Source organism: Oncorhynchus mykiss, chromosome 30 (assembly GCF_013265735.2).
Source record: "Oncorhynchus mykiss isolate Arlee chromosome 30, USDA_OmykA_1.1, whole genome shotgun sequence".
Classification (NCBI taxonomy): domain Eukaryota; kingdom Metazoa; phylum Chordata; class Actinopteri; order Salmoniformes; family Salmonidae; genus Oncorhynchus; species Oncorhynchus mykiss.
This window is the reverse complement of record NC_050570.1, coordinates 29681627-29753715: the sequence shown is the minus strand read 5'-3', so window position 1 is coordinate 29753715 and position 72089 is coordinate 29681627. Positions and strand designations below refer to the sequence as shown.

The 72089-nt window shown below is 42.2% G+C and overlaps 1 protein-coding gene across 2 annotated transcripts; it reads left to right on the top strand.

Moving 5' to 3' along the window:
• Positions 1–16310: 16310 nt before the first annotated feature.
• On the top strand, positions 16311–43204 carry LOC110521696 (regulator of G-protein signaling 8-like). 2 transcript variants are annotated; one of them, XM_021599476.2, is made up of 5 exons: positions 16311–16489; positions 37138–37242; positions 39092–39153; positions 41597–41763; positions 42575–43204. In XM_021599476.2, exons 2-5 carry the CDS (start codon positions 37142–37144, stop codon positions 42767–42769), a joined length of 525 nt encoding a protein of 174 aa, XP_021455151.1. In that variant the 5' UTR covers positions 16311–16489; positions 37138–37141; the 3' UTR covers positions 42770–43204. The 2 variants fall into 2 exon arrangements, with proteins under 2 accessions (XP_021455151.1, XP_021455150.1); XM_021599475.2 differs by lacking the exon at positions 16311–16489 and adding an exon at positions 20264–20545.
• Positions 43205–72089: the final 28885 nt, after the last annotated feature.

Below are 72089 nucleotides of genomic sequence, written 5' to 3'. Positions count from 1 at the left end.
TGACTAATTCATGAAGAGTAAGTATAACTGTGGGAGCCTTTTTATAGATTGCACGGATAATAGGGTAGCAGCGCAGAGATGCTTGATTCTTTACTATTGACAATTTTGTAAAAGGCTATGGGTTAATTCAGCCCGAGTTACACATGCATACATGTCATTTAATTCCCTTTTTGTGCACTTTTCTCTCTATGGGTATTCTGACCTTGAACTGAAGCATGGGGAAACACATGTGCTAGCCAGGTATTCATTTGGGGTGGAGATCCCAGAAATTGAGGGGTGGAAGAGGGGTGTCTACGGATGCGCTGTATTAACCTTGACAGTATTCTGACCTTGACTGATAATTCCACCACCTTTACTCGTGAGGAAACCATGAATATGGTCAAGCAAACCTTTCGGCTCCAAGTGGAAAAACATGTGCTTTCTTTTTTCCAGATAGAAGCAACACCATTCTCCATGCACAGTAATTTTATAAATTGCTATGAGTTATGTAAGCGAGTAATCTTCTTGGAGAAGGGGATTGAACAAATAACAAATGATGGAAATAATTTTTCGCTAGAGACGGATGTGAAAACATTAATGGAGGCAAACTGAAAAGCATACAGTATCAACATGACAGGTATTTCTGCCCTTTTCCAACAGTGAAGTAAAACACACCTTATGCGTCATTTAAATTGTATGGCCTTTAAACTTTTTTTCTCATTATTATTATTTTTTCATCCCAGGAGATGAGTTTGGATTGGTCTGCTACTTTTCTCAACAACATTGATGCCCTGAATTTAGCAGGCGCTATGGACAGAGCAGTAGGAAAAAGTAATCCAGTGGAGGCTGGTGAATTAAAACATTGCGGGGGATGGGAGACCCACGGTACAGGCACGGAACACGGAGACAACAAAGTGTTTCAAATATCTTCTAGGACTAATTATTTTAACCTAAAGCATTTAATAAAGGCATTTATAGTAGAATATTATGAGGAATGGGAATGAAGTGGCCACTTACACAGTGATGGAAAGGGATCACAGCAGTGATTGAATAAGGGTATGAGGCATGAGTTGAACTGTTCAGAGGCTTGACCAGCGGAGGACAGGATTTGACTGGGAAGACAAAAAACAATACCACAACATAATACACAGACAAAAGAGCTAAGATTGAGTTAGCCCAAGCAAGGAGTAAAATCATTGATGTGTAATAATGTGATTGTTTTTGTGTATGTGATTGACTCTACATACAGTAATGAGAGAACTGATAGGGGTACTCTATCAATCACTCTCTAGTGCTTAGAAAGGAAACATTCAATGTACCAGTGGATGAGCGGGCACAAGAAACGTGGCTTCAGTTCATGTCAGGAGAGAGTGGCAGTGGAGTGGAGTAGCCATCACCTCTTAATCAGGGAACAGAAGGGGACTTAGCTGTAAATACAAAAAGCAGACACATTCCATTACAGCTGCACAATCGTAGGTTTGGGACAACGAGTTTCTCTATGAAGTTAAACTCAGACATCTCAAAATAAATATAGTCAAACACAGACTGCTCATCTCGCCTACTTGACAAATCAAATTAGTCCAACAAACGTTCCTAAATAAAGCCCTGATCATCCACATACTTGATGATAACTGACAACTGCAAGCAGACTGGTGGCACCATAGGTCCCAGAGCGGTGGGGCAATTTTTACCCTCTGGGGCCTGGAGTTTTTCCTTATATGATAACCTAACTAGGAAAACTCTGGGCCCTATAAGGTATGACAGTGATTAATCAGTTGTTAAAAGGTTTTAAATGGGCTGTGATGGGACCAGTTTTTCCTAATTAGATCACATGGTTTAAAAAAACTTCTGGCCCTGGGGGGGATGAAACCTCTATCAAACTGCAGCTACCTTATATTTGTTCTTATAAATTATATTTAGACTAGATTAGGAGGGGGATTTCCTCTACCTAGACACATATACAACAACTGATAGACAGTAGAACTCCAAGGGCTGAGCTTGCTTTATGCATGTTTGCATCATGCAGGCCTATGCAACTGTAGACCTTACAAAATATTTACTCACTATTATGTTGACTGATTAATTCCAGTTAATAATGTTGGATCAAAAACGTATAGGCAGCCTAGCCAGCCCAATTTTTAATAAAAACTACATTTGATCACATTCACAGTTTCTCCTGACACACAAATGGACTATATATACATGACCAATTAGTTTACCCTGACCAGATGGACAAGGCGCATAGGATGTAACGTTATGCAGCTGCTCTTATTACTAGTGTTATATAAATATTCATACACATAGCTCATATATTATACAGCGCTAAGCTAAACCGCCTGACTCAAGTCATCTTACGTACCCTTGCTAAAACAGGAACTAGCTCACACAGCCAGCAATAAAACTACCCCCCTGACACTATCCCCTCAGCTTTGTTGTCTCCCGACCCCGGGAAACAAAGACATTCCATCGCATGAACACATACACCCAGCCATAAAAACTGCCCCTCTACCTCACGAACCCCTGACACAAACATCTCCTAGTATAAACACATCTCACCCCCCCTACTGGTCGGGTGCCAAGAGCAAAGGACTTTGCTGTGCACCAATGGGGCCCGCTCTGGCTAGGGCAAGGCCCGCCTCCAACCCTTTGTGACCAGTCAGAAGACCAAGACGACAAGACTCCACCTACTTTATTCTATGTGTAAAAATGAATGTAACCTTTGTATAAGGCCTCTTTTTCACCTGACTCCTTGCCGAGTTATATGAACTAGATCCGTGCACGTAAAACTGCGGGACAAGATATCTTTGACTCATTAAAACTGTCTTTTGTTACAACTGAAATCCACTCTGTCCAGCGTCCTTGATTTGGTCTCAACTCTCCAGTATTTAAACACTAACACTAGCCTACAGTTGTTCAGAGTGAAAAGTAGTCTTGTTTTGATCACATACAGCATTCCAGATTTCTAATGTTTATATGTAGACTAGGATGCAGCAACATTTCTGTCATGAGTTTTTGCTGGTGTCTGTCCGGAGTGATTATGTGTTATCATCTTTGCTAAATAAATACATGAGAAAAGTGGAAAGTCTACTTGAGCGCACACGAAAAAATGCACTGGGTCATCATCTCTCTTTAATGAAAACTTTAATGAATGGTGCGATGGAAGCTATCAAATCATGCGGAATTGTTTTCGACATCCTAGAAAAGACAGTCGAAAGTTCGATATGTTCAGCAAATGAAAGCGTCGTAACGTGCAATTACCTCTGTAAGCTCCTTGTGGTTGCCCTTGTTGGTGGAACTTTCCCTCTCGTCCTGTCCTCTATCGATGCAGCTTTTTTTTTTAATCTGATGTGGGCATTTATATGCTCGCTGCTTTTGTTTCGCCATTTAGCTGAATGGTCGATGTTCTTCAGGTCAGTGTACCCACCTTTCGACCAAGGATCAGACTTTCCAAAAAGAAGACAAGGCAAGCAATACAGGCGGCTTGATGAAAGGCTCCCTGTTAACCAGCTATACCTTTGACACCAGTTGATATTGAACGCCCTCACATTTTCATCCTCCTTCATGAAACTGGTCTCAGGTAGAGGTCGACCCTCACTTTTAATTCGCACTCTGTGTACCACAGAGAATGAAAGGGGTTCTTCAACAATAGGACACCCATAATGCTCTGTGGCACAATCCCAATGTATCACACTAAATGAATTATCTGATCCTAATTTTATGATTGGATGGACAACATGTCAGTTCATACTGCAAAACCTTTGATTGAGACATGTAGCTAGCTACATGTCTAAACAAAAAACTCCACTTCGCCAGATTATTACATCACCCATCAAATTAGCAGGTGTGTCTGGGGGTGATTACGGCCACTGATTGTATTTCATGAACATGTGTACATGTCTAGACAATAATGACCATCAATTTACAGTAGCTAGATGTGGGTGAGGGGTAGTTATAGAATGTACTTCACATGACCCATCAATTTAGAGAAGTCTGTCAGGTAAGCGTCATCGAAAAACGATAAAATATTGATACCATTTTTTTATCTGGACACCTTCTGTTTTTGATATTGCTTCTATGCAAATACGCAAGTACTATCACTGTACTGTTTACAGCTTCTGTATCCTGCGCATGTCAAATAAACTTGAGCGTGTGTTTACCACATGGCCTCAGATGTGAATCATCAAAGAGATGGGTGGGACTAAGGCTTATGAGGGTGTGAAAGATGCTGAATGGGTGTAGACAAAGAAGAGCTCTCCAGTAGGGCATTTTTCATCAAAAGTGAGGTTTACAAGTTTATCAACTTTCAAAGCAGAATTACTTTCCCATTGTTCCTCAACTGTGGTGTACAATGTACCAGTTTCTAGCTCGGAGTCTCTACTTTTATCCAAATAACACAATTTCAAATTTACTACAGAAGACCGAATCAAGCCGGTCGGTCACAAATGTCTTGACTCAATAAGTATTCAAACCTTTGTTATGGCAAGCCTAAATAAATTCAGGAATACAAATGTGCTTAACAAGTCACATGATAACTTATTTCTGTTTCACCTGTCTTTGTGCTTGTCTCCACCCACCTCCAGGTGTCGCCCATCTTCCCCATTATCCCCAGTGTATTTATTCCTGTGTTCTCTGTTTGTCTGTTGCAAGTTCATTTTGTTTGTAAAGCCTACCAGCGTTTTTCCCTTGGCTTGTTATTTTGCCTGAAGGCTGTTCTAGTAATACACTTTTGTTAGTTCGACACTGTCTGCATCTGGGTCTTCTCCTGAAAAGTGATAGTACAAACTGGCCATGACTGACCCAGAAGACTCGGACCAGCTCCACAACACCATCTCTTCCCAAGGAGACACCATTGGAAGACACGAGGAGTTGCTTCCTGGTCTATTAGAAGGGTTCCAGACCTTGTCCGTACCCTGTCCATGACCGAGCGTTGAACACATTGCTGGAGCAACTCCACAGGTTGACTGTTAGGCAGCCTACCACAATGGTAACTTCCCAGCCCCTCTGTATCCCGGCTGTTAGCAGCGCTACCCCCCCGGCCACCTTGATTTCCCGGGAACCCTGCTTATCTCCCCAGGAATGCTTCGATGGAGTGTCGGGCACCTGTCAGGTATTTCTCGCTCAGTGTTCCCTCATCATCAAGCTGCAGCCCTCCTCCTTCCCCTCGGACTGCTCTAAGATAGCATACCTCATTACGCTGATGTCCGGGAGGGCTCTCGCCTGGGCTACAGCAGTATCGGAACAGCAGTCACTTCAGTCTGGAGGAGATTGTGGTTTTTGATGCTCAATTGTCCGGGAGAGAGGCTACCCAGAAGTTACTCCAGCTTCGGCAAGACTCCCACAGTGTGGCAGACTATGCAGTGAATTTCCCCACATTGGCAGCTGAGAGTGCCTGGAACCCGGAATTACTGTTCGCATGTTCCTGCACAGAGTATCGGAGGAAGTAAAGGACAAGCTTGCAGCCCGGGAAATACCGACACATCTCAACTCACTCATCGCCTTGACCATTCAGATCGATGGGTGACTACGGGAACAAAGGAAGGAGAGTAGGTTCGATTTCACTCAACCGCCCAAGGCTTCCACCTCGCCTCCGAGACATCCCAGAAGTCCCCAATGGTTCCGTTGCCGAGTGAACCCGAGGCTACCCAAGTTCCCCCGAGAGTCTCAGAAGTCTGCCAATTCATCTCTTCCCAAGCCGATGTCACTAGGCAGAGCTAGGCTGTCCCCAGCCGAATGGCTATAAAGGCTTCACATGAAGTGTTGCCTTTATTATGGGACTACTGGTTATTTCCACTAAAAGACCAGGCTCACTGGTAGGACAAAGTACTCTGGTGGGCCATGCAGATAATTTTTACTCTCCCCTTACCCACACCCCTTTTCATGCCATCTTGCTGTGGGGGAACCAGTCGAAATCTCTCTGGGTACTCATCGACTCTGGTGCCGATTAGAGCTTTAGGGACGCTACCATGGCATCCGAGCTGGGCATCCCCACTCAGCCCCTCTCCATTCCCATGAACTTTAGAGCACTGGACGGGAGTTCTATAGGCCGGGTCACACACAATATCACCCTATCAACCTACGTGTGTAAGAGAACCAAAGTGGGACAATCCAATTCCTCCTCAGGTTCCCGTGGTATTGGGATTCTCTTGGCTCCCGCAACACAATCCCGTTATTGATTGATATGCTGGAGCCATCATGAGCTGGAGCCCGTTCTGCCACGCTCATTGCCTGAAGTCAGCGCAGCCTGCCCCGGGACATCTTCCTGGGGTCTCGGAAGTTGCCCCGGACTTCTCCGCCATTCCTGCGAGGTACCAGGACCTCCGTGAGGTGTTCAGTAAGACGTGGGCCACTTCGCTTCTGCAGTACCAACCCTATGACTGCGGGATCAACCTTTTCAAATCAAAATCGAATCAAATCACATTTTATTGGTCACATACACAGATATTAGCAGATATCAGATATTAGATATTAGCAGATATTATCGTGAGTGTAGCGAAATGCTTGTGCTTCTAGTTCTGACAGCTCAGCAATGTCTTACATGTAATCTAACAATTCCACAACAACTACCTAATACACACAAATCTAAAGGGATGGATAAGAATATGTACATTTAAAAATATGGATGAATGATGACCAAGCAGCATAAGCAAGATGCAATAGATGGTATAAGAATAAGTATATACATATGAGATTAGAAATGTAAGATTTGTAAACATTATCAAAGTGCCAATATTTAAAGTGACTAGTGATCCATTTATTAGTGGCCAATGATTTGGGTCTGTCTTTCTGTCGTTTCCGGGAGACCAAGGCTATGGAGACCTACATTGAGGACCTACATTGAGGACTCCCTAGCTGCAGGGTTCTTCTGTCCTTCTGCCTCCCCCGCCGGCACAGGGTTATTCTTTGTGGAGAAGGAGAAAACCCTGCACCCATGCATCGACTACCGGGGCCTCAACGACATCACGGTAAAGAACCGCTACCTGCTACCACTCATCTCCTCAACCTTCAGGACGCTCCAGGGGGCCACCATGTTCTCTAAGATGGACCTACAGAACGCCTACCACCTCAGTGCAGATACGGGAAGGGGACAAGTGGAAGACTGCCTTCAACACGGCAAGTGGTCACTACCAGTATCTGGTCATGCCATTTGGCCTTACCAACGCCCCTGCTGTGTTGCAGGCTCTGGTGAATGTTGTTCTCCGCAACATGTTGAACCGGTTCGTCTTTGTCTACCTTGATGACATCCTTGTTTTCTCCCGCTCTGCCCAAGAACATATGCTCCACGGCCGACAGGTCCTCCAGCACCTCCTGGAGAACCATCTTTTTGTGAAAGAGGAAAAGTGCGAATTCCATCACTCCACCATCCCCTTCCTGGGTTTCATCATCTCTGCAGGGAGTGTACAGATGGATCCCGGGAAGGTGAGAGTGGTGGTGGATTCACCCCAGCCTACGTCCAGAGTGCAACTACAAAGTTTTTGGGGGATTCGCTAACCTTTATCTCTGCTTTATCCGGGGTTAGGGCATCCTGGCTTCCCGTCTGCACACACCTCTCCCAAGGTTCCGTTTCACATGGTCCCTGCTAGGAACATCCTGGACCCAGACCTCATCATTGATTTCCAACACAGGCACCCCGGTCAACCAGGTATGCGCCCAGGTAGGAGGCCAGTTGGCACCCCTAGGGGGGTGGCTGCGGTCACACCCTGATCCGTTTCATCTGTCTTTATGCTTGTCTCCACCCCCCTCCAGGTGTTGCCCATCTTTCCCATTATCTCCAGTGTATTTATACCTGTGTTCTGTTTGACTGTTGCCAGTTCGTTTTGTTCGTCAAACCTACCAGCATTTTCCCCCTTGCTCCTGTCTTTTTCTAGTTTTCCCAGTTTTAACCATTCTGCCTGCCCTGACCCCGAGACTGCCTGCCATTCTGTACTTTATGGACTGATCTGGATTACTGACCTCTGCCTGCCTTTGACCTGTTGTTTTGCCTGCACAGTTCTAGTAATAAACTTGTGTTTCTTCGACACTTTCTGCATCTGGGTCCTCTCCTGAAATGTGATAGCATGGACTCACTGCGTGTGCAAAAACAGTTTTAAACAAGATGTTTTTAATGACTACCTCATCTCTTTACCCCACACATACAATTATCTAAGGTCCCTGAGTCGATCAGTGAATTTCAAACACAGATTCAACCACAAAGCCTGGGGAGGTTTTCCAGTGCCTCGCAAAGAAGGGCATCTTTTGGCAGATGGGTAAAAAAACATTGAATACACCTTTTAGCATGGTGAAGTTATTAATTAGACTTTGGATGGTGTATCAATACACCCAGTCATTACAAAGATACAGGTGTCCTTCCTAGGTTGCCAGAGAGGAAGGCAACCCGCTCAGGGATTTCACCAAGAGGCCAATGATGACTTTAAAATAGTTACAGTTTAATGGCTGTGATAGGAAAAAACTGAGGATGAATCGACAACATTGTAATTTCTCCACAAGACTAACCTAATTGACAGAGTGAAACGAAGGAAGCCTGTACATAATATCTAAAAATATCCAAAACATGCATCCTGTTTGCAACAAAGTACTAAAGTAATACTGCAGAAAATGTTGCAAATCATTCAACTTTTTGTCCTGAATACAACGTGCTATATTTGTGGCAAATTCAATACAACACGCTATATTTGTGGCAAATTCAATACAACACATTACTGAGTACCACTCTCCATATTTTGCAGACTGATGTAAATGGACAAGTGTTGGAGGAACTACTGGATGAGAAAGGGCTTGTGAGTCTAAATGACTGCTGGGGAACCAGGATTGACTTAGTAACTGGAAGCGAATCTGCTCTGTATTTTAAACTGATCTGAAGGTCAATGGCAGGCAGATGTAGTTGTGAGGTTTTTGATGAATCTACAGGGGTTGTGATCACTATCCCATCATGTGTACAGTAGGAATGAGGGTGGACGATTCAGTAGGAAATGGATTAAGGTGGATATTTGGGAAAGTGGGGTCAGTTTCAGGAGTTGAGTGAACCTGAGCTGTCTCAGGTTGATCTCAATTCAGATATAGAAAAGTGAATGATGGATCAATAGTAGGGGCCGCAAGGCTGGTGATTCCTATGGGTACAGTGGAGAGAAAGAGTAAAGCAGTTCCCTGGTGGACTGAAGAGTGTAAGCTGTGAAGAGTAGGAACAGGGCTTTCAGAATGTTGAAAAGGTCCCATGATTACCAGCGCCTGATTCAGCATAAACAAACACAATCAGTAGTAAGGAGGATCATTAGGACAGCTAAGAGGGAGTGTTGGCACTGGTTCTGTGGAAACATAGGCAGGACCACTCCTGTGGGAGAGGTATGGGGTATGGCTAAGAGAATGAGTGGGGTCAGACGAGATTGGGATCTTCCTGTGCTGAAAAGTGGGGAGATTGTTGCAGTAGGCAATTTGGAAAAGGCAGAGATGTTAGCCCAGACATTTGTGAAGGTGCACAGCGCAAATAATCTGACAGAAAAGCGGCAGCATGGGGGAGAGAGGGTCTGTGGAGAACATCCGGGGATACTGGATCAGAGAGAGATGGTGGGGGATGAATTGAATGCCCCTTTTACATTGGCTAAGATGAGAATTAGCTAAAGCTGGGGTAGCATTATAATGGAGACACAGTAGGGAAATTTGGGACAGTTTGTACATAACTGCATGTCAACTGCAACAGGTCAAAAAGATTAAGATTACAAGAGAATTGTTTACTTTAGAATGTGCTTAGTTCAGCTTTACGGGATACCGTATCATCTGATGTGTTTGAAGTATAATTCTGTATACTCATGGGTTTATTAAGACTTCCTGCCCAAGATGGAGTGAACTCGATTATGTTTATTTTCTTTCTTCCATGGTATGGAATGTCCGCTAGCAAGTTTTTTTTTTTCATGTTAATCAATGATTCTGTATCTCTCCCTTTGAAAGGCTCCCTGAGGCAGGTGCCTTGGGAGAGCAGTTAAAAGTGCCCGGATCCAGCTGTTTAGGGACCTCCCAAATTAAGCAAGACCTAGCCATTTTGTTTGTGTTTACCCTACGATTTTTTGCCACACACCCCAGCACCCACACACAACCCACCTCTTAATACTCTGTTGGATTTAGAGGTCTGGGGTAATTGTATTTGGTATCAGTGGGTTTTTAACAGGTTAGAAAAGATGCTGAAAACAAATGAAAGTTTATATTTGAGAGTTTTGTTTGCACACGTCAATTCTCTACATCTGCATTGCTTGCTGTTTGGGGTTTTTGGCTGGGTTTCTGTATAGCACTTTGTGACATCGACTGATGTAAAAAAAGGTCTTTATAAATACATTTTATTGATTAGAAGAAATGTACTTAAAAAAACAATATCTTTAAATAATGTCTGAGGTACAGGAAAAACAAACACTCACTTAATGGGGCTGACTGACCTCTGTTGTCACGTTCTGACCATAGTTTTTGTGTTTTCCTTGTTTTAGTATTGTTCAGGACGTGAGCTGGGTGGGCATTCTATGTTGTGTGTCTAGTTTGTCTATTTCTATGTTTGGCCTGATATGCTAATCAGAGGCAGGTGTTAGTCATTGTCTCTGATTGGGAACCATATTTAGGTAGCCTGTTTTGTGTTGGGATTTGTGGGTGGTTGTTTCCTGTCTTAGTGTTTTCTGCACCAGTTAGGACTGTTTTGGGTTTTGCCACGGTCATTGTTTTGTAGTGTGTTCATGTTTGAGTTTCTCTTATTAAAAAACCATGGACACTTACCACGCTGCGCATTGGTCCTCAGATCCTTCTCGCTTCTCCTCCTCAGACGAAGAGGAGGAAAACCCTTACAACATGTATGTTACGAATCCCTTTTGGCCCGACAGTCTAGGGGGGGGGGATGGTAATGAGACCCGTAACATAACTCATGCAAATTATAATTGTGACAAAGTAAAGAAGTGTGAACGAAATAACCAGGACAACTGAAATTATACCGTCAAACTCTAGGTTTATTTATAAACACACGGTAATGGGGGGGAGCAGGAAAAGGGGCTGAGCTGCACCCAAGGAAAGAAACAATAAGTATACAAAAACACCCCTAAGCTAGACTAGCCTACTTTAACAACAGCTAACTAACCAAAAATACAGTGGGTGGTCCGCCCAGTTCTAACTAGTGTATTTAACAAAGTTCACCTACGGGTAGTGTATGCCCATGGGCGACTTGTCTTGGTTGCCCCTTTTCCCACCAGCAAACACCATAAGCAAAAACAATACTCACAGGAGATGACAAAGTGATTTGGAGGTGCTCAAACAAAAGAGAGGTTAAGACATAAAGAGAGAGTGAAACACAGAGACCTACATACATGGCATTTACAGAGAGATTGAGCTCTAGAGCAAACAACTGATGGGGTTTTTAAACCAAGGGAAAGGAACTGTGATAGGGTAGGAAACAGGAGGAGGTGTGTCTTCTGATTGATGATTGATTGTTGACTGATTGGGGAGTGATGATTTTCACCTGTGAGGGGAGAAGGAGAGAAAAGAAACACACACACACAGGATACACACTCACACAGACACAGGATACCTGTATCCGTAACAATAAAGTTCATATTTACATCCAAAAACCTCCGTTTACATTGGTGCGTTATGGTCAGAAATGCATTGTTTCAAACAAACATCCGGTGAAAGAGCAGAGAGCCACATCAAATTACAGAAATACTCATCATAAACATTGATAAACGATACAAGTGTTAAACATACGAATAGAACTTCTCCTTAATGCAACCGCTATGTCAGATTTCAAAATGGCTTCACGGAGAAAGCACACTTTGCGATTATGTTAGGGCTGCACCTAGCCACAGAAACCCATACAGCCATTTTCCAGCCAAGGAGAGTGTCACAAAAGTCAGAAATAGCATTACAATTAATCACTTACCTTTTATGATCTTCATCTGGTGGCACTTCCAGGCCTCCGTGTTAGACAAATGTTTGTTTTGTTCGATATTGTCCCACTTTATGACCAAATACCTCCTTTTTGTTCTAGCGTTTTGTCCAGTAATCCGAATTCTTAAGGCGCGTGCACTAATAAGTCCAGACTAAAACTTTTTTTAAAGTACAATAAAGGTTAGTAGAAACATACCAAACGATGTTAAAAATCAATCCTCTGGTTGTTTTTGTCATAAACAATCAATAATATTTCTACCAGACAAAAGCTTCGTCAATAAGAAAGGCTTGTTCCCGATCAGGCACATGGCTGATGAATGGAAAATTCAAACTGGCCACTGATTGAAAGTGTTGCATCTCCCTCATTTTTCAGAGGAAAAGCCTGGAACAATGCCTAAAGACTGGCCACATGTAGAGGAAGCCACAGAGCTCATGTAACTGGGTCCTAAGTCTTTGTATGGTGGATAGGCTTTCAATGGAAAAACAGCCTTTCAAAATAATAGCACTTCCTGCTAGGATTTTCCTCGGGTTTTCACCAGCCATATCAGTTCTGTTATACTCACAGACATTGTTTTAACAGTTTTGGAAAATGTAGAGTGTTTTCTATCCAAATCTACGAATTATATGTATATCCTATCTTCTGGGCCTGAGTAGCAGGCAGTTTAATTTGGGCTCGCTTTTAATCTAAAATTCAGAATGCTGCCCCCTACCCTAGTGAAGTTAACTAGCTTCTTACATATGATGAGCACTTGTTGGCTACTTTCCTGAACTCTGCGGTCCAACTCATCTCAATTGGGTTGAGGTCGGGTGATTGTGGAGGCCAGGTCATCTTATGCAGAACTTCATCACTCTACTTTTTGGTCAAATAGCCCTTACACTGCCTGGAGGTGTGTTGGGTCATTGTCCTATTGAAAAACAAATGATCGTCATATTCAGCGCAAACAAGATGGAATGGCGTTTTGCTGCAGAATGCTGTTGCCATGCTGGTTAAGTGTGCCTTGAATTCTAAATAAATCACAGATATTGTCACCAACAAAGCACCCCAAAACCATCACACCTCCTCCATGCTTCACGATGGGAACTACACATGCGGAGATCATGCATTCACCTACTCTGGGACTCACAAAGACACGGCGGTTGGAACCAACAATTTCAAAATTTGGAATCATCAGAACAGAGGACATATTTCCACCGGTATAATGTCCATTGCTCATGTTTCTTGGCCCAAGCAAATCTCTTCTTCTTATTGGTGTCCTTTAGTAGTGGTTTCTTTGGAGAAATTTGACCATGAGGCCTAATTCACGCAGTTTAATTTGAACAGTTGATGTTGAGATGTCTGTTACTTGAAGTCTGTGAAGCGTTTATTTGGGCAGCAATCTGAGGTGCAGTTAATTGCTGATTTCTGAGGCTGGTAACTCTAACGAACTTATCCTCTGCAGCAGTGGTAACTCTAGGTCTTCCTTTCCTGTGGCGGTCCTCATGAGAGCCAGTTTCATCATAGCGTTTGATGGTTTTTGCAACTGCAATGGATGGTTTTTGCGATCGCACCAGCGCTTCATCGGACTCACCTGGACTCTATCGCGTCATTGAATGCCTCCCCTATATATGTCACTTCCTTAGTTTCGTTCCCGTGTCTGCATTGATGCTGTTTTGTTTATCTTTTCCAGACGTTGGTCTTGTTAAGTTTCATATTTTTAAATGGAAGAAGTCTGGAACCACCAAGACTCTTCCTAGAGCTGACAGCCCCGCCAAACTGAGCAATTGGGGTTGAAGGGCATTGGTCAGGAAGCTGACTAAGAACCCGATGATCACACTGACAGCTCCAGAGTTCCTTTGTGGACATGGGAAAACCTTCCAGAAGGACAACCACATCTGTAGCACTCCTCCAAATCAGACCTTTATGGTAGAGCGGCCAGACGGAAGCCACTAATCAGTAAAAGGCACATGCCAGCCTGCTTGGAGCTTTCCAAAAGACACCTAAAGACTCTCAGACCATGAGAAACAAGATTCTCTGGTCTGATTAAACCAAGATTGAACTCTTTGACCTGAATACCAAGTGTCACAACTGGAGTAAACCTGGCACCATCCCTACTGTGAAGCACAGTGGTTGCAGCATCATGCTGTGGGTATGTTTTTCAGCGGCAGGTACTGGGAGACTAGTCAGGTTTGAGGGAAAGATAAACGAAGCAAAGTACAGAGAGATTCTTGATGAAAACCTGCTCCAGAGCACTCAGGACCACAGACTGGTGTCATGACGTGACTGTTATTTTATCAAATCAATGAACTATTATTAAGTGATTAAATGAATCATGTAACAATCAACTAATTAGTAACTTGGGGCACCATGGAAAAAGTTTGTTTATTGAGTTACCATTTCCCGAATTAACTCAAGAATTTATCAGAATATATCGTTATCATACCAGTCATCCATTAATCATTATTACCTCATATCAGTCTCATTCTGATGTCATTGACCTCATTAATCTGCACGAACCCTAGTCTAAATGATGATTTGGCTTATTTATTTACTAACTAACTAAACAAAGACACAGAAATACATAAACACACACAGTATAGGTTGAATTGATTACTAACATAATACAATGAAAAGTCCCTAGTGGACTAACCTGATATGACGGCTTGTTACACAATGGAGAGGGGTGGGGACAGATAAAGAGTGGGAAAGACATTGTACATACAGTTGGAAAACTATGCTCATGGGAATGTGAATACTTTGCACATGAATGGCTGTTCAATCTAACAAAATTGCAATGTATATTTTTACACTTGTACAGTGGTTTCTCCTTTAAAAGTTGCGAGCTTACCATGCGGGATTTAGAGGTACCCACCGTCACGGCTTCATTGCTCCAGACCACCGCAATGGAGAGTTAGAGCACTCATTATGCATTTGGGTCCCTTGGTTTTTATATGACCAATCATATCGAGTGGTTTCAATGACGAATTTGATGCGAGCCATCCATCGCTGGTGACTTTCTTCAGCAAAGATGGCTGACAAAACATTATGGTGGAAGCAAATTTAAGTAATTATAACGGCATAACGAGTCAAACAAAAAAATGACAATTGAGAGGAATAAGTTAGTTAATGTAGAGACAAACGATTGTGCATATTTTTTGTCATATATACAGAAAAAAACATTACACTATGCTTCCTATGCATATCTAACTCTCTTCATCTGCATTAATCTGAGGACACAGGATAGGTGTAGTATTTCAATGAGATACTTAATTTCAACCAGTGGAGCGTTGATGCCCTCATCACTGATTTTGTATATGTTTTATCTTACCTTTATTTAACTAGGCAAGTCAGTTAAGAAAAAGTTATTATTTACAATGACGGCCTGGAAAATACCATGTAAGAAAGATTAATGTATGGTCATGTCTGATCTTTAATTGCTAATTATTGTAACAAACTTGTTAAGATTCTGCGGAAGTCATGGAACTAACATTTTAGATTAAGAGTTTTGTTTAGCAGTTCTAGTGTAGACTGATTCACGTTGTTTGTGATAGGATGAGATAAGGTGGGTAATTGCTATGTCCATATTTAGGAGACTTTACACATAATTCTAACGTCCAATTAGATTTCCATGTTTATTTAGCAGTTAACAGATTAGAATTTTAAGTTTGTTCTTGTTGATGTATGTAAGCAAGGAGTTTACACTGTTGTATGATGATGACATATTGCTGAGTTTAAAGTCTACCACAGGCATTCAGAGGGAGGGCTGAGTGACGGTCGGACACTGTTGTTCTCATAAAGCCAGTATAAGCAGGAGCAGAAGCTTTGTCTCTTATCAGCCCCTCAGCTCCAATGGAAACTATGTACACATCCTATTATATTGCATAGTATCTCTATCATCACACTTCCTCTGGCGATAAAACTAAATGACAACCTTAAATTTGCATGTCACAAAGACAGTTATGTGTGTGTCTGACTTCCTTCTCCCCTCCCTCCTAACTCTTTTGCGCTCTCGGTTTTTGAAAATACCAAATACCTGATAACATTAAAAAAATGTATGTACAGTATAGTTTAGTGTTTTGCCATGTCACATCTATCCCAAACAAGGAATGGCATTTAGGCGTTTAAATATAACATGACATAAAACAGACCAAAACATGTATTATCTGCCCCCCCATCCCCCGTCAGTACGAATTCAATATTTAGGAAGTAAATCACCCATACTCACTGTCAGTATAATGTAATAATTTAGGAAGTAGACAACCCATATTAGGAAATCCCTGTGTGTGTGACTTCTCGTCTTCGCTATCCCCACTGAACTAACAGTGTGTGGGTGGGCGTTCATTCAGAATGGTATTTTCCACCCACCCACCGGTCGCCGAGCCACAGTGCATCACTCTGACGCATGCAAGGTCTTCACTCGCCTCCCCACATAAATGCGTGGCATTACCTCCAGATGAAGCCACGGCCCGCCACTGACTACCATTGATCTAACCAGAGATGTTACACCCATCAGTGCTAAAATGTCTTTAAATGTCACAGGGCACGTAATTGGGAAGAAAGAGGAAACAGTTTGAAGCACTCAGAGCCTGTTATCAGTCGAATTACAGCAGGAGGAGAGTCATGATGGTAGGTAAGGAACAAGATCTGTCGAAGAGAATTAAACTACGTAAAATTAGCTACAGTGTAGCGATTTCATGTTTCCCGTGCTTTGTTTTACCTATGACAGAACAGATGAAACCTCTTTCACTCTCTCTCTGTCTCTTTCAATTCAATTCAAAAGGGCTTTACTGGCATGGGAAACTTATTTTTACATTGCAAGTGAAAAAAACTATCACAAATTAATAGTTAACATTAAACTCACAAAATAAAAATATGTTTGAAATATTATATTACTAATTATGTGTAGTGTTGTTACAATGTGCAAATGGTAAAAGTACAAATGGCAAGGGCAAATAAAAAAACAGATAAATATAGTTTAATTTACTTTGGTGTTTGTGCTCCACTGGTTGCCCTTTTCTTATCGCAACAGGTGACACATTTGCTCTGATGATTACACAATGCGGTATTTCACTTAACAGCTAACATATACAGCAACTTATCAATATTTGTTTATTGTTCAAATCATTTGGGGGTCCTTGTAATCCCAGGGAAATATGTCTCTTTCTCTCTCGCTCTCCCTCTCGCCCTCGTTCTCCTTCCTGTTTGTACAGGTGAGATCTGTTTTGTTGTTCCTCTCCTCCACCTGTTGTCAGTTATTATTATGTTGTCTCATAAAATACCTCGATGAGAGACATCTTCCATCTTAGTTGTTGTTCACAAAAAGAGGTATGAAGGAGTGTCAATATTGGACAACTGATTGCAATATTTAGAAGTATACAACATCGAGATGACTTTGTCTGAATATAAAAGTGTACAGTGGCTTGCAAAAGAATTCACCCCCTTTGGCATTTTTCCTATTTTGTTGCCTTACAACCTGGAATTAAAATATATTTCTTTGAGGGGTTTGTATCATTTGATTTACCCAACATGCCTACCAATTTGAATATGCAAAATATTTTTTATTGTGAAAAAAACAAGAAATAAGACAAAAAAACTGAAAACTTGAGCGTGCCTAACTATTCACCCCCCCAAAGTCAATACTTTCTAGAGCCACCTTTTGCAACAATTACAGCCTCAAGTATCTTGGGGTATGTCTCTATAAGCTTGGTACATCTAGCCACTGGGATTCTGTCCATTCTTCAAGGCAAAACTGCTCCAGCTCCTTCAAGTTGGATGGGTTCCGCTGGTGTAGAGCAATCTTTAAAATCATACCACAGATTCTCAATTGAATTGAGGTCTGGGCTTCAACTAGGCCATTCCAATACATTCCCCCTTAAACCACTAAAGTGTTGCTTTAGCAGTATGCTTAGGGTCATTGTCCTGCTAGACTGTGAACATCTGTCCCGGTCTCAAATCTCTGGAAGACTGAAACAGGATTCCATCAAGAATTCCCCTGTATTTAGCGCCATCCATCATTCCTTCAATTCTGACCAGTTTCCCAGTCCCTGCCGATGAAAACATCCCCACAGCATGATGTTGCCACCACCATGCTTCACTGTGGGGATATTGTTGTCGGGCTGATGAGAGGTGTTGGGTTTGCGCCAGATATAGCGTTTTCCTTGATAGCCAAAAAGCTAAATTTAGTCTCATCTTACCAGAGTACCTTCTTCCATATGTTTGGAGAGTCTCCCACATGCCTTTTGGCAAACACCAAACGTGTTTGAATATTTTTTCTTTAAGCCAGTACATGTCCAGGCCCGTCTGAAGTTTGCTAGAGAGCATTTGGATGATCCAGAAGAAGATTGGGAGAATGTCATATGGTCAGATGAAACCAAAATATAACTTTTTGGTAAAAACTTACCTCGTCGTGTTTGGAGGACAAAGAAGGCTGAGTTGTATCCAAAGAACACCATACCTACTGTGAAGCATGGGGTGGAAACATAATGCTTTGGGGCTGTTTTTCTGCAAAGGGACCAGGACGACTGATCCGTGTAAAGGAAAGAATGAATGGGGCCATGTATCGTGAGATTTTGAGTGAAAACCTCCTTCCATCAGCAAGGGCATTGAAGATGAAACGTGGCTGGGTCTTTCAGCATGACAATGATCCCAAACACACCGCCCGGGCAACGAAGGAGTGGCTTCGTAAGAAGCATTTCAAGATCCTGGAGTGGCCTAGCCAGTCTCCAGATCTCAACCCCATAGAAAATCTTTGGAGGGAGTTGAAAGTCCGTGTTGCCCAGCAACAGCCCCAAAACATCACTGCTGTAGAGGAGATCTGCATGGAGGAATGGGCCAAAATACCAGCAACAGTGTGTGAAAACCTTGTGAAGACTTACAGAAAACGTTTGACCTCTGTCATTGCAAACAAAGGGTATATAACAAATTATTGAGATAAACTTTTGTTATTGACCAAGTACTTATTTTCAACAAAAATAGAACTGTTCAGCCATAATGACTATCGTTATGTTTTGAGGAAAAAGGGGGAGGCTTGCAAGCCAAAGAACACCATCCCAACCGTGAAGCACGAGGGTGGCAGCATCATGTTGTGGGGGTGCTTTGCTGCAGGAGGGACTGGTGCACTTCACAAAATAGATTAAATTATGTGGATGTACTGAAACAACATCTCAAGACATCAGTCAGTTAAAGATTGGTCGCAAATGGGTCTTCCAAATGCACAATGACCCCAAGCATACTTCCAAAATTGTGGCAAAATGGCTAAAGGACAACAAAGTCAAGGTATTGGAGTGGCCATCACAAAGCCCTGACCTCAATCCCATACAAAATTTCTGGTCAGAACTGAAAAAGCATGTGCGAGCAAGGAGGCCTACAAACCTGACTCAGTTACACCAGCTCTGTCAGGAGGAATGTGCCAACATTAACCCAACTTATTGTGGGAAGCCTTTGGAAGGCTACCGAAACGTCTGACCCAAATTGAACCATTTGAAGGCAATGCTACCAAATACTAATTGAGTGTTTGTAAACTTCTGACCCATTGGGAATGTGATGACAGAAATAAAAGCTGAAATAAATGATTCTCTCTACTATTATTCTGATATTTAACATTCTTAAAATAAAGTGGTGATCCTAACTGACCTAAAACAGGGAATTTTTACTAGGATTAAATGTCAGGAATTATGAAAAACTGAGGTTAAATGTATTTGGCTAAGGTGTATGTGAACATCCGACTTCAACTGTATACAGTATGTCACTCCCCTTGGTTCCTTTCCCAGGCGTCATTGTTTCAGTTTCATGTCAGTGCGTTTTTCGAGTTTCTTGTTTTGGATTATGTTGCGTTTTTCATTACAAACGCTCACTTCCTGAACTTGCTTCCCGACTCTCAGCGCACAACCTTACAGCTTAATTCCATCTTCCAGCATCATTATTATCTTCTATCAGCTGAACAATGTTTCTGTCCCACCTTTTATCCCTACAGTGCCTAGAACAGTATATTATGTTTTATAAAGATCCAGTCTAGAACTGTTTTTATATAGCCTCTGTCCAGAAAACTATATTTCTATTTAGCCACTGTATATTTATAGCCATACATCATCTAAACAACCACTCTGCTAGAGCTTGGCTTGTCTTCAGAGAATTCCCTTACCGCAAAATGCATTTCACTTGATCAGATATGAATTGTTCCAAAAACATGTTTTCACACGTTTTCATGTGAAGTTAATGTGACAACATGTAAATCAATATATGATTACATGAAACTAAACATATGAAAACATGTGATTTCAAGTGAAGGGTTCCAAAATACGTTTTCACATGATTTCACGTGAATGTTCACGTGAAATCATGTGGATTTTCTGTATGGGTTCTCTGTGCATTAACAATGTTCTCTGCCTTTCCCTCCTTCTCTGTTTCTCCCTCTTCCTAACCCCTTCGCCCCGTTTCCTTTCCCCCCTACCACGTTTTCACACTGATGAGCATGCTGCGTGGCTCCTAGCCTCCTACTTACGGCAATTGTAATAGTAACAGCAGATATAATCGCCACACAAAAAGGAGTGCCATCACAGACAAACACACACTCACGCACACACCGACGTGGATAAATAGCGGCTTGTTCCTCTCAAACGTACGCTGGGGAGGAAAAGAGAGAAAGTGTCCACCTGCGCTGATCAAATACACAAGAGGGCTAAGGTAAAACATCATCCATATTCATCTTACTAGTAGATTGCTACATTACTTAAGTCCACTATGGATAAAGGATGGGAAGCAGACTGTTGTTATGTACATCTGCGGTCAATGTGTCTGATCACCAGAATAGAAAAGATGGAGACGGTTCGTTTACAGGACAGATAACTGTCATCATCTGGAAACACACTATTAGAGACATGAGAAGATAGTTTATTTACTACTCCAAATATAGTTTGGTTTTGGTTATTGCTTATTTACATCAGCAGTGCATTGTTTACACATTTAGAAATTGTAGTATGTGTGCGTGTATGTCAGTAAATGTCAGACAGTGGAGGAGCTACAGACCGAAGGGATTTGAAGCACCCACAAATCCCACCTACAGGTTTAACAACTCTCTCTCACTCTCTTCTATCTCAATCATTATCTCACCTCTTTATCATTTATCACACAAGGGTAATCCAACAAATATCATCCTTGGGTACAGAAATAATCAATATCGTTCCTCCCTCCCTCTCATCTCTCCACTCCTCCCTTGTCCCTTACATCTCAGTACTCCTCCCACCCTTTTCAGCATATATTACCCAAAAACCTGCCCCTAATCAAACATAGATTCTGCCTGGCCACTCTCAACTCAGAAACATTATATGAACATCTACATCCAAAAAGTGTGCATTTGAAAGAGAAAACAGCTATAGCTACCTAAATCTAGTTGCAGCTACAGTATTTTTAAGCCAAATGACCCTACAAAGGGTTAGTAACTGTGAAAGCTTTCAACAGAATGAGCTGTCAAGCTTATTCAGTCTGGATAGAGTGGTTTGCAAACCTAATCCCCCAAATACATTGATTACATAAAAACCTAAAGTCAGGATTAAGAGCATCATTTCTGACTCAGCAGAAAATAACATTTAAAAAAATAACAAAAGAAGGGCAATGTTCAAACTTGTAATCATCATCTACTTCATAATCATCTGCCCAGTGGTTATTATCCAATAAGAGCTCACATATTCACTGCATAATTAGACGTTGATCCACGTTCTTTAAATGTCAAATTTCATAGTTGCTCCAAACATACTATTTCTACGTGTTTTTGTTGCTCCTGTTGCTCTGTATCGTTCCATTTCACCAAACGTCAAATTTCGGAGTTAAGGATTAGGTTTTGGCTGTCATTCTGAATGGTTAAGGTTTGGGATATGGTTCATCCTGAAGAGTCCATCGATGCACATGTGCATCAATCTCAGTAACACAGTAAAAAAATCCTCATCAAAATCTGTCAGTTTAAGATAGAGATATCTGCATGGGCTGTGTCTCAATCCACCTCATCCGCCCATGTCGCCCTTCCGCATCTGCAGTGGAAGGTAGCCAAGCTACAGCGGTGTTTGTCAGACCATGAGACATCCCGAAAATTGGTCTTCTCAATTAAAAGTCTGTAGCGTCCGAACGGTTTAGCATACAAACTATTATGATCTATGGAAAGGGGAGACTTGCACGAACGCAATGGTGTCACGAGACTCGTCTGAAGGTAACCCATGCAAACGAATGGAAGTACGGAGGAAGATTTGTGTTAAATATGTGCCAAAAAATATTTCCTTCACTTTCTTACATCTCCTAGACACGTAAAAACCTTATTCCTTATGATTTTATTTTTGATAGTCTTTTTTTGCCATTTAGAACTGTGTTATTCAATGCGTTTGTAGGGGCTATGGTAGTAAAGGCCAAATTAAATATTTTATCAAATAATTTTTCAACCTAATTTTTATACCAAAAGGGGTCCTCAAATTCTTAATCAAATAGCCCAATGATCCATGATATGACCATCTTTAAAAAAATTCCATATGTTAGCTTAGTACCACCCCCCCCACCAAACGTCTTAGACTTTCAGAGGTTAAAACCAAAAATGTAAATAAAAAATAAATTAAACAGTGTCCGAGGCTGGAATCGAACACACAACCTTCTGATCCAGAGTCCACTACCTCCAACCACCTCAGCCCACAATGCTGTAGTACAACCCAAGCTTTGAAGCCATTTTCCATCATCCTTAGGACATGGATAGATGTTTAATTTCAACATCAATCTTGAACGACCTGGCTGTATTATCACCTATCCATGATTCCAGAGCAAATGAACAAATAAATGTAGTTTTGTTGTGCTAAGGTTGAATAACGAAGCACATGTCTGTGCTCGTTGTAAACCGTACAATGATTCTGAAACAGAGATGAAAACGAAAGCTTAAAATGTAATTATGAATTGCATGCTGTGATGCTCCGCACAATGTTATTTTTAGCCAATATTACATCGAAATGTCCCCATTAACATGGTCGCTCTGTGCATATATTTAGTTGAAATAGAACTGTTCTCATCACTCAGGGCTGGATGGGTATATGGCCTTACTCAGGGTCCTTACTGCCCTTGTGACATATGCCTCAGTCCCCAACTTCCACCTCCAGGGGGCAGTGAATGTGTGTGTGTGTTTGCGTGGGTGTGCATGCGAGTGTGTCTTAATTTTTCCTATTTGAAATGGTAATGAGTGCATTAGATTCAATTGTAGCCTACTGGGCAGCAGCACACATGAAAATCAACCTCTCTGTAGAACAAAAGTGACATTAATATGATCGTACATCACTGTGCCTGAAGAGAGCTAGGGTAAAAATAGATAGATAATGTTAGTTTGATGAAATGAGACTGGCTTTACCCCATGCCTGTCGAGGTGCGCCATGCATTGGGGCTGATGTGTTTATCAGGATCAGGTCTACTCTATGAGAGTGTATAGAGATAGCCTACACTCAGTTGTGTATACTGCAAAGCTGGCATAACAAGGCAAGGACATCAGTGAGACAGCAAGCTGCAGCCTGCAGAACAGACAACAGGGCTAATTTTAGAGTTAGATTACCTGAGGGGGTAAGGTCAATGCCTCTGTGTATAAAAGCATGATAGCTGGGGGTCCACATAACAATGTTCATGAAGGGTAACCGTTGGCAGTGGCAACACGTACACAAATAGGGATGTGAGAGATATAGAGAGAGTGATGAGGTAGGGATGGAAAGAGGGTAGAGAGAAGAATGGAATCAGTTCAAACAGATTCAAGTTTGCTCCTCGGAGACAAACTGGACATCAGACAGATAGACGAATAGACAGAGCAGGGCAGGGACAGGCAGACAACCCCAGCCTTAAACAAAGACAGCAGAGCAGCATAGGTCTGTAAGGCCAGAAATAGCCCATAAACAGCCTGGGAAGGTTTCAGCACTGGCACTCATCTTTCGGACAGGGACACAGACGGTCTCCAAATGTGTGCATGCGCATACCCTTATGCAAAAGTGGACACACATACAGATACACACAATAAATATAAAGGACACCGAATTATTCAGTGTTCCCATGATGTTTAACTCACACGGGAAATAAGTGATTGCAGCAATTGCTTCTCTCCATACCTAATGCAACGTTTAGATAATACTGTACTTTAGCAACAAAGAGAAACTCTGCATGGTGGGAAACTGCTTGCACCAAGTCAACAGGGTGGTTATTCCAACCTGGACTCAGAGCATTTTGTATTATTCTGTACATAAATCAGAAACACTTGATTTAGTATGATATGTGAAACTAGGCATATGTCGCGCGTCAATACTTCACAGAAAAGTCATTTGAACGTAAACTTTTTTTTATCATATGTGTTTTTGGGCAAAAATGCCTTCGGGAATATGTGAACTTTCATGTGCCTTAATATCAAATGTGTATGCCATCTGTAAATACGAATACAATTGTTAAATTACAGGGCAAATTGGTTTAGCCACAGAAAAAGGAACCAACCTTCCTGCTAGCCATGATTAGCGACAATAATGAGTGGGCTGGGCATGCCGAGTGATGAGTTTGCATTGGTCTGCCATGTAGCGCACTTCTGTCTATAATATGAGCTGGTCAGTATGTGTAGGTAATCCTTTCTAACGCAGCTTTTTTGAAAGATATCACATAGTACAAGTGCATAAGTGTTTCGCTCCACTTTCTGGAGGACCGAGTTTTGAAATCAGTGGAATTAGAGTTTGATATCTAAGGAGTTGGATAAAATATGCAGACGGAGTCGAAAAGAGATCACACAGAAGGCTGTTGTATAAAACACCTCTCGCAGGATTCAAACTAAGGGCAACCATGGCATCTGTGATAGAGAGGGAGAAGTGTCCATCCATGTATATGGGTAAAGATAGTCTATCTACTGACATTTTCAGATATTGCACGTTTCTAATTTTGTCAGAAAGACTTTTTAATTTCAAGTGTACTGTTAGCTAGCTAGCTTAAGTTAGCTGGCTGGCTCGCTAGGTAACGTTATGTGTATGATATGTGTATTTATATTATTCTTATCTCAGAGCCATTTGCAATGCTAGTTATAGCCTAATGTTAGCCAGCTAACATTGAACCTGGTTGGTAAGCTACCTGCAGATTCATGCAGGGTTGTAACATTATGAGTTGGGATTATGGTTAATTGTTTAGTTAGCTAGCTACATGTCTAATCAAAAGACTCCACTATGCAAGTAACCATTTCAATAGAATGCTCATGATATCACTGCAAAAACTATCGATAGATGTAGCTGGTAAATTCGATCTGGCTATCTACTCTAATTTCAGAGCACTCTCGTCTGAGTGTTCCAGAGCGCAGAATAACTGACGAATTTACGAACGCTCAACACACGATGAATATAGTTTGTGTCAGTAAACATCAGCAAACAAGTCTAATTCAATTGTTGCAAAGCACAGTTATAGTCACCAACGCTCTGAATAACATGAAAACAGCCTAATCAGCTCTGCCAGGGCGAGTAAAATGGTCAAAGTGAGGTGTTCTAATATTTGTGTCTGGAAGTAGCTAGCAAGCTAGCCAATGTTAGCTAGTTAGCTTCGATGGTTGACTGCCGTTGTGAGGTCAGAACGCTTGGATCAACCCTACTCCTCAGCCAGAGCATCCAGTGTAAGCTCTGAATGTTCCGAGAGTGAAACGCTCTTGACAGCACTCTGAATTTATGAACACCCAGAGCACACTCTGAGCGCACTCTGGCACTCCAGATTTAATTTACGAACACACCCGTAGTATAAACCAGCCTTTAGGCTTAATTTTTGGTTGTTTAGTAGATGGCCTCACATGTCAATCCTGAAAGAGATGGGTGGGGCTAAGGCTTTAGAGGGTGTGAATTATGCTGAATGGGTTTAGACAAGAAAGAATTCTCCAGTGGGTGTACCAAATTATTCAAGGGCCATTTTCTCAAAAGAGAGGTTACAAGTTTGTCAACTTTCAAAGCAGAATTACTTTCCCATTGTTCCTCAACTGTAGTGTATAATATACAATTTTCTAGCTCTGAGTCTACTTTTGTACAATTTCAAATGTTGCTATATAAGAACGAATCGAGCCAGTTGGTCACATACATTACATTTGGTATGGTTACAGATGGTTCCTTAAAACTTCTTGAGGGGCAGTATTCGGAAATTCGGATGACTGACGTCCCCAAAGTAAACTTCTGTTTACTCAGGCCCAGAAGATAGGATATGCATATAATTGGTAGAATTGGATAGAAAACACGCTAACGTTTCTAAAACTGTTAAAATAATGTCTGTGAGTGTAACAGAACTGATATGGCAGGAGAAAACCCGAGGAGAATCCATCCGGAAAAAATGTTTTTGGAGCTCACCAATCATTGAAATGGCTGTCTATGGGAAAATCAATGGAATACCTCCCAGATTGCAGTTCCTAGGTCTTCCAGTAGATGTCAACAGTCTTTAGAAAGAGTTTCAGGTTTGTTTTTTGAAAAATGAGCTAGAATTTGTATATTTTCTAGGTGGCTCCGATTTTGGCAGTAGTATTGTGGCACGCGTGGATGAGGGCGCGCACTTTGTTATTTATCTCTGGTAATGAACATACTATTCTCTGTCTTAAATTTGATTGTTTATTTACATATTAGGATACCTGAGGATTGATTAGAAACGTTGTTTGACTTGTTTGGATAAAGTGTATTGGTAACTTTGGCATTCATTTGTATGCATTTTGCACGCCAACTAAACTGACTCTTCTGGGATATAAAGACGGACTTTATGGAACAAAACAACCATTTGTCATGTAGCTGGGAACCTTGGGATTGCAAACAGAGGAAGATCTTCAAAGGTAAGGGATTTATTTTGTCGCTATTTCTGACTTTAGTGACGCCTCTGCTTGTTTAAAAAATGTTTGTAATGCTTTTGTATGCAGGGCGCTGTCCTCAGATAATCGCATGGTATGCTTTCACCGTAAAGCCTTTTTGAAATCTGACAAAGCGGCTGGATTAAAAAGAAGTTAAGCTTTTAAACGATGTAAGACACTTGTATTTTCATTAATGTTTAATACTATAATTTTTTTTTTTGAATTTGGAGCGCTCTGAATTCACCGGATGTTGTCGAATTTGATCCCGGGAAGCGGGATTTCCGCACTAAGATTATTAAGGAAAAAATGTAAGTTGGGTGCTTGGTCATGGTGGATGGTTCGGTGTAAAACGCAAACATCTAGTAGCCCAAAAAATTGCGGTCAAATCTCATCAACTGCTTGCTACTTTGTAACTACTCCGCATGTAAGCTAAACCTTTCCTTAACATTTAACCTTCCCTTGACCCTGCAACCTAACTCTTAAACTTAACCCCTAGCCTATTGTACATTTGGAAGTTCGTAACATATAACACGTTTAGCAAATTCTTAACCTGTTGTATGTTTTGAAAATTCCTAACATATTGTATGTTTTTCTAATTTGTAACATACTGTACCATTTGAACATTTGTATGATCTACCACTTTTAACAAATTTGTAGCATATTGTACGTTTTGCATATTCATAACATATATTACAAATTCATTTGTAAGATATCAAATGAAATTGGTGATGGACATTTACAAATTAATACATACCATGATATGTAACATATCATATAAGTACAGAATACTATGAAATGCTCTGAGACCAGGTTGGTTATTCATGCAGTGTTTTATACCCTGCAGTGGTATTCCAACAAACAATACACTGATTTGAACCGATACATGTTCATGGCCAAATGTCAAGGCCAATGATGTTTCCTTGACAGATGGACATACCAGGATCTGTTCTCCAACTACATTCTCCACACTAAGAACAAGAAAACCATGGCACAGGAAAAAGTCAAAATACCGTAAGGCACCAAAACAACATCAAAGGGAATTTTTAGACCCAGTACTTTCAGGATCCCTTTTCAGCAACCAGGCATCTTTTAAAGGAATTGCGAATGTTGTTCTATAAAAAAATTCATGAGGAAACTGACATGTTCAAATTTGGAATCCTTTTTATAGCAGCCCCTCCAGGAGTCTGTGCCTGCTGCATGGCTGAATAGAACATTAAGTGGCTTACCCCTGACTACACAGATTTGTCACAGAACTTTATAAATAGCTCTGCAGGCAGGCAGAGAGGCACGTGTTCCCACCCAATGTAGGTGAAGAGATTCAGCTCACTACAGAGCAGAGAAAACGTGAAAACACAGCTCTGCTTTCCACTGCAGAGATTGATTGATTTAATACTTTATTGTCCCTCTAGGGGAAAGTCGTCTGGTAACATACAGCAGTTCCTGGCAAACATACACAAAATCAAAGCACAGGACATACAACACTCCATTTACAGACAACACATATCACAAGACGTACTTCAAACTTATGGATGAATCCTGAAAGTTTGGAGTTATGTCAGTGCATAACTGCCATCTTATGGGCTCCTGACCAATTCTGCTATTTTTTGTGCTTTTTTTCGCTGATCGTAACTTTTCTTTACATAATGTTTCTGCCATCCTATGACCAAAAACAGCTTCTGGACATCAGAACAGCGATCACTAACCTCAATTTGGATGAAGATTTCTGAAAAGTGTGCTCAGGTACAAAAATATTGAGATTTATAAACTAGGCGCACCCTATACAGTACATAAGCATGTTTCCCATTATAAATCAGATCTGTCGTAAAGCTGTCGTAAAATGGTCGTAAATGAGCATAGCAATTCCACCTGGAAAACGCCTCCATTCACATTTTATTGTGACGATAATGCTGTATTTGCTGTATAATTTGGAGCTATTGGTATTAGGCCACGGCATGCAAAAATACTTATTGTTGTTCAGTATTTTGTTTTTCAACAACTGGGTTTATATGTTCTGTCTCTGTATAAACTCTGAGATGAAATAGGCAATTATGTCGCGCTCCTATCGCACAGCAATACTGTATCATTCCCATACTCCTCCATAGGGAATGAAAAGCGTTGAGTTAGACACAGACAGCTCATTTGGGGGCTCAAATGAACCACAGAGACTGAGTGTGGGATAATAGCTTGGTCGTGTTGAACCTTGCTTGTTCTCTCGACTTCTCTACCAACAACTAATTGCATACAGAGCTCATAACCTGTATAACTAGACACCTCATAGGGACTAGTGAGCTACTAGCAGGAATCAGTAATACATACACACATTAATTACCAAGAGAGTTTTCATCTATACTTTTCATCTATATTTCTCGTAGCTGTCTATTTACCACCGCATTCGGAAAGTATTCAAACCCCTTGACATTTTCCACATTTTGCCTTATTCTGAAATTGATTCAATTGTTTTTTTTCCTCATCAATTTCCACACAACACCCCATAATGACGAAGCAAAAGCACGTTTTTAGAGTCTTCTTGGGTATGACGCTGCAAGCTTGGCACACCTATAATTGGGGAGTTCCTCCCATTCTCCTCTGCCGATCCTCTCAAGCTCTGTCAGGTTGCGGTACAGCTATTTTCAGGTCTCTCCAGAGATGTTAGATCGGGTTCAAGGACATTCAGAGACTGTGTGCTTAGGGTTGTTGTTCTGTTGGAAGGTGAACCTTCGCCCCAGTCTGAGGTCCTGAGCACTCTGGAGCAGGTTTTCATCAAGGATCTCTCTGTACTTTGCTCCGATCATCTTTGCTTCGATTCTGTCTAGTCTCCCAGTCCCTGCCGCTGAAAAACATCTCCACAGCATGATGCTGCCAGCACTGTGCTTCACCGTATGCATGGTGCCAGGTTTCCTCCAGACGTGATGCTTGGCATTCAGGCCAAAGAGTTCAATCTTTGGTTTCATCAGACCAAAGAGTCTTGTTTCTCATGGTCTGAGAGTCTTTAAGTGACTTTTGGCAAACTCCAAGCAGGCTGTCATGTGCCTTTTACTGAAGAGTGGGTTCCGTCTGGCTATTCTGCCATAAAGGCCTGATTGGAGTGCTGCTGAATGTCCTTCAGGAAGGTTCTCCCATTTCCACAGAGGAACTCTAGAGCTCTAGAGCTCTGTCAGACCAAGGCCCTTCTCCCACAATTTGCTCTGACATACACTGTCAATTGTGGGACCGTATATGGAAAGGTGTGGGCCTTTCCAAATCATGTCCAATCAATTGAATTTACCACAGGTGAACTCTAATCAAGTTGTAGAAACATCTCAAGGATGATCGATGGAAACAGGATGCACCTGATGTCAATTTCGAGTCTCATAGCAAAGGGTCTGAATACTTATGTGAATAAGGTATTTCCGTTTTTATATTAAAAAAAATAAATACAAAAAATGTAATTATGGGGTATTGTGGGTAGATTGCTGCAGCTTTTTAAATCTATTTTAGAATATGGCTGTAACATAATAAAATGTGGAAAACTGCTCCAGAGTCCAATGGTGGCGAGCTTTACATCACTCCAGCCGATGCTTGGTATTGAACATGATGATTTTAGGCTTGAGTGTGGCTGTGCGGTCATGGAAACCTATTTCATGAAGCTCCCGACGAACAGTTATTGTGATAATGTTTCCATGCATCGTCAAGATCGGACAGCAGTCTTGAGTTTGATTTATTAGGGTCCCCATTAGCGGAGCCAAATGTCTTACTGGCGTCCTACACATAACGGAAAAGACATTACAGACAAAATACTTTACAATTGACATATTTAAAACATTTACATGTAGTGTGTGTGTGTGTGTGCATCTATTAGTTACACATAAATGTCAGTACATACACACAACAACTAGAAACAGGTTAGCTGAGAGGGGGAGCGGAGTGGCTTTGTCATCAACAGCTGGAGCACGATCTCTAATATTAAGGAAGTCTTGAGCTTTTGCTCACCTGAGTCAGAATACCTCATGATAAGCTGTATATTATCTACCAAGAGTTTAGCTATATTTTTCATAGCTGTCTATTTACCACCACAATCACCGGCTTTATTAATAAGTGCACCGACAACATTGTCCCCACAGTGACCATATGTACATATCCAAAATGGATTACAGGCAACATCCTCACTGAGCTAAAGGCTAAAGCTGCCACTTTCAAGGAGTGGGACATCCATCTGGGTGCTGCTATGACCTCCGACAAGCCATCAAACAGACAAAGCTTCAATACAGGACAAAGATCGAATCCTACTAAACCGGCTCTGACGCTTGTCGGATGTAACAGGGCTTGCAAACTATCACAGATTACAAAGGGAAACCCAGCCGTTAGCTGCCCAGTGTCATCAGCTTACCAGACGATCTAAATGCCTCACTTTGAGGTGAGCAACACTGAACCATGCATGTGAGCACAAGCAGTTCTGGATGACTGTGTGATCTCGCTCTCCGTAGCCATGTTAATAGGACCTTTAAACAGATTAATGTTCACAAGGCTGCAGCGCAAGTCAGATTACCAGGATGCAGAGCATGCAGCTGGCGGGTATCTTCAATGACATTTTCAACCTCTCACTGACCCAGTCTGTAATACCTAAATGTTTCAAGCAGACTACCACAGTACCTGTGCCGAACATGCCAAGGTTACCTATCTAAATTCCTATAGCCCCGACGCACTCACATCTGTAGCCATGAAATGCTTTGAAAGGCTGGTCGTGGCTCACATCAACATTATTATCCTAGACACCCTGGACCCAGTCCAATTCGCATACCGCCCCAACAGTTCTATTTTTGTTTCATCAGACCAGAGGACATTTGTCCAAAAAGTACGATCTTTGTCCCCATTTGCAGTTCCAAACCGTAGTCTGGCTTTTTTTATGGAGGTTTTGGAGCAGTGGCTTCTTCCTTGCGGAGTGGCCTTTCAGGTTATGTCGAAAATAGGACTTGTTTTACTGTGGATATAGGTACTTTTGTACCTGTTTCCTCCAGCATCTTCACAAGGTCCTTTGGGATTGATTAGCACTTTTCGCACAAAAGTACATTCATCTCTGTCAGACAGAACGTGTGTCCTTCCTGAGTGGTATGACGGCTGCATGGTCCCATGGTGTTTATACTTGCGTACTATTGTTTGTACAAATGAACGTGGTACCTTCAGGCGTTTGGAAATTGCTTCCAAGGATGAACCAGACTTGTGGAAGTCTAGAATTTTTCTGAGGTCTTGAAATACATCCACAGGTACACCTCCAATTAACTAAAATTATGTCAATTAGCCTATCAGAAGCTTCTAAAGCCAGGACGTAATTTTCTGGAATTTTCCAAGCTGTTTAATAAAGGCACAGTCAACTTAGTGTACAGTATATAAACTTCTAAACCACTGGAATTGTGATACAGTGACTAATAAGTGAAATAATCAGTCTGTAAACAATTGTTGGAAAAATGACTTGTGTCATATACAAAGTAGATGTCCTAACCGACTTACCAAAACTATAGTTTGTTAACAAGACATTTGTGGAGTGGTTGAAAAATGACTCCAACCTAGTTGTATGTTAACTTCCAACTTCAACTTGATCTACTGTATCTCAACGACCTCGTACTTCGGCACATCTACTCTGAACTGGTAACCTGTGTATATAGCTAAGTTATCGTTACTCATTGTGTATTTATTCCTTGTGTTATTATTTGGTTTTTATTTTTCTCTCTGCATTGTTGGGAAGGGCCCGTAAGTGAGCATTTCACTGTTAGTCTACACCTATTCTTTACAAACCATGTGACAAATAAAATGTTATTTGTTTTGAAAATGTATGTGTTCAGGAATCTGTTTTTGTTTGGAATAGAGTGGGATTTTGAGTCTTTGGCCGGACTGTAATGTTTGTAATGTACTGGTTGTACAGCAGGTGTGTGATGTCTATATTGATGTGTCTGGCTTTGTAGATGGTTCTGGTTTTATCATGATATGCTTTGGCACTTGACACAGCAGACTTTGCTTGAAATGTTGACATTTTTGCGAATTGTGTGGGTGTTTGTTATTGAGAGTGAACTATACCAGCCAAGGAAACAGAAGGTGAGAATGCTTTAGATGAATGCCTTATAGAAGAGATGGAGTATTGTGTTCTAAACATTGAATTTTACTGAGGAAGTGCAGTCTTTGTTGTCCTTTTTTGAATATTGCTTTTGGGTTAGAATTCCAGGTTAGTGTAGTCGAGGATTGTTCCCAGGGAGTGGTATGCTTTTACACTGTCAATATTTTCTGTGTTGATTTTGACCGGTTCCAGATCCTCAGCTTTTGTTTGGAAGTTGGAGATATATATATATATATTTTTGGACGTCTAGCTGTAGTGAGTGATTGTTGCTCCATTCTGTGAATGTGTGTATTTCTTGTCTGTAGTTGTGTTCTTGAATGCCTAACATTATTCCGACCATGGCTGTGCCATCTGCAAATTTGATGGTGTGGCAGAGCATGGCTTTGCGTAATTTGTAAACAATATGAAGAGAACTGGTGAAATGACACTTCCTTGGGGACAACTGTGTTGCTGGGTATGGAATGGGAAAGGCCAGAGTTCACCCTCACTGTTTGAGGGAGGTTATTCAGGACGCTGTCAACCCATCTGATGATGTAGCTGTTGTCCATACGTTTTTGCAGAAGGAGATGTGGTTGAATGGTGTTGAATGCTGAAGAGAAGACCAGGATCAGAATCCAGGCATATGATTTTGGTGTATCCACGTGCTGGTGCAGGATGTGCATGAAGAATAACAGAGTGTCCTCTGTAATCCGCACTGCTTTGTAGGTGAATTGGAGGGGGTCCAACAGCTGTTCTGTTATAATCTCTATTGACGTGAGGGCAACAGGTCTGTAATCGTTGAGGACTTTCAGTTTAGGGATCTTAGAGAATTATCACAGCTGATACTGATCTGTAGATAGTCAAGGGACATTTCGAGAGCTTGGGACTATAAGGTTATATCTGCAATTTTGTCCAAATTGAGTTATTTACAGTCTTGTTCTGTTCAATGTTCTCTACCTACAATGCCTTCAGAAAGTATTCACACCCCTTGACTTTTTCCACATTTTGTTGTGTTACAGCCTGAATTTAACACACACACAACACACACAAACACACACACACACAAAGTGTTCTAATAAACCTGCTCTGCCTAGATGGAATCTATGAGTGGAATCTTAAGAGTGAATGATGAGAAGGCCTATTAAAGTGATTTTTGCATGCAATTTGACCAATTACAACAGACGCCAGAACAATCCTCCATGACGCCTCCTCCAACACCCACCAATGTTTCTCTGTAGAGGAAGTGTTAGTTTAGATAGATGCTGAAATACAATAGTAATATAATACATTTTAGCAGACAATTGTATCCAAAGTGCCCTAGAATTAACTAATATATTCTGTATGTATGGTAGCACATTCATGAATCAAACCAACAACCTCAGTGTTTCTAGCAGCACCATGTTCCATCCAACTAAACCATCTTAACCAACAATATATATTGTTTTGCAATATAGTGGCATGTAGGAATCAAGCTTATTGAAAAAGGAAAAGCTTTTGTGATACAAGCAGTTTGTTGATATTGTAGTGGGACTGCCGGGGGCATCTGGCTTTAGGGTAATGATCACCAAAGGAAGTAATACTTACACTAACTACCCTGTTGTTCATAAGTATAAAAAGACCAGACAACCCCTCTCTCTTTATTCGCCAGCAGAGAAATACTGCAAACATCAGTTATTTAAAAGAGGAGTCCTTGGATTACAGAAGCTTGACTGACCATTCCAATAACACCAAGAGGCAAGGCAACACTGAGTACTCTAACAATTTACCCACCAATGGGATGGAGATCATGTCACTGATCATGCCACTGATGTAACTAACTACAGATGCAGGAACTCATTCCTCTCATTCCATTTTGGCATATTGAGCACTCAGCAGTGTTTGGTGTGCATGTTATCAGGGGAAATAGGTGCATGGTAGAGAGGCTTGTGGCTCACTATCCAGATTGGATGTTCTCTGGTAGCTAGCTGATGGGTATTCATGTTGGCTTCTCCATATGGAGCTACACCTGCTTTCTATGTCTATCTGGTGTGTCTCTTTAGAGCAATGACTCTAATCAGATTCATCAATATGTCTGTCTGTCTGATCGGTCTAATCCTACAGCAGCTGGACAATAGGTGATGATATGAAACGTTACTGTTTGATAAGTCAGGTAGGACATTTACTGGCCATTTCATTCATTTGATGATTACATCAACAACCGGTGTCCATGATACACCATAGAAAAAAACATTGAACAGATTGATTGTGTGATATGTAGTGTGAGTGAGTAAGTAGAAATATGTCGAAGGCAAATTACTATGTGTCAACAGGTCGGTGCATATTAAACAAATGTGAAGTGATGTTTAAGTAAACTTCATGAGGCACATCCTGAAACTGTGCTCTCCCACTTCCAACATCTGAACACCTGGATGCAAACATTTAATTATGTAGTCATTGGATGGATCAATACACTGATCCACAGGCCATGGCCTTGCTCATGACTGACCCATCAGCATAGTGACTACAGGCAGGAGGTTTAGATCTGAGCACGTTCCTAGAAGACTATGTTTAGAGCTGTAGGTGTACATGTTCCCTGTACTTGCCCTCTTCAAAGGGGGGGACACTCTTGACCCAAACTGCTACAGACCTATATCTATCCTACCCTGCCTTTCTAAGGTCTTCGAAAGCCAAGTCAACAAACAGGTTACCGACTATTTCGAATCTCACCATACCTTCTCTGCTATGCAATCTGGTTTCAGAGCTGGTCATGGGTGCACCTCAGCCACGCTCAAGGTCCTAAACGATATCTTAACCGCCATCGATAAGAAACATTACTGTGCAGCCGTATTCATTGATCTGGCCAAGGCTTTCGACTCTGTCAATTACCACATCCTCATCGGCAGACTCGACAGCCTTGGTTTCTCAAATGATTAACCGCCTGGTTCACCAACTACTTCTCTGATAGAGTTCACTGTGTCAAATCTGAGTCTCTGATCCACCTCTACGCAGACGACACCATTCTGTATACTTCTGGCCCTTCTTTGGACACTGTGTTAACAACCCTCCAGGCAACCTTCAATGCCATACAACTCTCCTTCGGTGGCCTCCAATTGCTCTTAAATACAAGTAAAACTAAATGCATGCTCTTCAACCGATCGCTGCCTGCACCTGCCCGCCTGTCCAACATCAATTCTCTGGAAGGCTCTGACTTAGAATACGTGGACAACTACAAATACCTAGGTGTCTGGTTAGACTGTAAACTCTCCTTCCAGACCCACATCAAACATCTCCAATCCAAAGTTAAATCTAGAATTGGCTTCCTATTTTGCAACAAAGCATCCTTCACTCATGCTGCCAAACATCCCCTTGTAAAACTGACCATCCTACCAATCCTCGACTTCGGCGATGTCATTTACAAAATAGCCTCCAATACCCTACTCAACAAATTGGATGCAGTCTATCACAGTGCAATCCGTTTTGTCACCAAAGCCCCACATTCTACCCACCATTGCGACCTGTACGCTCTCATTGGCTGGCCCTCGCTTCATACTTGTCGCCAAACCCACTGGCTCCATGTCATCTACAAGACCCTGCTAGGTAAAGTCAGTCCCCCCTTATCTCAGCTCGCTGGTCACCATAGCATCACCCACCTGTAGCACGCGCTCCAGCAGGTATATCTCTCTGGTCACCCCCAAAACCAATTCTTTCTTTGGCCACCTCTCCTTCCAGTTCTCTGTTGCCAATGACTGGAACGAACTACAAAAATCTCTGAAACTGGAAACACTTATCTCCCTCACTAGCTTTAAGCACCAACTGTCAGAGCAGCTCACAGATGACTGTACCTGTACATAGCCCACCTATAATTTAGACCAAACAACTAACTCTTTCCCTACTGTATTCATTTTATTTATTTATTTTGCTCCTTTGCACCCCATTATTTGTATTTCTACTTTGCAGATTCTTCTACTGCAAATCTACCATTCCAGTGTTTTACTTGCTATATTGTATTTACTTTGCCACCATGGCCTTTTTTTGCCTTTACCTCCCTTCTCACCTCATTTGCTCACATCGTATATAGACTTGTTTATACTGTATTATTGACTGTATATTTGTTTTACTCCATGTGTAACTCTGTGTCGTTGTATGTGTCGAACTGCTTTGCTTTATCTTGGCCAGGTCGCAATTGTAAATGAGAACTTGTTCTCAACTTGCCTACCTGGTTAAATAAAGGTGAAATAAATAAATAAAATGTTGGTTAGCTAAAATGAAGCTGTGAAGATGGATTTCTACATCAGAGGACAGTCTAAATTTTATATCATAGGTTTTCATGTCATGTGAATGGTAATCAGGAGAGGTACTTTCTTGTGTGCTTCTATTCCATTCTCCCATTCATATGAGTAGAACCATGAAGACCAGACTAGGCTGCCTGTCCAATAAGTCTGACTCATACCCCGACTTCACTGAGTTCCTGCCCCCTTCCCAGGACAGGGCCACCAGAGGCCGAAAGTAAGTAGATGTTTTCATCAGATGACATTGTTCCAGTCCCTCCCATTGATATAGAATGTAGGTATTATTACTCGCAGTGCCAGAAAAATGTCATACAGTTGAAGTCGGAAGTTTACATCAACTTATGTTTTTCAACCACTCCACAAATGTCTTGTTAAACAAGTCAGTTAGGACATCTACTTTGTGGATGGCACAAGTCATTTTTCCAACAATTGTTTACAGACAGATTATTTCACTTATAATTCACTGTATCACAATTCCAGTGGGTCAGAAGTTTACATACACTAAGTTGACTGTGTCTTTAAACAGCTTGGAAAATTCCAGAAAACTTTGTCATGGCTTTAGAAGCTTCTGGGAGGCTAATTGACATCATTTGATTCAATTGAAGGTGTACCTGTGGATGTCTTTCAATGCCTACCTTCAAACTCAGTGCATCTTTGCTTGACATCATAGGAAAATCAAAAGAAATCAGCCAAGACCTCAGAAAAAAATGGTAGGTTTCCACAAGTCTGGTTCATCCTTGGGAGCAATTTCCAAACACCTGACGGTACCACGCTCATCTGTACAAACATTAGTATGCAGTCTAATCGACAAGGGACCACGCAGCCGTCACACCGTTCAGGAAGGATACACGTTCTGTCTCCTGGAGATTAACATACTTTGGTGCAAAAAGTGCAAATCAATCCCAGAAAAACAGCACAGGACCTTGTGAAGATGCTGGAGGAAACAGGTACAAAAGTATCTATATCCACAGTAAAATGAGTCCTATAATCGACATAACCTGAAAGGCCGCTCAGCAAGGAAGAAGCCACTGCTCCAAAACCGCCATTAAAAAGCCAGACTATGTTTTGCAACTGCACATGGGGACAAAGATCATACTTTTTGGAGGAATGTCCTCTGGTCTTATGAAACCAAAATAGAACTGTTTGGCCATAATGACCATCGTTATGTTTGGAGGAAAAAGGGGGAGGCTTGCAAGCCAAAGAACACCATCCCAACCGTGAAGCATGGGGGTGGCAGCATCATGTTGTGGGGGTGCTTTGCTGAAGGAGGGACTGGTGCACTTCACAAAATAGATGTCATCATGAGGGAGGAAAATGATGTGGATATATTGAAGCAACATCTCAAGACATTAGTCAGGAAGTTAAAGCTTGGTTGCAAATGGGTCTTCCAAATGGACAATGACCCCAAGCATATTTCCAAAAAACTGTGGCAAAATCGCTTAAGGACAACAAAGTCAAGGTATTGGAGTGGCCATCTCAAATCCCTGACCTCAATCCCATAGAAAATGTGTGGTCAGAACTGAAATAGTGTGTGTGATCAAGGAGGCCTACAAACCTGACTCAGTTACGCCAGCTCTGTCAGGAGGAATGGGGAAAAAATCACCCAACTTATTGTGGGAAGCTTGTGGAAGGCTACCCAAAACATTTGATCTAAGTTAAACAATTTAAAGCAATGCTTCCAAATACTAATTGAGTGTATGTAGACTTCTGACCCACTGGGAATTTAATTAAAGAAATAATAGCTGAAATAAATCATTCTCTCTATTATTATTCTGACATCTCACATTCTTAAAATAAAATGGTGATTCTAACTGACCTAAAACAGGGAACGTTTACTCAGATTAAATGTCAGGAATTGTGAAAAACTCAGTTTATATGTATTTGGCTAAGGTGTATATAAACTTATAAACTTCAGCTGTATGTAATAAGACTATGCGATAGATGGTGTAGACTCTTTTTGAGCAACCTCTTAAACTATTAATGTGTGTGTGTTGAATTGCCTTTATCTGCATGGTTGCATACACATTTGAAAACATGTCACTGTATCTTTCTGTCTTTTCTTCAAGGCTGTCAAAAGATGAAGTCGTTCTGTGGGCAGATTCCTTCGATGTTCTTCTGTCTAACAAGTGTAAGTCCCTTTTTATTGACAAGTATCAGTCAATCCTTCTCCTTAGAGTTAGATATGAGAAATTGAACCAAAATAAGGAGAAAACAATATTATATTTTTTTTATAAACCAACCCCTCCAAAAAACTGTCCGTGCTATTGTTTAGCCAAGCGAACCACGCAACTGTACGGATTACATTTTTTCCTCAGTCCCATTCTATACCCCTTCTGTTCCCTTTGAAAACATGATTGTCTTTCTGTTTCCTATCTGAGGATGGCTCCCCACATCAGTCCATTTCTTTCCCCCTAAACCCTTCTTATGTAAGATCCGCTGTCTGTCTGGCTATTGATGTGTGACTCATTGTGTTACTCCTCAACACACAATGAGTCACACGCTTGGTTGTGACCTTCTCTGTGGATTACACAATAACACACATGTTCATGTGCAAATACACACATGCAAACACACACACAGACTCACAAGCACACACATAGCGTTCACGTGCAGGCACACACACACACGTGACAGGTTAAGTGTGTTCATAATAACAGGCCATCTGAAGAGACTGTCAGTGTTCTCTCTCTCTCTCTCTCTCACTAGCACATACACTCTCACTAGATAACCTGACAAAAAGGACAGAAAAGAGAGTGATAGCTGTAGGCTCTCCACAGGGAGCGGAAAACTAGACTGCACAGTAGGAAGACAGACGACCGACCTTGACTTTAGTTCAATTTTATTTTATTTTTCAGTGCGTCAATGAACAACAACTTGCTGTTTTTTAATATTACAATAATATTTTGTCCAAACTAGAGATATACTCACAACTCAAGTCATATGGTAATGTTATCTTAATGGTCATTTGTAATGTAATGTGTGAATGTTTCAAATTAGCATTTGTCTCTATTGAGTTAATCAAGCAGTACTGTAAACCCTTCTACTAACTCTTTAACAGGTGGTGCTGTTGTACAACATAGACAAATTGGTGTAAACTTCGATCATGGTTTGACGTCACATCCACACGTAACCTCTTATGACCCTAGCTGCATGAAAGTCTAGGCTCTCAGTCTGCTTGTTCCTGGAATTGACAAATATTATCCTCAGACAGAAGGGAACAAAGGGAAACACTTCTGTAACCGGTTTCACCGAACACAATTTTTACAATTATTTCACCTTTATTTAACCAGGTAGGCCAGTTGAGAAGTTCTAATTTACAACTGCGACCTGGCAATGAGTAAAGAGACCTTGATGCTGAACTAAATCTATGTTTTTCAATATTAAATTATAATCTTTATGTGTACATTAGCTCTCTCTGTGTAGTGTATTTCTGCATTCTGTAAGGAAAATCGAATGAGAGTGAGAAATGAACACTGACCTACAGTACATTCAGACATTGGAAGGCCTTTGCTTGACTACCAGATAATAGCCTATTCCTAAAGAGGCTAATTAATTAAAACCTATAAAAATACAAGCTAATATATGGAATTGTTTTAAGATGGTCATACCATGGATAATTGAGCTATTTGATTTAGAATTTTAGCACCCCTAAAAAAAAAAAAGTGTAAATTAAATATAATTTGATAGAATATTGAATTTGGTCTTTACAACTACAGCCCATACAAACGCATTGAATAACACATTCAATGAAAAAGACAGTCATAAGGAATAAGGTTTTGAAGTGTCTGTCCTATATCTAGGAGAAATAAGAAAGCTCAAGATTTTTGTATATTTTTTGGCACACATATTTAAGAATAAAGCAGGGCGAGAGAATCTTCCTCCAAGCTAAGTTCAATGCTTTTTTATTTTGAACACTGTCTGTTGACAAGGCTGCATGCAGTCACAGTGTCCCTGGTGATTTTCCTATAGCCAGTGTGTAGTGAGAGTGTGTGAGTAATGTTGGTGATAGGGCCTGATGGACTACTCTACTGCTGCTGCTGGGAAAATGTTAAGCAAATAAATGCAAGAGAAAAGAGGGAGGGAGGGAGTGAAGGAGGGATAGAAAGTATGGAGAAAACATGTTAACATGACATGGCCGATTGCAAAACATGACCTCCTGTGTTTTCATTGATGTCAGACAAATTGATCACTTATCTTTGATTGACAAAAAGCTCATTGAAGGTTTGTGGGTCATATGTTTATGTTCTAATAACAGAGCTCTTCCCTGTGCTGAGAACAAGAGCACACTCTGCATCTGAGACAATATCAACACATGATAAACAACCCTGTTAGTATCTACAGCTGCTCTCTGTGAAGAAAAAAAACATCAGTTCCAAAGAAACTGGCCCATGTTCAGAAATAGGTGCTGGGATACAATATTGATCTTTGTAAAGGCACTCACTCACTCACTCACTCACCGGCCGACCGACCGACCGACCGTCCGTCCGTCCGTCCGTCCGTTAGCTCTTCTGTCCATCCGTCCGTCCGTCCGTTAGCTCTTCTATCTATCTGATGGATGTTTTGTGTCTTAGGTGGCCTGGCTGCCTTCCAGGCTTTTCTCCAGACGGAGTTCAGCGACGAGAACATTGAGTTCTGGATGGCCTGCGAGGAATATAAAAAAATCAAGACTCCCGCTAAATTGATGACCAAAATTAACAAGATCTACAATGAGTTTATTGATGTCAAGGCTCCCAGAGAGGTTTGTGTTTGATCAAATGACTAATGATGCAAAATATTCACTTTGTCACTTTTAAGGCCAGGCACCACACCCTGATAGGGTATTTCCCCCTTAATCATATCACAATCTTTTACCAGTTGAAAGTGTACAGAAATCTAATAGTTGTTTGTATTAAATATGAAAATTAGGTGTTCTAATTAAATATGTGTATATTTGCATATCACACAAATACATTTTTTCTGGACGCTGAATGAAGAAATATTCGTGTTTCATTTTGTTAAGACACTCCATGACTGGACTTACACATAGATCGTTTTTTAAAGTATTTATTCACACATCTATCAGTAAATACTAAAGAAAGATAGGTAAAATGCCATTTTTCAGAAGAAAATGTCATCTAGAAAATAAAAAAAATAAAAGTAAATTAACATGTAACATTCTCTATGAAATGGGCTTATAAATTATGTGTGATTAAATTAGCTTTGAAATTATTTGTAAAATACTTTTTGATGAGTAAGAATAAGATAAAATATAGAAAATATTAATGGACCAAAGTACTGTATATGCAAAAACATATTTTCAACCTGTGGTGCCTGGCCTTAAATAACAATGCAAAAGGCTATGATTCGTTTTTAATTTGGGGTTACTATGTGTCAGATAAACATTTTAATCCACAAATTACCGCTAGATACACATGAATACTCTTTGCATACTTTGATTATAAGGATTAATAATCATGTTTATGCTGTCCACAAACAAGTGTTTCATAGGAAATTCACACTAAGATGATTTGGATATCTAAATTTTCATTTCTCTTCCTTGGTCTCTGTAGGTAAACATAGACTTCCGTACGCGGGAAGTGATGAGGCAGAGCCTTGCGGAGCCCACCCCCTCCAGTCTGAATGAGGTTCAGGCCAGGGTCCACAGCCTCATGGAGAAAGACTCTTACCCACGCTTTCTCCACTCCAAGATCTACCAGGACTTACTCGACATGCAGTACACACACTGCCATCGGAACTCTGTCTGAAGAACACACACACGTGCCGTCGCAGATACACACACACACACAGTTGTGTTTTTCTTCAGTAGCTAGAACCCAAGGAACCATTATTCCTCAAGTTCTAACTTGAGATCTCAATGCGTAACTCAATAACTCACGATGACATGTTGAATCATGTGAACGTTTTTGAGTTATCCATACAAATATCAAGTTAGGATTCTCCTCTCACAGATTCTTAGTATTTAGACATATTGTGATATTGTATCATCCCTCTTAGAACTGTGTCAACATATAGTTTACACTTACAAAATACCACAAGACATTGTACTGTGTATCCTTTTATTACTCCTAATAGAAAATTTGTTGTTGTTGATGATATTTATTTCTCCCATCACTATAGATTTATCGTGGTGTAGAAATATGTCTGGCAATTTTATTAAAGTTTTGCAGCATGTCATCTGATATATACACAATATGTGGGCGGTTGTCCAGAAGTGGTGCAAATTGTGAGTTGGAAAAAAAGTCTAATCAACATCATGTTTTTCCAAAACTTTAACCACCCATCTTACAACAGATACAGTGGGTATTCTGTTATGGTGCGTGAATGAGGACCCAAAAGCGAATTAACGTAAACAGAGCTTCTTTAATAACCAAACATAGGCAGGCTCAGATGGGCCGGCAGATTCCGACAGGACAGGACAAGGTTGCAGCAAACATGACGATAGTCTGGTTCAGGCATGAAAAACACAAACAAGAATCCGACAAAGACAGGAGCAGAAACAGAGAGAGATATAGAGGACTAATCAGAGGGAAAAAGGGAACAGGTGGGAAAAGGGGTGACGAGGTAGTTAGGAGGAGACAAGGAACAGCTGGGGGAAAGATGGGGAGAAAAGGTAACCTAACACGACCAGCAGAGGGAGACAGGGTGAAGAGAAAGGACAGAAACAAGACACAACATGACAGTACATGACAGTACCCCCCCACTCACCGAGCGCCTCCTGGCGCACTCGAGGAGGAAGCCTGGCGGCAACGGAGGAAATCATCGATCAGCGCACGGTCCAGCACGTCCCGAGAGGGAACCCAACTCCTCTCCTCAGGACCGTACCCCTCCCAATCTACTAGGTACTGATGACCACGGCCCCGAGGACGCATGTCCAAAATCCTACGGACCCTGTAGATGGGTGCGCCCTCGACAAGGATGGGGGGGGGGGGGGGGAGACGAGCGGGGGCGCGAAGAACGGGCTTGACACAGGAGACATGGAAGACCGGGTGGACGCGACGAAGATATCGCGGCAGAAGAAGTCGCACTGCGACAGGGTTAATGATTTGAGAAATACGGAACGGACCAATGAACCGCGGGGTCAACTTGCGAGAAGCGGTCTTAAGGGGAAGGTTCTGAGTGGAGAGCCAAACTCTCTGACCGCGACAATATCTAGGACTCTTAGTTCTACGCTTATTAGCAGCTCTCACAGTCTGCGCCCTATAACGGCAAAGTGCAGACCTGACCCTCTTCCAGGTGCGCTCGCAACGTTGGACAAAAGCCTGAGCGGAGGGGACGCTGGACTCGGCGAACTGAGATGAGAACAGCGGAGGCTGGTACCCGAGGCTACTCTGAAAAGGAGATAGCCCGGTCGCAGACGAAGGAAGCGAGTTGTGGGCGTATTCTGCCCAGGGGAGCTGTTCTGACCAAGACGCAGGGTTGCGAAAAGAAAGACTGCGTAAGATGCGACCAATAGTCTGATTGGCCCGTTCTGCTTGACCGTTAGACTGGGGGTGAAAGCCGGAAGAGAGACTGACGGAAGCCCCAATCAAACGGCAAAACTCCCTCCAAAATTGAGACGTGAATTGCGGACCTCTGTCCGAAACGACGTCTGACGGAAGGCCATGAATTCTGAAAACATTCTCGATGATGATTTGTACCGTCTCTTTAGCAGAAGGAAGCTTAGCAAGGGGAATAAAATGAGCCGCCTTAGAGAACCTGTCGACAACCGTAAGAATAACAGTCTTCCCCGCTGACGAAGGCAGTCCGGTGATAAAATCTAAGGCGATGTGAGACCACGGTCGAGAGGGAATGGGAAGCGGCCTGAGACGGCCGGCAGGAGGGGAGTTACCGGACTTAGTCTGCGCGCAGACCGAACAAGCAGCCACGAAGCGACGCGTGTCATGCTCCCGGGTGGGCCACCAAAAACGCTGGCGAATGGAAGCAAGCGTACCCCGAACGCCAGGGTGGCCGGCTAACTTGGCAGAGTGAGCCCACTGAAGAACGGCCAGACGAGTAGGAACGGGAACGAAAAGAAGGTTCCTAGGACAAGCGCGCGGCGACGGAGTTTGAGTGAGTGCTTGCTTTACCTGCCTCTCAATTCCCCAGACAGTCAACCCGACAACACGCCCCTCAGGGAGAATCCCCTCGGGGTCAGTGGAGGCTACTGAAGAACTGAAGAGACGAGATAAAGCATCAGGCTTGGTGTTCTTAGAGCCCGGACGATAAGAAATCACGAACTCGAAACGAGCGAAAAACAGCGCCCAGCGCGCCTGACACTCATTAAGTCGTTTGGCAGAACGGATGTACTCAAGGTTCCTATGGTCAGTCCAAACGACAAAAGGAACGGTCGCCCCCTCCAACCACTGTCGCCATTCGCCTAGGGCTAAGCGGATGGCGAGCAGTTCGCGGTTTCCCACATCATAGTTACGTTCCGACGGCGACAGGCGATGAGAAAAATACGCGCAAGGGTGGACCTTGTCGTCAGAGAGGGAGCGCTGAGAAAGAATGGCTCCCACGCCCACCTCTGACGCGTCAACCTCGACAACGAACTGTCTAGTGACGTCAGGTGTAACAAGGATAGGTGCGGATGTAAAACGATTCTTGAGGAGATCAAAAGCTCCCTGGGCGGAAACGGACCACTTAAAGCACGTCTTGACAGAAGTAAGGGCTGTGAGAGGAGCTGCCACCTGACCGAAATTACGGATGAAACGACGATAGAAGTTCGCGAAGCCGAGAAAGCGCTGCAGCTCGACGCGTGACTTAGGGACGGGCCAATCAATGACAGCTTGGACCTTAGCGGGATCCATCTTAATGCCTTCAGCGGAAATAACAGAACCGAGAAATGTGACGGAGGAGGCATGAAAAGAGCACTTCTCAGCCTTCACAAAAAGACAATTCTCTAAAAGGCGCTGGAGGACACGTCGAACGTGCTGAACATGAATCTGGAGTGACGGTGAAAAAATCAGGATATCGTCAAGGTAAACGAAAACAAAGATGTTCAGCATGTCTCTCAGGACATCATTGACTAATGCCTGAAAGACAGCTGGAGCGTTAGCGAGGCCGAAAGGAAGAACCCGGTATTCAAAGTGCCCTAACGGAGTGTTAAACGCCGTCTTCCACTCGTCCCCCTCCCTGATGCGCACGAGATGGTAAGCGTTACGAAGGTCCAACTTAGTGAAAAACCTGGCTCCCTGCAGGATCTCGAAGGCTGAAGACATAAGAGGAAGCGGATAACGATTCTTCACTGTTATGTCATTCAGCCCTCGATAATCTATGCAGGGGCGCAGGGACCCGTCCTTCTTCTTAACAAAAAAAAACCCCGCTCCGGCGGGAGAGGAGGAGGGGACTATGGTACCGGCGGCAAGAGCTACAGACAAATAATCTTCGAGAGCCTTACGTTCGGGAGCCGACAGAGAGTATAGTCTACCCCGGGGGGGAGTGGTTCCCGGAAGGAGATCAATACTACAATCATACGACCGGTGTGGAGGAAGAGAGGTGGCCCTGGACCGACTGAACACCGTGCGCAGATCGTGATATTCCTCCGGCACCCCTGTCAAATCACCAGGCTCCTCCTGTGAAGAAGAGACAGAGGAAACAGGAGGGATAGCAGACATTAAACATTTCACATGACAAGAGACGTTCCAGGAGAGGATAGAATTACTAGACCAATTAATGGAAAGATTATGACAAACTAGCCAGGGATGGCCCAAAACAACAGGAGAAAAAGGTGAACGAAAAATTAAAAAAGAAATGGTTTCGCTATGATTACCAGAAACAGTGAGGGTTAAAGGTAGCGTCTCACGCTGAATCCTGGGGAGAGGACTACCATCCAGGGCGAACAAGGCCGTGGACTCCCTTAACTGTCTGAGAGGAATGTCATGTTCCCGAGCCCAGGTCTCGTCCAGAAAACAGCCCTCCGCCCCAGAGTCTATTAAGGCACTGCAGGAAGCTGACGAACCGGTCCAGCGTAGATGGACCGACAAGGTAGTGCAGGATCTTGAAGGAGAGACAGGAGTAGTAGCGCTCACCAGTAGCCCTCCGCTTACTGATGAGCTCTGGCTTTTACTGGACATGAAGTGACAAAATGACCAGCAGAACCGCAATAGAGACAGAGGCGGTTGGTGATTCTCCGTTCCCTCTCCTTAGTCGAGATGCGGATACCTCCCAGCTGCATAGGCTCAGCACCCGAGCCGGCAGAGGAAGATGGTAGTGATGCGGAGAGGGGGGCAACGGAGAACGCGAGCTCCTTTCCACGAGCTCGGTGACGAAGATCAACCCGTCGCTCAATGCGAATAGCGAGTTCAATCAAGGAATCCACGCTGGAAGGAACCTCCCGGGAGAGAATCTCATCCTTTACCTCTGCGCGGAGACCCTCCAGAAAACGAGCGAGCAAAGCCGGCTCGTTCCAGCCACTGGAGGCAGCAAGAGTGCGAAACTCAATAGAGTAGTCTGTTATGGATCGATTACCTTGACATAGGGAAGACAGGGCCCTGGAAGCCTCCTCCCCAAAAACAGATCGATCAAAAACCCGTATCATCTCCTCCTTAAAGTCCTGATACTGGTTAGTACACTCAGCCCTTGCCTCCCAGATTGCCGTGCCCCACTCACGAGCCCGTCCAGTAAGGAGAGATATGACGTAGGCGACACGAGCAGTGCTCCTGGAGTAAGTGTTGGGCTGGAGAGAAAACACAATATCACACTGGGTGAGGAACGAGCGGCATTCAGTGGGCTCCCCAGAGTAACACGGCGGGTTATTGATTCTGGGCTCCGGAGATTCCAAAGCCCTGGAAGTGGCCGGTGGATCGAGGCGGAGATGGTGAACCTGTTCTGTGAGGTTGGAGACTTGGGTGGCCAGGGTCTCAACGGCATGTCGAGCAGCAGACAATTCCTGCTCGTGTCTGCCTAGCATCGCTCCCTGGATCTCGACGGCTGAGTGGAGAGGATCCGAAGTCGCTGGGTCCATTCTTGGTCGGATTCTTCTGTTATGGTGCGTGAATGAGGACCCAAAAGCGAATTAACGTAAACAGAGCTTCTTTAATAACCAAACATAGGCAGGCTCAGATGGGCCGGCAGATTCCGACAGGACAGGACAAGGTTGCAGCAAACATGACGATAGTCTGGTTCAGGCATGAAAAACACAAACAAGAATCCGACAAAGACAGGAGCAGAAACAGAGAGAGATATAGAGGACTAATCAGAGGGAAAAAGGGAACAGGTGGGAAAAGGGGTGACGAGGTAGTTAGGAGGAGACAAGGAACAGCTGGGGGAAAGATGGGGAGAAAAGGTAACCTAACACGACCAGCAGAGGGAGACAGGGTGAAGAGAAAGGACAGAAACAAGACACAACATGACAGTACATGACATATTCGCCCCGTCCACTCAACTCAGCTCCATTTGAAGGTGATTGTGTTTGTTTCCGTCTCACAACTTCCGTCAACGCTAGTGAATTACCTCAGCGGTGGCTAGCTAATACTAACAAACGAGCATCATTAACACATCATAACATTAAAACCTACCCTAACCAGAAATCGTAATAGATGGTAGCATTCGCGCAAAACTGAAAGCGCTTACCACCGCATTTAAACATAGCAAGGTGACTGGGAATATGCCAGAATACAAACAGGGCAGTCAAGGAAATCAAACAAGCAAAATGTCAGTATCGAGACAAAGTGGAGTCGTAATTCAACGGCTCAGACACGAGACGTATGTGGCGGTGTCTACAGACAATCAAGGACTAGAAAAGGAAAACCAAGCATGTCACGGACACCGACGTCTTGCTTCCAAACAACACCTTCTTGGCCAACTTTGAGGATAATACAGTGCCACCGACCTGGCCCGCTACCAAAGATTGTGGGCTCTCCTTCTCCGTGACCGACTTGTGTAAGACATTTAAACATGTTAACCCTCACAATGCTGCGAGCCCAGGCGGCATCCCTAGCCAAGTCCTCAGAGCATGCGCAGACCAGCTGGCTGATGTGTTTACGAACATATTCAATCTCTCCCTATCCCAGTCTGCTGTCCCAACATGCTTCAAGATGGCCACCATTGTTCCTGTACTCAAGAATGCAAAGGTAACTGAACTAAATGACTATCGCCCCTTAGCACTCACTTCTGTCATCATGAAGTACTTTGAGAGACTAGTCAAGGATCATATCATCTCCATCTTACCTGTCATTCTAGACCCACTTCAATTTGCTTACTGCTCCAAAAGGTCCACAGACGATGCAATCGCCATCACACTGCACACTGCCCTATCCCATGTAGACAAGAGGAATACCTATATATGAATGCAGTTTATTGACTATAGCTCAGCATTCAACACCATAGTGACCTCCAAGCTCATCATTAAGCTTGAGGCCCTGGGTCTCAACCCCCACCCTGTGCAATTGAGTCCTCGACTTCCTGACGGGCCTGCCCCTGGGTGGTGAAGGTAGGAAACAACATCTCCACTTCGCTGATCCTCAACACTGGGACCCCACAAGGGTGCGTGCTCAGCCGTCTCCTGTACTCCCTGTTCACCCATGACTATGTGGCCATGCACGCCTCCAACTCAATCATCAAGTTTGCAAACGACACAACAGTAGTAGGCTTGATTACCAACAACGAAGAGACAGACTACAGGGAGGAGGTGAGGGCTCTCGGAGTGTGGGTCAGGAAAATAACCTCTCACTCAACTTCAACAAAGCAAAGGAGATGATCTTGGACTTCAGGAAACAGCAGAGGGAGCACCCTCCCATCCACATCGACGGGACAGCAGTGGAGGAGGTGGAAAGTTTTAAGTTCCTCGGCGTACATATCACTGACAAACTGAAATGGTCCACCCACATTCTACCCATGTACCTCTTCAACCTCAGGCTGTATCACCGCCTGGTACTGCAACTGCACCGGCCACAATCACAGAGCTCTCTAGAGGGAGGTGCGGTCTGCCAATACATCACCGGTTCAAACTACCTGCCCTCCAGGACAACTAGAGCACCCAATGTCACAGGAAGGCCAAAAAGATAATCAAGGACAACAACCACCCGAGCCACTGCCTGTTCGCCCTGCTACCATGCAGAAGGCAAGGTCAGTACAGGTGCATCAAAGCTGGTACCGAGAAGCTGTTTTTCAGTCTCTATCTCAAGACCGTCAGACTGTTAAACAACCATCACTAGCACAGAGAGGCTGCTGTCTATATACAGACTTGAAATCATTGGCCACTTTAATAAATGGAACACCAGTCACTTTAATAATGCCACTCTAATAACGTTTCCATATCTTGCATTACTAATCTCATATGTATTCTACACTATATTGCATCCTATGCTGCTCTGATATTGCTCATCCATATATTTATATTTATATATTCTTATTCCATTCCTTACTTAGATTTGTATGTATTAGGTATTGTTAGATATTACTTGTTAGATATTGCTGCACTGTCGGAACTAGAAGCGCAATCATTTCGCTAACCTTTCGCTAACATCTGCTAACCATGTGTATGTGACCAATAACCTGTATTTTTTTAAACAAATAAACAAACAAAACAACATGTCTCACATTTGGGAATGGACACAAATGGCTCTTTGGAGGTCAGATGGTATGACATGATAAAATCTCCTGAAATTATGTATGGGGAATTTTTGTATTACTTTGTGCTCTCCTTGGGAGTGGATGGTTCCACTGTGAAAAATGAGTACAGAGTACAGAGGCCTGTCAGTACCTCCACAATGGAAGGTGGGCCAAGTTCTACTACACCAGGGGGAGGGAAAAGGATTGTTATTTTTGAAGGCTGATGTTCAGTCCAGCCAATCAAGCAGCGCTTACCACTCTGCTTGGGGACTTGTGTATCCAACAACCGATCAGAAGAGACGGCTTTCGAACAAATCAAGCATTTATAGTGGACCTGGGATTCCTAGGACTGCATTCTGATGAAGTTCATCAAAGGTAAGGAAACATTTATCATGTATTTTCTGGTTTCTGTTGACTCCAACATGGTGGCTAATTTGGCTACTGTTCTGAGCTCCGTCTCAGATTATTGCATGGGTTGCTTTTTCCGTAAACTTTTTAAAAATCTGACACAGCGGTTGCATTAAGGAGAGGTATATCTATAATTCCATGTGTATAACTTGTATTATTATCTACATTTATGATGAGTATTTCTGTTGAAACGATGTGGCTATGCAAAATCACTTAATGTTTTTGGAACAAGTGAATCTAATACGCCAATGTAACCTCTGATTTTTTTATATAAATATGAACGTTATCAAACAAAACATGCATGTATTGTGTAACATGAAGTCCTATGAGTGTCATCTGATTGTAACGTTCGTCGTTGGGAGAAAGAGATGAGGACCAAGGTGCAGCGTGGTAAGTATTCGCATTCTCTTTTAATAAAAACGAATACTTGAACAAAAACAACAAAACACGAGAACGAAACGAAAACAGTCCTAAACGGTGAAATACAAACACAGAACAGAAAATAAACACCCACGATACACAAGTGGGAAAAGGCTACCTAAATATGATTCTCAATCAGAGACAACTAACGACACCTGCCTCTGATTGAGAACCATACCAGGCCAAACGCAAAACACAACATAGAAAATGGAACATAGACAAACCCACCCAACTCACGCCCTGACCATACTAAAACAAAGACTAAGGTCAGAACATGACACTGATGAAGATAGTTCAAGGTTAGTGATTCATTTTATCTCTATTTCGGCTTTTTGTGAATGCTATATTTCGCTGGAAAATGGCTGTGCTTATTGTGGTTTGGTGGAGACCTAACATAATCGTTTGTAGTGCTTTCACTGAAAAGCCTATTTGAAATCGGACACTTTGGTGGGATTAACAACAAGATTAACTTTAAAATTATATAAAACACATGTATGTTTTAGCAATTGTAATTATGAGATTTCTGTGGTTTGAATTTAGCGCCCTCTATTTTCACTGGTAGTTGTCATATCGATCCCGTTAGCGGGATTGCAGCCATAACAAGTTATTAAACTAATCATGCAAACATTAATTAACCAGGGAGTCGGGACACCACGGTACATTTTGAGATTTACAGTTATAATTTTCTGAATATAACTCTTCAGATATTTTAATATCTGATCAATTAGTCTTCTATTAATTCATTATTATTACCTCATCAGTTCTCATTACTGAACGTCGCAAACCATTGGATATCTGCACAAACCCTAGCCTAAATCATGAATCAACGATATACAAATTGGCTTAAATATTTATTTAGTAACTAACTAAATAATCACCCCAAAATACATAACAAACAAACAGTAGATATATGGGTTACTACATGATACAAAGAAAAAGTCCCTAGCGGATGAAGCCGATATGACGGTTTTGGTAGACAAGGGAAAGGGTTGGGACCTGAGATTCTGTGAATGTCTGAACATTGCATCCAAAAATAAACTGCTCACATTCTGGACCACTTTGTAAGGACTGTGTTTGTGCAAAATGTTTCTGAAAAAACAGTGTGGCCAGCTCAAAAGCTGATACTTGCGTCATTCGAAACTGGCCACTCTAAATAAGCACTCAAAATAAGCGTTCTAATCACACCGGTTTGATTGTATGCTCACGTCTGCAGCTCATCTCCCGTCAGAACAGGATCTGCACACGTGTTCACATTTTCCATTCCACATTTCTATTGTAGCGTACTGCATGTATGGAGCATAATATATTTGTGTATATTCTTTATCACCGCGGACACGTGAGGTAACGTTACTCATTGTATAACCTTTATGGTGTTATAGTAGTAAGCTGACAACCTGAAATTGTCCATCCACACAGACAGTGTGGTGAAGAGGGCGCAACAGCACCTCTTTAACCACAGGAGGCTGAAGAAATTAATCTTGGCCCCTAAGAACCTTACAAACTTCTACAGATGTATCAAGAGTGCTTGTTTTGTGTGGACCCCAGTATGAGTAGCTGCTGCTTTTGCAACAGCTAATGTAGATCCTAATAAAATGCCAATACCAATACCATTGAGAGCATCCTATCGGGCTGTATCACTGCTTGGTGCAACAATTGCACTGTCAGCAAACGCATGGCTCTGCGTTGGGTACTGCGGTCATCCCTATGCATCACCAGGGGCAAACTGCCTGCCTTCCAGGACATCACCCTGTGTCACAGGAAGGCCAAGAACATCATCAAGCACCTCAGCCACAAAAACCTCCCTGGTCTTTGTGGTTGAACCTCCCCGGTCTTTGTGGTTGACTGAGGGACCTTTCATATAATAGTATGTGTGGGGTACAGCGATGAGGCAGTTGTACAAAAATCATGTTAAACATTATTATTGCACACAGAGTGAATCCATGCCACTTATTATGTGACTTATTAAGCAAATGTGTACTTTTGAACTTATTTAAGCTTGCCATAACAAAGGGGTTGAATACTTATTGACTCAAGACATTTCAGCTGTTGAAGTTTAATTCATTTTCAAAAATGTTGAAAAACATAATTCCACTTTAACATTATGGGTTATTGTGTGTAGGCCAGTGACCAAAACATCTCAATTAATCTATGCAGGCTGTAACACAAGAAAATGTTAAAAAGTCAAGCAGTGTGAATACTTTCTGAAGGCACTATATGTATAGCCAACTTCAATGGCATGACAAAAATCACAGAGTAGGAGTTGGCAAGACACATAAACAGCACCAGGCTAGCCAAATGTTGATTTTCTACCAGTTGATGTTCACCTGCATGTCCTGTGTCCTGCGTGTGTGTTTTTAAACATTTACTTGATATGAGAATATGCTCTCTTCCTCTCAACCTTTAGACCATAGAGACACACATCTGCTGGTGGTTGTAATATTGCATTGCAAGCTGGAAAGTAAGTGAAAGTGAAAAGCTTATTCATAAAAACTAAAAACAGGAAAACATATTAAGAAGAACGCAACCATTTGCCGTTAGTGAGAAGAGTGAAAAACTATGCTTTATTTTTTAGAATCTAAAATAATTAGACATAATAATCTTGTAATTAGACATACACTATATATGCAAAGTATGTGGACACCCCTTTAAATTTGTGGATTTGGCTATTTCAGCCACACCAATTGCTGACAATTGTATGAAATTGAGCACACAGCCATGCAATCTCCATAGAAAAACATTGGCAGTAAAATGGCTTTACTGAAGAGCTCAGTGACTTTCAAAGTGGCACCGTCATAGGATGCCACCTTTTCAACAAAGGTCAACTGTAAGTGCTGGTCAACTGTAAGTGCCCCGGTCAACTGTAAGTGCTGTTATTGTGAAGTGGAAACGTCTAAGTGAAACAACGGTTTAGCTGCCAAAGGTGTATCAACAAAGTACTGAGTAAAGGGTCTAAATACTTAAGTAAATGTGCTATGAGTTTTTTTTATTTTTAATACATTTGCAAAAAATGTCTGCAGCTATAGCCATCTAGCAGCACCTCTCACCTCCGTTCCACTGGACTCCTGAGGCAGAGGCAGCTTTCCTGGAACTCAAGCGTCATCCCTCAGTGACTCCAGGGACGGCATGAGAGAGCCCCAGTAAAGCCAGTGACTCAGCCCCTGTAATAGGGTTAGAGGCAGAGAATCCCAGTGGATTCAGACTAGTCTTTTCAGGCTTGTGGGCATCCTAATGTGACCCTCCTTTCCATACAGGGGTCACATTAGTTTATAGGCCAAACTGTTAGGATGCTACCGATCAGCTGTAGCAACTTCAGACAAGTCTAATTAGCATAATAAAAAATACCCATAAAAATCAGTCAGTTTAAGCTAGAAATATACAGGTTGTTTTTCGTGGGCTGTGTCTCAATCCACCACATCCGTGTATGTCAGCATTCTGCACTTATGGTGGAAGGTGGCTGAACTACAGCAGTGTTTGTTAGACCATTAGACAGCCAGAAAATGTATCTTCTCACGAAAACTAACGATTTGGCCGACAAACTATTGCACTCTTTGGAAAGAGGAGACTCTCAATAGCACAATGGTGTTTTCCGCTTTGATCAACGTCCCCCACAAGTTTCACAGGACCTGTCTGAAGGTAACTCATACAAATTAATGGAATTATGGAGGTAGATTTGTGGCAACAAAAATCAGGGGTTAAATATGTTTAAAAAAAACAAAAATATTTCCTGAGCTCTCTTATAGCTCCTAGAAATATGACAGTCACTTCAAAACCGTATTTCTTCTGATTTATTTTTGGACTATCTTTTTATGAAGACTCATATGAAGAGTTAGACTCTAATTAAAACAATGTATAAATTATTAATTTCCCTCCCTCTTGCTCTTTTGATTTCAACTTATTTGGCATTTTATTGGGATCCCCATTAGCTGTTGCAAAAGTAGCAGCTACTCTTCCTGGGGCCCACACAATACATGAAACATGACATAATGCAGTACATTTGTCACATCTGCTCCTGCAATGCTCTCTACTGCGTCTCTTTGAGCTGCCACCTCCCCCAGTGCTCTTTCCCTCTCTCTGTGTCTGTGTGTGATTGTGTGAGCGGAGACAGGTGTGCTGGAGTCAGAGCAGATACCCCCCCCCCCCCCCCAACTGCAACCCATTCCATAATCAAGACCTCTACATCTCTACTCAGTCAGTGTACGCTTCTCACTATTTGTTACTATTGAGATCCTGTTACCCTGCTGTGCCTGTTTCTCTGCCTGATGCTGTTTTCCTCTCCGCTACAGTTCTGCCCGCTCTGACTCTGGTCCCTGTCTCCTGTCCCACGTCTCGTCATCCTGCTACTCTGTTCTGGATTTCCCACCCTACAATTCCCTTGGATTCCTCCCCAGACCTACTTACCCTGTCTCAACCCCTCTCGCTCCAGCCTCAGCACCTGGTCTCCAGTAACCCGCCCAAGCTTCCCCTGACCTGCACTCCATCTTCCCCCTGTGTCCCAAAAAATTCCTTGGTTACTTTATCACCATCACCTTGTCTGAGTCTGCTCTTGGGTTCACCTGTTCCGCTCCGCCTAACAGTACGATCTGGCCCGAGAGATGAACCCAGCAGACTCTGCTACTCTACACCAAACCGTCGTCGGCCAAGGCACCCTTCTTGAGCAACATAACCAGGCCCCGAAGACCCTTCTGGAGCACATCAAGATGTTTTCACAGAGCCTGTCTGACTTACAGGACCGACGTCTCGTTCAGAGCTCACAACCAGTTCCTAGTCCTTCTCCTCTGCTCCTGGAGCCGTTTGTTCCGACTCCCGAGCATTACGATGCCATCCTCAGAGCTTGCAGAGCCTTTTTGGTACTATGTTCACTAGTATTTGAGCAACAGCACTACTCTTCTGCTTGTGACTGGGCCAATATTTATTTTCGGATTGGTTGCCTCCGTGGAGCAGTGCTTTCCTGGGCCATGGCAGTGTGGGAGAGACAGTCCCCCATCTGCTTCTCCTACTCCAGATTCACGGAGATGAAGAAACTCTTTGACGGTCTGAGGTAAGGATGCCGCTAAATGACTCCCCCTCATAGTGTTGCTGAGATGGCATGTGAGTTTCACACCCTCACAGCTGGAATGATGAGGCTCTTCAGGGAGCATTCCAGAATGCTCTCACTGAGACCCTCAAGTACAAGTTGGTGTCCAGGGATGAGCCTGATGGACTTGATGAAGTCATCTCTCTCGCTATCCGCATCAACAACCTTCTCCGTGAGCATCGGAGGGAGAGGGTAGATAGGCTTGCATGTCCCATAACGTCTCCTTCAGTGCCTTGCCCCCCTTCTCCGACTGCATCCCATTCCCAGACATGTCCAGATCCTGAACCCATGCAGCTCAGCCAGGCCCGTCTCTCTCCAGAGGAGAGGCAACGACGAATCGGTGCTAGGAGCTACCTATACTATGGCCAGGTTGGTCACTTTGTCTCCACTTATTCCCTGCTTCCTGCAAAAGAGAGGGCTCGGCAGTAGTGGGGGATATACTGTTGAGCCAAACCGCCTGCTCTACCCAGTAGCAGGTTGTTTAACCTCTCGTCCCGAACAAGAGGCTATGGAGAGGTACATCCAGGATTCTCTAGCTACAAGCCATCTTCCTCCCCGGTAGGTGCTGGGATTTTCTTTGTGAAGAAGGATGGGTCACTGAGGCCGTGCATAGACTTCCTTGGGTTGAATAATATTACTGTTAACAACAAGTACCCCTTGCCACTCATCAGCTACCGCCGTCTAATTTTCATCCTTTCTCTCTTTAACCTGCCACCTCCCCAAGTGCTCTTTCCCTGTGTGTGGGCGGAGACAGGTGTGCTGGAATCAGAGCAGATCCCCACCAGCTGCAACCCATTCCATAATCAAGACCTCTGCAAAATACTCAGTCCTGCCACTTCCACACTGCCAGATCGTAATCTCTGCTCAGTCAGTCTACGCTTCTAGCTATTTGTTACTGTTCAGATTCTGCTGTGCCTGTTTCCCTGCCTGATGTTTTCCTCTCCGCTATAGTTCTACCCGCTCTGACTCTGGTAACTGTCTCTTGTCCCACGTCTCGTCATCCTGCTACTCTGTCCTGGACTCCCCACTCTACCACTCCCTTGGATTCATCTGTCAGCTCTTGGGTTCACCCATTCCGCTCCGCCTAACAACATTAATAGACAAGAACAGCTCAAGGACAGAACTACATACATTTAAAAAAAAGGCACATGTAGCTTATACACTGCTCAAAAAAATAAAGGGAACACTTAAACAACACATTGTAACTGTGTCTGCTCAAACGGTCAGAAACAGACTCCATGAAGATGGTAGGAGGGCCCGACGTTCACAGGTGGGGGTTGTGCTTACAGCCCAACACCGTGCAGGACATTTGGCATTTGCCAGAGAACACCAAAATTGGCAAATTCGCCACTGGCGCCCTGTGCTCTTCACAGATGAAAGCAGGTTCACACTGAGCACATGTGACAGACGTGACAGTCTGGAGATGCCGTGGAGAACGTTCTGCTGCCTGCAACATCCTCCAGCATGACCGGTTTGGCGGTGGGTCAGTCATGGTGTGGGGTGGCATTTCTTTGTGCTTGCCAGAGGTAGCCTGACTGCCATTAGGTACCGAGATGAGATCCTCAGACCCTTTGGGAGACCATATGCTGGTGCGGTTGGCCCTGGGTTCCTCCTAATGCAAGACAATGCTAGACCTCATGTGGCTGGAGTGTGTCAGCAGTTCCTGCAAGAGGAAGGTATTGATGCTATGGATTTCGTTCCCCAGACCTGAATCCAATTGAGCACATCTGGGACATCATGTCTCGCTCCATCCACCAACGCCATGTTGCACCACAGACTGTCCAGGAGTTGGCGGATGCTTAGTCCAGGTCTGGGAGGAGATCCCTCAGGAGACCATCCGTCACCTCATCAGGAGCATGCCCAGGCGTTGTAGGGAGGTCATACAGGCACGTGGAGGCCACACACAATACTGAGCCTCATTTTGACTTGTTTTAAGGACATTACATCAAAGTTGGATCAACCTGTAGTGCCACACCTGGTGGCATGTCTGGTGGGATAAGTGTGTGTCAGAATTGTGTGTAAGTTGACAATGAAAACAATTTGGGATTTTCAACACATGAATGTTTCTTGAAGTGATGCAGTCAGTCTCTCCTCAACTCTTAGCCAAGAGAGACTAGCATGCATAGTATTTATATCAGCCCTCTTATTGCAATGAAGAGCAAGATGTGCCGCTCTGCTCTGGCCCAGCTGCAGCTTAACTGAGTCTTTCCTTGCAGCACTGGACCACAACTGGACAATAATCAAGATTAGACAAAACTAGCCTGCAGAACCTTCTTTTTGGAGTGCCGTGTCTCTTTATTACTGACAGACCTCTCCCCATCTTTACAACAATTGAATCTATATGTTTTGACCATGACAGTTTACAATCTAAGGTAAAGGCAAGTAATTTCGTCTCCTCAACTTGTTCAACAGCCACACCATTCATTGCCAGATTTAACTGAGGTCTGGAACATTTTGTACCAAATACAAAGCTTAGTTTTAGAGATGTTTAGGACCAGTTTATTACCACCTAGTAATAAACTTGAAATCAGTATGAGTACTTGAGAAAACAGTGTTGCATTTCTTTTTCTGTTTTGGTGTCCTGTATCAAAATCCAACACTTTGAAATGTAGCTGACTACCTTCTGCAGGTTGTCCTCTATCCAGTGATGTAAAAAATATTTCCAGTTTCCGTGTGTTTTTTTAGTTTCACCAGCTGGTGTTCCCCCAAGTCAATATGAGTATTATTGCCGCTTTCTGGTGTGTGCAGTTAAGGTATTTGTATATAAAAAAAAAAAGGTATTTGATTATTGTTGCACATGTATGTCAAGATAGTACATTTTATTGGTAGGTTTTAAATATTGATTTGGACACTAAAAATGTATTTTGATATTGTTTTTTTTATCATAATGTCTTGTCAACAGAAAGCAGCGACATCATCATTTTCAACTTAAGATTTAGGAATAAAAATTGAACTTTCAACATTAATTTCCAATGATATTGTAAAAACTACTGACTGAGTCCAAAAATCTGCTCTGAGTTCTTTATTTTGACACCAGAAATCAACAAATCATGGCAAATAGAATGAATATAATGAACGACCAGCGTTTGGCTAGCAACTTCAGAATCTGAGAACTAAAAACGGGCTTTCCCCCAGTCTATATTGTCTGGTGGAAGGATGACATAAAACATGTTTACTAAGTAAAATAACTTTTTTATCTTTTTTTAATATGTTGGTAACCATTTTATAATAGCACTAAGGCACTCGAACCCGAGAATTATCGTTTAATTATTGGCTTCGCCTCGGGCCTAACAGCCCTTAGTCGGGAGCCATCACACTGTAACGGCCGGTGGTGGAAGAAGGTGAGGGCCAAAGCGCAGCATGGTACGTGTTCGTCATTTATTAATTAAATAGAACTGAACACTAAATACAAAGTACCAAAAAGAACAACCGAAACAGCTCCGTCAGGTACAAAACAGAAAGCAACTACCCACAAAACCCATGTGGGCAAGAGCTACAGAGACAACGATAGACAGCTGTCCCTGATTGAGAACCATACCCGGCCAAAAACAAAGAAATACAAAAACATAGAAAAAGGAACATAGAATGCCCACCCTAGTCACACCCTGGCCTAACCAAAATAGAGAATAAAAGCCTCTCTATGGCCAGGGCGTGACACACACAATAATTCCTTGGTTCTCATGCCTTATTGTTTAAACATACAATAAGTATCATGATGTAAGCAGTCATTTACAACACTTCTGTAGAATTACCCATATACTGTGAGTTTATTTTCATATTATGAATATTTGTATTATTATTATTATTATTATTATTATGACGAAGATATAATAGAGTATATTTGAATTATTCATGATATACACATTTTTAAATATTTGATTTACACTTACGAACCTGCATTAGTAAAATGTGAATTTTGCAACAAGTCATTGCCAATGGTTTGCTCATAGTCGTACATACCTTGAATGCAATGTCCTCTGAGATTTTAACATATATAAAAAAAGTATTACCTGGTGTCGAGCTGAATTTTCTGAGACACAGACATGATGCACACAGATACACAACATACCACTGAATAGATAACCCCTCTGGAGAGAGGGCAAGAGAGAGAGAGAGAGAGAGAGGATAGAGAATAATGAGAATGAATGGGAGAAATAGAAAGAGAGAAGAAGAAGAAGAGGGGGACGTTAAGTAAAATACAAAAACAAGTGCAGTCGTAAAAAATGTATGTTTGTGGTGCAAATTACAAGGGATCTGCACTCGTTGAATATGTAGACCAGGTGCCCAGTGGTCTCGCCCACTGCACCACTTAGTTTCGCCTGCTGTGTATCTGTGAGTTGTTGAGTCACTGTTGGGAAGAGGAACAGGGGAAATGTAGGCCAATTTTCTCATCTGTCACGTAGAGTAGGCCAGAAGGCTATACTGGAAAACCTAACCTCTATCAAAATAAAAAGATGGCGGAGCCGCAAAAGTTATTCTGTGCAAGGGTATTTATTTACATAGTGATTCCGGAACAAAAACAGTACTGCCATCAAACGTATACCTTATGGGACAGCTAAAAACAATGCTGCCCCATTCACAGCTCAATCCAAAATGCTTCTCCATGAACTGAAAGAGAGGCTCCTTTTGTAGGAATAGCCCCTCCCCTCAGAACAATTAAGCAATTACCTCGTCAAACCTACATTTCCCATTAACTAAACATACTAAAGTATACACGTTGCAACATGCTTATGAAACAATATCACAACATAACATTTACAAAATGACATCACTACTGAGAGTGTCTTTCAATATGCACATTTACATTAATGAGCCATTCGGGACAGGCACTACAAAGTCAGCCCAATTCCCTTAGATCGGGTCCTTATCCAGCATACCCGGAAGCTACAGAGATAGAGAGGAACAGAACAAACAAACACCACGCTCATCCATAACATCGATAAGTAAAAAACATATTGCTTGTATTAAATAGGAACATTGACATAAGTGTGAAATGTATGTACTAAGACAGAGAAGTTAACTTGTGACATTGTGACATTGACCCACATTGTTAACTTGTCATGCATTAAAGAATCAAATGCTACTCGCGGCCAGTGACGGACTTCTACGTCACATCATCCATAGACACACGGCAGCATATTGGCAGCACTTGGGCTGATGTAGGTCAATAGACAATCAACACACCCAACATGCTACCTTGGATATTATTGATGGCGATGATGGTTATGTAATTATGATGATGATGATAGATATTGTTATGATGACCTAAATGATTATAATAATCTGAATGGTGATGATTACATAGCAGTAGTGGTACTCCTTTCTTACATAAAATAATCTTCAACATAATGTTTTTGGGTGATCCTTTTTTGAATGTTATTCCCACTACTGTCTGTATTTATTTGCAGTAAAGCCAAACAAATGTCAGACTCCAGCTGCACAAATTTCCAAAGCAAACTGTCGGCATGGCAACGTGTTCTTATTCACTAAGGAGAAATCTTACAAATGTGCCAGTCTCTCTCCTCTCCTCTCTCTCGCTCTATCTATCGCTCTCTATCTCTCTATCTATCTAGCTTCCTAATTAATAACAAACACAATCACCTGCCCAGAGCCTGCTGCTGTTATGATTGCTAGCTTCCCACACATCACATTTACAGAGCGTCCCAGAGAGTAGAAACACATCACCTTCCATCCCAAAGGTGGTCACTTTACATATGTCATTTTCATGTTATGTTTACAGGTCAAGTGATCAACATGTTATTTCCCAGCCTTCCCATTGTGTTGTGAAAGATGAACTCTTTATGCTAGAGTTAATCAGCTACCAGTCTATGTTGATCATATGGCCAACAGTCGAGACACCACTATGCAGTCGGTAAACCCAGTCAAACACTGGGCTGCATGTGGTCAAAATCTCAGGTGATAGTGGTCAATAGACTGGAACCTAGTCAAACTCAGTCCGTCCTCTGAGGCTGAGGAGCTGTGAAATAATTTATCACAGGACAATAAAACAGACAAAACAATCGTCACATTACTGGAACCTAGTCAAACTCAGTCCCTCCTCTGAGGCTGAGGAGCTGTGAAATAGTTTATCACAGGACAATAAAACAGACAAAACAATCATCACATTACAGGACAATGCAGTCACAGAGATACTGTCTCAGCCCAGTCAGTATGCTATGAAAGGATTCTGCGACACACATGGAACTTGCATAGCAACATGTCCTGTCGGAGACAAGCATTAGGGACATTGGGGCCACTATCTCTGATTGATTGTGATATTAAAGTCTGTAGTGTTCATGTGATGTCAATGGAATATTTACTTTTTCAGAGTGTGTATGATGGGAATGCAGCTTATTGGGCACCCAAGTGGCGAAGCAGTCTAAGGCACTGCATCTCAGTGCTTGAGGTGTCACTATGACACCCTGGTTCGAATCCAGACTGTGTCACAACTAGACATGATTCGTAGTCCCATAGGGCAGAGCACAATTGACCCAGCGTCGTCTGGGTTTTGCCGGTGTAGGCCATCATTGTAAATAAGAATTTGTTCTTAACTGACTTGCCTAGTTAAATAAAAATAAATACAATAAATGCATTATTGCAGGTCTGGGATGGCTCTCAGGGCCCTATATGGCAATCAAACCTACCGCAGCAATGTTTTTACTAGTCTATATTCACATGGACATTCATGCCTTGCTCACACAGCTTCTTTTGAATGCTGTAAGCGTACATGGTGTGTCACCCTAGTGATTTCCCAGCACTCCGTAACATTACATCATATATTACATATGCCACTTCCAGTACATAGCAAAGTGTGTTTGATTGAAGTTGGCCTTCAGTTGATGGTGAGACAGAGGTTGTATTGCCTGTCCCGGTGGAGTAGTACAGTGTGTAACAAGGCCTAGGCAGCATCTGTTGGTTCCTCCACCTCTTCCCTTCCGCTCTTCCCCTTTTCCCCTGAGAACTGTCAGGCAGATGGTCAACCTGAGGCTCCCAAACTCATCACGTTGAGCCATGTTGCCACTACAGATGGAGGGGAATATTCTGGTGAAAAAAGATTAATCATTACAAAAAAATTGTAATTTCACACGATACTCATCGCATGGCATTTTATTGAAAATGAGTTTGGAATTAAAGTGAGTTGTGATTTCACTGTATTAATATAGTTACTTTATTAACACTACAACCGCTGAGACCTGAAGCATAAAGAAGCATACGCATTCCAATGACGCCTTTCATATCTTCACATTTTAAACCTGCAAAGATAATGTTTGTCTACTCATGGATGTTGCAGAAACAGAGGTTTTGAACTGACAATATGGACACCAGAGCCATAGAGCATACCAGGCATCTATAGCAACATGTACAGTAGCTGAACATACTCCAATAACTCTGGATTCATAGGGGTGCGATTTCCCATGTGTCCCAAGGATTCCTTCAGCTGGCTGTGTATATCAATTAGTTTGAGAATTGCAATTAAAGCTATCCAGGGAAACATTTTTCTATTATCATTCTGCATCAACGATGTTAACCAACCCATCCCTTACTGTGCTGTTGACTCACCACGCGAAGGCCTTGAAAAACTGACAAACAAGTACTGCCGGGAATCATTGCGGGCCTTTCCGGTGGCATTGAACTCAAGCAAACCGTTTTCCAGGACACTCACACAAACATACACATGAACAAACACACGCACGCAAACACACTGCTAATTTACCAGATTTCACAGGCATTATGGTCCATGCTGCTGCTCAACATTCACCACACCACTGGTCTTTTCACACAAGTTGCTAGGGCAACCGTGTCCTCTCAGGATACATAGATAGAGACCGACTTATAGTAAATTATGCCTGTGGATTTGATTACATCCGTGTTAATTAAGACGGAAACAATAAACTGTTTCTGTTGACAGGTGAATAACAGTTATGAAAAAAGCAGTGCGATGACAGAAAGTACACTCAATAGAAAGTAACCAGAAAGTACACTTTCTGATCAATGCTGATTGGTTTACATCAATAATCATTTGTTTACATTAATGCAATTATTGATGTTTGTGTAGTAGAAGTACAGGATATTGCACCTTTGGAAGTACAAACTGCAGAATATTTGTTCCAAGGGAGAGAGAGTTATACTCTTCTCTTTTGCTAGCCACTTTGAACACTTTCTGTTGAATAAAGGTTGACTTTAACAAAAACAAGTGCATTAGAACTCATGAAAGCACTCTTCATTTTTGTAAAAAAAATATATACAAAAATTGGGGGGGTGACTAAAAGCCTTCATCATTTTTTCATGACCCAACACATGATTGATGATCCAGCCTCATCTTTACCTGTGACCCAGAATGAACTAGCAGTGACCCAACAATTGGTCATGGCCACCCATTTAGAAAACATTGTCCAAGACGGATCTCCTGTTTCCTGAGAGCAGTGGAAAGCAGAGCATCTTCAAAGAATCAGCTGAATCCATCATCTCTGAGTATCTAATATCCAATACATAATGCATTCCTCCCAGTATGATCCAAATGGAGCTGCAATCCTTAGCATAGTGAGAGATCTGGGGAAGGATAAAATTAGATACAAGGAGTTACATTGGAGAATGCATAAGGGGCAAGTAGACCGATAATACCTTGGGGCTAGGTAAAGTATAATTATCATATGTGGTGGCTAAGTAAGGTAGAGTGAGACCTCATTTCTACCATCATGTCACATGTGCAACCAGAGGAAAGAAAACTCTAGACCACCTTTACTCCACACACAGAGACATGTGCAAATCTCTCCCTTGCCCTCCATTTGGCATATCTGACCATAATTCTATCCTCCTGATTCCTGCTTAAAGGAAAAGAAAAGGAAAGTACCAGTGACTCGCTCAATACAGAACTGGTCAGATGAAGTGGATGCTAAGCTAAGGACTGTTTTGTTAGCACAGACTGGAACATGTCCCGGGATTCATTCAATGGCATTGAGGAGTATGCAACATCAGTCACCGGCTTCATCAATAAATGCATCAATGAAGTCATCCCCACAGTGACTGTACGTACATATCCTAACCAGAAGCCATGGATTAGAGGCAACATCCGCACTGAGCTAAAGGCTACAGCTGCTGCTTTCACAAACCTTTAAACAGTCAAACCGTCAATACAGGACTAAGATTGAATCCTACTACACTGGCCCTGATGCTCGATGGATGTGGCAGGGATTGCAAACTATTATTACAAAGGGAAACCCAGCCTTGAGCTGCCCAGTGATGCAAGCCTACCAGACAAGCTAAATGCTTCCATGCTCGCTTCAAGCAATGAACCACTTAACCATGCATGAGAGTACCAGCTGTTCCAGACAACTGTGTGATCACGGTCTCCATAGTGGATGTGAATTAGACATTACCTAAGTTTGCTAAAATAATTAACGAAAAGTTAAATAAACTAAAGTAAAAAACAAAACAAAACAAAATAAAATTACAATAACGAGGCAATATATAAGTGGTACCGGTACCGAGTCAATGTGTGGGGGTACAGGCTAGTCGAGGTAATTTAGTAAATATGTACAGTACATGGAGGTAGATGTAAAGTGACTATGCATAGATAATAAACAGCAGCATAAAAGTAGCACCAGCGTAAAAAACGGCGTCAATGCAAATAGTCCGGGTAGCCATTTGATTAATTGTTCTGCAGTCTTATGGCTTGGGGTTAGAAGTTGTTAAACTTCTTATGACTGCAGGGGCAGTATTGAGTAGCTTGGATGAAAGGTGCCCAGAGTAAACGGCCTGCCGCTCAGTCTCAGTTGCTAATATACGCATATTATTAGTAGTATTGGATAGAAATAACACTCTGAAGTTTCTAAAACTGTTTGAATGACATCTGTGAGTAAAACAGAACTCATATGGCAGGCAAAAACCTGAGAAGAAATCCAAACAGGAATTGAGAAATCTGAGATTGGTCGATTTTCAACCGAGGCCCTATTGAATTCAAATTGGGATATGAATGGAGTTGCACTTCCTAGGGCTTCCACTAGATGTCAACCGTCTTTAGAAACTTGAATGAGGCTTCTACTGTGTTGTGGAACAAGAGCTGAATGAGTCAGGTTACTGGCAGAGAGACATTTCCTGGTCATGCGCATTCCACATGATATCAACTTGCGTTCCGTTGCTCCTCTAGACACAAAGGAATTTTCCGGTTGGAACTTTGTTGAGGATTTATAATAAAAACATCCTAATGATTGATTCTATACTTAGTTTGAAATGTTTCTTCGACCTGTAATATAACTTTTTGAAGTTTTTGTCCGAAGTAATGCTCAACCTGAACGAGCGTTTGGATTTGTATACCTAACGCGCTAACAAAAGTAGCTACTTGGACATAAATAACGGACATTATCGAACAAATCAAGCATTTATTGTGGAACTAGGATTCCTGGGAGTGCATTCTGATGAAGATCATCAAAGGTAAGGGAATATTTATCATGTAATTTGTGATTTCTGTTGACTCCAACATTGTGGCTAATTTGATTATTTTTCTGAGCGCCGTCTCAGATTCTTGCATGGTTTGCTCTATCCGTAAAGTTTTTTTGAAATCTGACACAGAGATGGCATGTGTATTATCATCTACATTTATGATGAGTATTTCTGTTGAATCGATGTGGCTATGCAAAATCACTGGATGTTTTTGGAACTAGTGAACGTAACGTGCCACTGTAAACTCTGATTTTTTTATATAAATATGAACTTTATCAAACAAAACATACATGTATTGTGTAACATTAACTCCTATGAGTGTCATCTGATGAAGATCATCAAAGGTTAGTGATTAATCTAAGCTCTATTTGTGCTTTTTGTGACTCCTATCTTTGTCTAGAAAAATGGCGTGTTTATTCTGTGATTTTGTGGAGAACTAACATAATAATTTGTGGTGCTTTCGCTGTAAAGCATATTTGAAATCGGACACTGTGGTGGGATTAACAACAAGATTAACTTTAAAACGGTATAAAATACATGTATGTTTGAGGAATTTTAATTATGAGATTTCTGTTGTTTTGAATTTGGCGCCCTGCACTTTCACTGGCTGTTGTCATATCATCCCGTTAACAGGATTGCAGCCATAAGAAGTTTTAAACAGGTCAACATTCACAAAGCCGCAGGACCAGACAGATTACCAAGACTTCTACTCAGAGCATGTGCGGACACTGGCAAGTGTCTTCTCTGACATTTTCAACCTCACCCTGACTGAGTCTGTAATACCTTGATGTATCAAGCAGACCACCATAGTCCACGTGCCCAAGAACACATCTCCGTAGACCCCACGTCTGTAACCATTAAATGCTTTGAAAGGCTGGTCATGGCTCATATCAACACCATCATCCCAGAAACCTTAGACCCACTTCAAATCGCATACCGCCTCAACAGATCCACAGATGATGCAATCTCTATTGCTCTCCACACTGCCCTTTCCCACCTGGACAAAAGGATCACCTACGTGAGAATGCTGTTCATTGACTACAGCTCAGCGTTCAACACCATAGTGCCCTCAAAGCTCATCACTAAGCAAAAGACCCTGGGACTGAACACCTCCCGCTGCAACTGGATTTTGGACTTCCTGACGGGCTGCCGCCAGGTGGTAAGGGTATGCAACAACACATCTGCCACACTGATCCTCAACATATGGGCCTCTCAGGGGCAAATGCTTAGTCTCCTCCTGTACTACCTCTTCACCCATGACTGAGTGGCCATGCATGACTACAACACCATCATTAAGATGGTAAGAGTCTAAAAGTATTTGATTTTAAATATACTTAAGTATCAAAGTAAAAATACAATGTACTGAAGGCCAGGGGCACACTGCAACACAGACATAATTTACAAAGGAAACATGTGTGTTAAGTGAGTCTGACAGGGCAGTGGGGATGACCAGGCATGTTCTCTTGATAAGTGTAGGAATTGGACCATCTTCCTGCCCTGCTAAGCATTCAAAATGTAATGAGTACTTTTGGGTGTCAGGGAAAATGTATGGAGTAAAAAAGTACATTAGTTTCATTAGCAATGTAGTGAAGTAAAAGTTGTTCAAATATAAATAGCAATGTAGAGTACAGATACTTAAGTAGTACTTTACACACCTGCTGACTGGTTGCATCACAGGGGGGGGTGGCAACTGCTCGGCATTCGACTGCAAGGCACTACAAAGGATAACGCGTACGGCCCAGTACATAACTGGGGCCAAGCTTCCTGCCATCCAGGACAACTAGACTAGGCAGTGTCAGAGGAAGGCCCTAAAAATTGTCAAAAACTCCAGCCACTCAAGTCATAGACTGTTCTCTCCACTACTGCATGGCAAGCGGTACCAGAGCGCTAAGGCTAGGTCCCAAAAGCTCCTTAACCAACAATGCATTTTTTTATGGCTTGTAACTAAGCATTTCACAGTAATGTCTACACCTGTTGTATTCAGCACATGTGACAAGTAAATTGGATTTCAACAGATAGTTAGATAATTAGATAAACAGATGGCTATTCGGTGCAGAATAACACCCTCAGTGCTGCTACACAGCAACACTACAAAGCGCCAGCAAACCGGTTCAGAGAGGCTATGTCGGGAGACAATCAAGCACATTCCATGAATGACCAGAACGGAATTAATAAAATAATAGAGATGCTTCTAATTAATATTTCCATGTGAAATGATGTGTGAATGGATATATCTTTGGTTGATACTGTATCTTATCATCTGCTTGTGTGCAGGGTATACCAAGAATAGGTCAGTGTCAGGGGATCTTATCTGTATGATTGTGTTATATCAAGCATCTAACAGTGACAGAGAATCAACTGTTTTGTGAAATTTTCAGAATCCCAAATGAAGACCAAAAGGCTACTGGGAACTGCTACTAGACCTGGGCAAAACATCCCTTATATGATTTGCCTTTCCATAGCTGAATTTCACGGCCATATAGAATCCATAATTTTAACATAAATCTTTACTTATTTTTGTATACAAAATATTAAGAACACCTGCTCTTTCCTTGACATATCAGATGGCTTATTCATCACAAAACCATTTCATGTTGCCAATTATTTTAAGGATTATTTCATTGGCAAAATGGCCAAATTTAGGCAGGAAATGCCCACGACAAACAGTGATGAATCATATTCACGCAAAAAAAATAATAATAATGAAAGAAAAGCAGTGCAAGTTTGAATTTTGTAAAGTTAGTGTGGGAGAGGTGGGAAAATTATTGTTAACGATCAATAATGATAAACCTCCTGGCATTGACAACTTCGATGGAAAGCTATTGAGGATGGTAGCTGACTCAAAAGCCACTCCTATTTGTCATATTTTTAATCTGAGCCTAGAGGAAAGTCTTTGTCCTCAGGCCTGGAGGGAAGTCAAAGTAATTCCACTACCCAAGAGTGGTGAAGCGGCCTTTACTGGTTCTAACAGCAGACCTATAAGCTTGCTGCCAGGTCTTAGCAAACTGTTGAAAAGAATTGGGTTTGACCAAATTCAATGCTATTTCTCTGTAAACAAATTACTAACAGACTTTCAGCATGCTTTTAGAGAAGGACACAAAACATGTTCTGCACTGACACAAATGACTGATGATTGGTTGAAAGAAATTGATAATAATAAGATTGTGGGAGCTGTCCAGTTAGATTTCAATGCAGCCTTTGATATTATTGACCATAACTTGGCTTTTCAACCTCTGCCATATCATGGATTCAGAGCTATCTATCTAATAGAACTCAAAGGGTTTTCTTTCATTGAAGCTTCTCTAATGTCAAACATGTGAAGTGTGGTGTACCGCAGGGCAGCTCTCTAGGCCCTCTACTCTTTTCTATTTTTACCAATGACCGGCCACTGGCATTAAACAAAGCATGTGTGTCCATGTATGCTGATGATTCAACCATATACGCATCGGCAACCATAGCTATTGAAGTCACTGAAACCCTTAACAAAGAGTTGCAGTCTGTTTTGGAATGGGTGGCCGGTAATAAACTTGTCCTAAACATTTCTAAAACTAAGAGCATTGTATTTGGTACAAATCATTCCACCTCTTAAGTGCTAGACCGCTGAATCTGCTAATGAATTTTGTGGCTGTTGAACAAGTTGAGGGGACAAAAATATTTGCCGTTACCTTAGATTGTAAACTGTCATGGTCAAAACAGATAGATTCAATGGTTGCAAAGATAGGGAGAGGTCTAGCCGTAAAAAAGAGATGCTCTGCTTTTTTGACACCACACTCCAAAAGTTCTGCAGGCGCTACTTTTGTCTAATCTTGATTATTGTCCTGTTTTGAGGTCCAGTGCTGCAAGGAAAGACCTAGTTAAGCTGCAGCTGGCCCAGAACAGGGCGGCATGTTTTGCTCTTAATTGATATGAACACTATGCATGCCAGTCTCTCTTGGCTAAGAGTTGAAGAGAGACTGACTGCACCACTTCTTCTTTTTGTAAGAATCATTCATGTGTTGAAAATCCCAAATTGTTTGCATAGTCAATTTACACTCAGCTCTGACACACACTTATCCCACCAGACAAGCCACCAGTGGTCTTTTCATAGTCCCCAAATCCAGAATCAATTCAAGAAAATATACAGTATTATTCCATCTCATATTGCTCAAATAAACACCAAGCCTGGGCTCAAAAAACAGATAAAGCAACACCTCACGGCACAACGCCGCTCCCCTTTTTGACCTAGATAGTTTGTGTGTATGCATTTGTATGTAGGCTACGTGTGCCTTTTAAAAATATATGTAGTTCTGTCCTTGAGCTGTTCTTGTCTAATGATGTTCTGTATTATGTCATTCTATTTTATGTTTCATGTTTTGTGTAGACCCCAGGAAGAGTAGCTGCTGCTTTTGCAACAGCTAATGGGGATCCTAATAAAATACCAAATAGACTGACCAGGTGAATCCAAGTGAATGCTACGACTCTTCGATATCACTTGTTAAATCCACTTCAATTAGTGTAGATGAAGGGAAGGAGACAGTTTAAAACCTCTTAAGGATTGTACCCTTTTTTTTCCAGTTTTCGCCTAAAATTACGTACTAAGTCAACTCAGCTGGGGGGGGCTCGAAAAGACTCAACGAGAGACAGAGAGAGACAGATTCTTCACAGCTTCTGGAGAACTTGTTTTGTGCTTCATCTTACACACCAAACACAATATTTCCTTCCTTGTACAGACTCTTCCTCCCTCTCTTCCTAACAGATTGATTGAGGAACAAACAGACCTTTGTGTGTGATGACAGTAGTGTGATGACTATGTGTCTGTATGTGTGGGTGGGTTCCCCCAGGCCTTTCTAGGGACCAGAGAGACCTTTTATACGCTCGTATTAAATCCTAATCGAATGTTCTTTTGCATCGTGGTTAAGACACTGTGTTTTGGAGCCAGAGGCATCATGTCCATAGGGGGCACAAAAACCAATGCCCTCAGATAAAAAAAACAACGTAATTTCTAAACTCATATTTTATCATAATTATTCATAAAAAGATCTGTCAGTGGTATTTTGTGGAGGGGGCACACTGTCCAGCCCCCCTCCCCCCTATTCTCCCTAGTAAGTGGTTCCTTCCCAGGTGCACGTTGCAAAGATATGCTAGGAAAGATGCTAGATAATAGTGTGTGCAGTATCATCAGTGGAAGAGGAGAGAGAGTGCAGACTGACACA

Bases quoted from the DNA above. Each gene is read 5' to 3' on its own strand.
- LOC110521696 (XM_021599476.2), top strand. From the start codon at position 37,142: ATGAAGACCAGACTAGGCTGCCTGTCCAATAAGTCTGACTCATACCCC. The intron at 39,154-41,596 runs GTAAGTCCCTTT...TTTGTGTCTTAG, and splicing joins TGTTCTTCTGTCTAACAAGT to GTGGCCTGGCTGCCTTCCAG. The intron at 41,764-42,574 runs GTTTGTGTTTGA...TGGTCTCTGTAG, and splicing joins ATGTCAAGGCTCCCAGAGAG to GTAAACATAGACTTCCGTAC.